Consider the following 72,089-nt stretch of genomic DNA (forward strand, 5'->3'; position numbering starts at 1 on the left):
CGACTGAAGGCTTCAAGAGACAGACAAAAGAGTTATGTGGATAAAAGACGAAAACCCTTGGAATTCCATGTTGGGGACCGGGTACTACTAAAAGTCTCGCCCTGGAAGGGATTAATACATTTCAGAAAGCGTGGGAAACTAAACCCAAGGTATATCGGACCATTCGAGAACCTTGCCAGGATCGGCCCGGTGGCGTACAAACTTCGATTACCGCAGGAACTCAATAACGTACACCCTACCTTTCACGTGTCGAACCTAAAGAAGTGCTTATCCGATGAGACCCTCGTCATCCCTCTGGACGAAATTGAAATCAACGAGAGTCTCCACTTCGTAGAAGAGCCAGTAGAGATCATGGATCGGGAAATTAAAAGAACTAAGCAAAGCCGCATACCCATTGTGAAGGTTCGTTGGAATGCCAAGCGAGGACCTGAATACACCTGGGAACGCGAGGATCAGATGAAACAAAAGTACCCACATCTTTTTCCTAGTCCATAAACTCTATCTTAGATTAAATTTCGGGACAAAATTCCCTCTAACGGAAGATGATGTGACAACCCGATATTTCAAAGCCATGTAATGTTCAAAGTCAAATGTTAAAGCTATTTTGGAAATCAATAAAAATGGCGTCAAAAATGAAGTGTTCTAAAGTCTCAATTGGGATACATAAAATTTTAGATATTGTTTCAAGGTTTTCAGAAATATAAAGAACACTCAAATCCGAGTTATAACGAAGAAGTTATGACCAATCGAAAATCCGCGACACAACCGGTAAAACACTGTTAAGCGTAAAAAGTGAAATTTCAATAACATACTTTTTAGCCTGAGGTATCTAAACGAAAGTCGTAGATTATGTTAAACCGTGAGCTTGTATAAAAGAACGTCAAAATCTGACTTCGTATGAAGAAGTTATGATTTTTCTAACTTTCGGAGCAGCAGTAGACAGCTAAAAACTCGAAATAAAGATCGAGCGATTTTTAGCCGACACAACCTAAACGAGAATTGAAGGTCTCAACAATAGTAGTACAACGGTAAAAAGACAGACGAAAACGGACATCGAATGAAGAAGTTATGGATTTTTAACGGAATTATCCTGTCCCGGCCTATTAAAACTATATTATTAAAAATAAACTCAAAATTAGCTGATAAAGTCTAAATGAGAATTGTAGAGTATATTCTCACCTTCCCGTTCATATAAAGAACGTCGAAAACGGAGCTCGTACGCGAAAGTTACAGATTTTACAAGTTTTGGGCACACACTTCGAGGGGGGTCCGAAGGGAACGCCCTGCGTTCTGAGGGAACGCGCCGCGTTTGTGCCCGCAGACCTGACTCTTCGCCATCCCATCCGAGATTCGTAAGCGATGACGTAATTCAACTTCGGAACGCGCTGCGTTCAGGGGAACGCCCTGCGTAGGGGGAACGCCCTGCGTACCCAGCAGGAACGCCCCGCGTTCGCACCATGACCAGCCCCTATATAAAGGGTGCGAGGGTTCCGACTTTCCTTGCTCATTTCCCTCTTCTCTCTCATTTCTACTCTACGTTTAGCATCCCGAGACGACCCCCGACACCCCGGTTACATATCCAAGTTCCGACGAAGGTCCAAAGCTCCGAGAATCCCAAGAAACTTACCACTTCCCGGTCGAAGCGCTACCCGAGTAAAGTCTCGTTTTCATCAAATCATCACACTTTCCAGGTGAGTTCATACCCCTACATTTTCACGTCTTTTTCATGTTTTAGGGGGTGGGGGGAATACAATTGAAACACAAGAAAAACTTATGTTCAAATACGCACCATTATATATGGTTTCGAATATTTTACTTACATCTGTTAAACAACATTAATACTAACATTACACTTTACATGCAAAGTAGGTTTACGTTAAGTTTTTATCACCAAATGGAACACACTTTTGAAAAACTATGATGGGTATAGTTTACAAGTTATTCATGATATCTTTTCATAAACACGATAAAAAGGAAATACTTTCATTTACAAGAAATGTGGACTTTTCATTCCGTAAATCTAGTGATACTAAGTTTTGTGAGACATCCGGCTTCACCGTACTCTCGAGTACGCATTTCAAGTCCTGTATTATAAACCATAATCTCTTGTAGGGAGAGCGTGATACTTGCGTATAGATCTATACGGGATTGACAATCCCACACCTAAACTGTTAGCTACAGTTAGACCGGCAGGTCTGGGGTGACAAACGTCATAACACTGCAACGCCTGAAGAACGTTGTTACAGGCAGTCTGGGTCAATAGCATGGTTATAAATCTCACATGGAATATCGAAATATTTTGATTTACGAGACTCTTAAATGTATTCAACGTTACATTATATATGTATAAATCCACTTTCACCACTTTAACAGGAAAGATACTATTGCATTCCAGCCTTTGGAACTTTTTCAAACTATCACACATACATAGAAAATATTGGATTTTCTGGAAAACACGCTCAGTTAGTTTTACCGAAAGATATACGAATTTTAGTACAAAAACGCTTATGAACTCACCAACTTAATTGTTGACACTTTTTCAAAACTACTTGTATTTCTCAGGGAATCAGTAATACATGTAACCATCAACTTTTGGAGAAGGAACGCTATGGCGTCTGTTATCAAAACATTTTAATCATCATATTTGTAATATTCTTTTGAAATATGTATTACACGCAACGATGTAACTTTTATTATATTTATGATGGTTGGGTTACTTTCTTTACAAATATTCAATTGTTATGATACTAGGCGAAGTCATCCACCCCCGAATGTTTCCGCCATTCTGATTTGGGGGTGTGACAGATTGGTATCAGAGCATTGTTTATAGTGAACTAAGTATATCGAACCACATAAGATATACAAACTATAAGTGCAAAGGGTCTAAAACCCTCTGACAAAACGATTTCATAAACGATACTTTTAATAAATTAAAATGATAAATATATATATATATATATATATATATATATATATATATATATATATATATATATATATATTATATAAAAGTATAAGTACACGCATGCATCGGTCTCGTATCATAGCTAAAGTTTTACAAAAGTATTAAGGCGAGTTGCGACACTACGATTAGGCCTCGGGGTATGTAATCAGATCGAGAATAGATATAGCCTGATCAACTATATTTATCCTGGATGTGACCAACGTATGTCGAGGAATGGTCGTAGTGAGCAACAAGTCGAAAACTTACCAAAGAAAATACTAGAATCAAACTTACAAATTTGAAATACTCTAGGAGTATTTTTACCATAAGAACTATAATAATCATGCGAACCTCGATATTTAGTTAAAATTAGGAATCGTCAAATAAATAAAAAATTTATTTATCAAAAATGACCTTTTTACTCCCAAGTTTTTATATAATTCTCTTGCCTCTATTTCTCGACTAGACAAAATGGCAGGATTTCACATTCGTGGGGATCCCTACTGCCCTAACCAGGGTAATGGAGGCTGGATTGAAGAGGACCCAGAGGAAGATCCCGAAGAGATTCCCGAGGAAGAGCCAGAAGAGGATTCCGAAGAGGATCCCGAGGAAGACCCAGATGAAGAGTCAGAAGAGGAAGGAGATGGTGGGAGCACTGACTCGGAACCCGAGATCTACAATCCTCCCCGAGGAGCAGCAAATCCCCAAAGGAACTTTCAGGGCCCGGCGCCCCGCTGGGCTGTGGATCTGAAGCGATGGAGCAGGGAACAAGGGCAATGCCCACCCTACGGCATGGCACGAGGCTTTTATAACCTCAGCAACGGGAGTTCGGCTGACAGGGCACTCCCTGTCATGGTTCGTCGCATTGCTAACCATGGCGAGCAAGCAACAGTGAATGCCAGCCAACTCTTAGACATTGGGGCCACCGCTGCTGTCACTGCGGTACGTCTTCGTCGTCTGGACGAAGAACATGAGTGGACAATAGAGCACACCTTTTCCCTTCAGAAGGACATTACTGCTGCTAGAGCCGAAGTAAGGGAGTTCTGTAAGAACCAAGCCGCAATGGAGAGGCGTATCATCGAGGCTGAACAATAAGTAGCCCGAGCTAAGACTTCCACAAACCCATACCATGGTCTGTAACGTGCTACCCACTCAGAGTATAGCGCATACTTCTGGCACTATTGCAGACATTGAGTCTGCACAGTTGACTAGCTTCTGCCCCGAGGGGTCGAGGGTACGATATGCGGCCGGATGCGTGAGGGACAGGGCCAGGGATTGGTAGGATTCGGTTGGTGACTCTCTGGGAGCCTCGGCTATTGAGGCTATAACATGGCCGGATTTCGTGACCCAGTTCAGGGCTGAGTTCGCACCCGCTGTGGAGCTCCAGCAATTGGCCCGAGAGTTCCTGGATATGAGGCAGACGACCAAGACAGTGGCGGAGATCACCGCCAAGTTCCGAGAGAGGGCTTTATTGGTGCCCTAGTATGCGGGAGATGAGGATATGAGGAGGACCCGCTATCACGACATGCTGCGAGCCGATATTCGGGAGCATGTCAGTTTTTCAGCTTGTCCTACCCTGGATTCCATGATTGCCAGGGCAAGGGAGAGAGAGATTGATTTGGAGCATATTCGTAAGAGGAAGGAAGAGGAGGGACAGATGACTGGGGCTTCGGGGAAGAAGCCCAAGGGATCAGACACTAGGCCGAAGGGCCAGTCGAGACAGGGCCGCTGCAGGAAATGCGGCAGGCCACATGAGGTGGCTTGTAGGTTGGGATCGTCGGGCTGCTACAAGTGCCGCAAGACGGGGCACTTCAGCAGGGATTGTACCTCCCCTGCACCCACCATTCAAACATCCGAGTTTCTGTGTTTCCACTGCAACCAGAGGGGCCATAAGAAGGCCAATTGCCCCCAGTTGACAGCAGCAGCGCCAGTGAAGGCGCCAGCTCCAGCGACCCTGCAGATTACTGACGGCCGGCAGGGCAAGACAGAGGCTCCAGTGGTGAGGAGTCGGGCCTTCCAGTTGACTACCGAGGAGGCACGCGCCGCACCCGATGTGGTGACGGGTATGATTTCTTCTCCCTGGTTTTTATTTATATGATGCGTATGATATTGATTTGTAATGTGTATACACGTTTAGGATCGTTCCATGTGAACGGTATCCCAGTTCAGGTGTTGTTCGATTCAGGTGCCACTCGATCCTTTGTTTCTCTTGCACTTAGCAAGAGGTTCCCTGAGTCCGCGGGCATGTTGGGTTGCCCTTCAGAGGTTGAGATTGCCGATGACCGATCGGTGCGAGCATCAGTAGTTTTTAGAGATTGTGTTCTGAGGCTATTCGACGAGTGCTACATGGTAGACTTGGTTCCCATTCCGTTGCGTGGGAACAAGGTGATTATAGGCATGGATTGGTTGAGCCCTAATGGGGCGGTGATAGACTGCGCACAGCAGTTAGTGCGAGTCAGGACCCCAAGTGAGGGAGAGTTGGTGATCCACGGCGAGAGGCCACAGCGTGGACCCACATTATGTTCAGCAGCGAGAACTAGGCGCTACCTTCAACAGGGTTGTGCTGGGTATGTCGCCTATGTTATGGATACCCGGGAGGCGGGTAAGGCGACGGTGAGCGATGTTCTGGTTGTGCGGGACTACGCAGATGTGTTCCCAGAGGAGCTTCCTGGGATACCTCCGGAGCGGCAGGTGGAGTTCAGGATCGACCTAGTCCCTGGTGCGGCTCTGATAGCCAAGACACCATATCGGTTGGCTCCTCCTGAGATGCAGGAGTTGTCTACGCAGCTGCAGGAGCTGCTAGACAAGGGATTCATCAGGACGAGTAGCTCGTCTTGGGGAGCCCCAATTCTGTTTGTCAAGAAGAAGGACGGGTCGCATCGCATGTGTATAGATTACCGGGAGCTGAACAAGGTAACAGTGAAGAATCGTTACCCACTCTCGAGGATAGATGATTTGTTCGACCAACTTCAGGGAGCATCTTGGTTTTCCAAGATAGACTTGCGATCAGGCTACCATCAGATGCGAGTCAGGGATGACGATGTACAGAAGACTGCTTTTCGGACTCGCTATGGCCACTACGAGTTCGTGGTGATGCCCTTTGGGCTCACCAATGCTCCTGCCGCATTCATGGACCTCATGAACCGCGTGTGCAGACCGATGCTGGATTGGTCTATGATAGTTTTTATTGATGATATCTTGGTCTACTCCAAGACGCAGGAGCAGCATGAGGAGCATCTGCGAGAGGTTTTAGATACTCTGAGGAGGGAGAGCTTGTACGCCAAGTTCTCCAAGTGTGAGTTCTGGTTGCGCGAGGTGCAGTTTCTTGGGCACTTTGTCAACCAGAACGGTATTCTGGTCGACCCGGCCAAGGTGGAGGCCGTGATGAGGTGGGAGGTTCCGAAGTATCCATCTAAGATTCGGAGTTCCCTGGGATTAGCCGGCTATTATCGGAGATTCATCCAGGATTTCTCCAAGATAGCCGTACCTTTGACTCGGCTAACGAAGAAGGTCGTAGTCTTTCGTTGGGGGCTGAGCAGCAGACAGAGTTCGAGACACTGAGACAGAGATTGTGCGAGGCGCCGATCTTAGCCCTGCCAGAGGGAGTGGAGGATTTTATAGTATACTACGACGCGTCTATTTCGGGCTTGGGCGCAGTACTGATGTAGAGAGGGCATGTCATCGCCTACGCCTCGAGGCAGTTGAAGCCCCACGAGGCGAACTACCCGACGCACGATTTGGAGTTGGGGGCGGTCGTCTTCGCCCTCAAGATTTGGCGACACTATCTCTATGGAGTTCGATGTACCGTTTACACGGACCATAAGAGTCTGAGATACCTCATGGATCAGCCGAATCTGAACATGAGGCAGCGTCGGTGGTTAGATGTGGTGAAGGATTATGATTGTGAAATCCTTTACCACCCGGGGAAGGCCAATCTAGTGGTCGATGCGCTTAGTCGTAAGGCAGCACTGATCAGAGACATCTGCATGCGGATGACAGTAGTGACTCCACTGTTGGAGCAGATCCGAGAGGCCCAGCAGGAGGCTATGAAGGAGGAACATCAGAAGAGCGAGCGTATTGTGGGACAAGTTTCCTCCTTCGACTACGACAACCGAGGATTATTGACTCTACATCGTAGGGTATGGGTTCCCTACCATGGGGGTGTGCGCCAGGTTCTGATGGAGGAGGCACACAAATCCAGGTTTTCTATTCATCCCGGGGCAACGAAGATGTATAGGGATCTTCGTCTGGACTATTGGTGGCCCTGCATGAAGCGGAACGTAGCATGGTATGTGGAGCGGTGCTTGACCTGCAGGAAGGTCAAAGCCGAGCACCAGAGGCCACACGGCAAGATGCAGCCATTGGATATTCCCATGTGGAAATGGGAAGATATTACCATGGACTTCATCACTAAACTTCCCAGGACCGCGCGGGGACTGGATTCCATATGGGTCATCGTGGATCGGTTGACCAAGAGTGCCTATTTTATACCGATCCAGGAGAGTATATCGGCCGAGAAGCTGGCCGACATTTACATTCGAGAGGTGGTGGCTCGGCATGGAGTGCCAGTCTCCGTGATTTCCGACAGGGATGTGCGGTTTACTTCCAGGTTCTGGAAGAAATTCCACGACGAGTTGGGTACTCGTCTGCACTTTAGCACCGCATTTTACCCGCAGACGGATGGTCAAAGCGAACGGACCATCCAAACTTTGGAAGATATGTTGCGGGCGTGTGTGCTAGATTTCGGTGGTAGCTGGGATACTTACCTCCCATTGGCTGAATTCTCCTACAACAATAGTTACCACGTGAGTATCGATCGTCCTCCCTTTGAGATGTTATACGGGAGGAAGTGCAGGACCCCGATATGTTGGGGTGAGGTGGGCCAGAGGGTCATGGGGAGCACCGAAGTGGTGCTCAAGACGACAGAGATGATTCAGCAGGTCAGGAGCAGGCTTCAGACTGCTCAAAGTCGGCAGAAAAGTTATGCCGACAAGAGTCGCTCGGACCTGGAGTTCCGGGTCGGGGATATGGTCCTCCTGAAGGTGTCGCCATGGAAGGGCGTCATCCGATTCAGGAAGCGGGGCTAGCTGGGCCCCAGGTATATTGGACCCTTCAGGGTTATAGCCCGGGTGGGCAAGGTGGCGTATAGGCTGGATCTGCCAGCGGAACTCAGTCAGATCCATAGCACTTTCCATGTCTCCCAGCTGCGAAAGTGCTTGGTGGATGACTCGGCAGTGGTACCTCTGGAGGATATTCAGGTGGATGACAGCCTGAACTACATTGAGCGGCCTGTGGCGATCCTCGACCGGAAGTCGAAGGATCTGAGGAACAAGAGAATCGAGCTGGTGAAGGTGCAATGACGGCACCGAAAGGGCTCGGAATGGACGTGGGAGCCGGAGGACGAGATGATGGAGCATTACCCAAAGCTTTTTCAGGATCAAATAGCAGACTTCGAGGACGAAGTCTAAAATAAGTGGGGAAGAATTGTAGCACCCGGTTCCTGGTACGTATTTTCATTCAAGTATTTATAACATTTTAGCCTGGGACTCGGCGAGTTGAAGGCCCAACTCGTCGAGTAGAATCGACTTTGGATACGGGAGTTTAGTGAGCTACTCGATGAGTCGGCAAACCGACTCGACGAGTAGGTGTTGTTTGGGTGAAACCCTAAATTTGAGGGTTTGCACCCTATTTAAGCATCTCATTCAGCCTCCCTTCGTCCCTATTGCTCTCAGAACTCTCCATATCAAACCCTAATCGTTTGTGTAAAGATCTAAGGCCTTTGTGGTGGTTTTTGGTGATTTTGGGACATAAGAAGGAAGAGAAAGGCTTGAGGAATTAAGAGGAGGCCAGAGGAGTTCGATTTTGTGCACCCTCTGCAGTTCTTTAGAGGTATAAAGTTGATACCTTGCTCTTTCATGTTGTAGATCCCTTTTGGGGTGATTAAGGGCTTTTAGGAGCCATTCTTGGTCACCAACCATGAGTGCAAGCATGGTTGGGGGCTAAGGCTTCAGATCCAAGGTCTTCGAGGGGTTACAAGGCAGAAAGGGACTGATTTTGGAGCCTTAGAGAGCCCCATGCACCTTAAGAGTCTCATTTAGGGCTATTTGAGCTCATAGTCCCATGAATGTTGGATGATTGTATTCGTGATATCATCTAGGTTGCTACTACCTGATATGTTATATGTGATAGTAGTAGAGTTCGGTTGTTAGGACCGAAGAGTAGGTCAGGCACCCCAGATATGTCTGACAGTATGTGATGATATGTTTATATGCTGCCATGATACGATATATGTGATAGCGGTAGTAGAAAGGGAATAGTCCCCAAGTTCGGTTGTTAGGACCGAAGGGTAGGTCAGGCACCCCAGATATGTCTGACAGTAGGTTATGCCATGATATATGCAATAGTAGTAGTAGGGGGTGGAATAACCCCCGAGGTTCGGTTGTTAGGACCGAAGGGTAGGTCGACACCCCAGAATGGCTCGACACGGGTAGGTCGGCACCCCAAAATGGTCGTACCGGGTAGGTCGACACCCCAGAATGGCCGTACCGGGTAGGTCGGGCACCCCAGAATTGTCGGCAGTATGTATGCTATGTGATTGTATGGCATGTGGTATGATGGGGGAACTCACTAAGCTTCGTGCTTACAGTTTTTAGTTTTGTTTCACGTACCTCTTCAGCGAAGGGGAAGGAGCCGGTGCTGTAGCTGCACATCATACACACATTGGATTCCGCATTATGAGATTTCTTGGGATTGTACTCTGACATTGTCACTACTTTTATGATATGATTTTCAGACATGAGATTATGGTTTTTACGAAATGATATGACTTCATGATATTTTTTTATGAATGTTTTTCTATGTTGTTATATCAAAATCGAAATTTTTGGACTTGAAAAATGGGATGTTACAAAATGTGTAGATCTATGTGTTATATGCATGTCTTGTGTGATTTCTTAGTTTATTTTGTAAAAATGTGTTAGATGTTAACATATCTCGACCCCTTAAGCAACATTAAGTAAAAAGTCTATGAATTAAGACATCTTATACATCATATTATCAAGCTAAAAGTGTTCATATGTTTAAGACATAAAAACTTAAGGCAAAAACCTTGTTAAGGGTCAAAATTGTCAAGAAAACAAAAGATGAGGACAAAAAGTGACATTTATGTTTTTATAAGGATCAAACAGGTCCTACTTGTATAAAAAATGGATTTTTATGATAAACATGCTTTCCAAAGGGGCAAAAATGTAAATTTTAGCTTGATGGGCCAAACATTTAGGGCCTCACGGTTTTAGACCCAAATTTGCGAAAAAAAAATGAAAGTTTTGGGATTAAAAATGTTATTTGACCAAAGTTTGAGTCATAAATGTAAATAAACCAAATTTAAGGGTGAAAATAACATTTATTTCTAAATTGGACCAAAAATGTAACTTTTATCAAAATTGGGTCGAAAGTGTCAAATTTTACAAACAAGGGGCTGAAGAGGCAATTTGCTGCAAAACTGGGCTATAAATGTCGAAATATAAATTTTTGGACCAAAACTGTGAATTTCTAAACATTTGGGACGGAATTACAAATTTTTATAAGTTTTGAACTAAAGTGTTATTTTTACAAAACTTTGGGCTTTAATTGAAAATTTGAGGCTTAGTGGCCAAGAACATCGTTTTTACAAAAAGAGGACTTTCTATAATCAATTTGGCAAACTTTGTGCTAAAACAAACAACGAAACAATAACGAATGGACGAAATACATCGATAACAGTTTTATTGGGCCTAATATTCACATTACATGGTGTAACACCCGCAGATTCGGGCTAGTCAATTTAGAGACGATAAGCGTCAAAAATGACTTTTTAATAGAATATTATTTAGAATGAATAATCTTAACCAAGTCATAGTATATGTTACAAGGGTTCCGTACATATAAAGAATGCCGAAATCTGAGTTATAACGAAGAAGTTATGGCCCGTCGAAGTTTTACGGCAAAACCGGCTTGGCACCGGGAGACGTAAATAGTAAATTTACGATAGAGGACTTTTTGGCCTTAGTAATCTAAGCGAAAGTCGTAGAATATGTTACACCGAGAGCCTCCATAAAAAGAACGCCCAAATCTGACTTCGTATGAGGAAGTTATGAATTTTATAAGATTTGGCATAGCAGTGCACGGCGCGAAACTCGAATTTTAGATCGAGCAGTTTTTCGCCTATGCGACCTAAATGAGAATTGAAGATCTCATTAATAGGAATTCAACGGTAAAAAGACAGACGAAAACAGAGTCTGTATGTAGAAGTTATGAATTTTACGCGGATATTTAACAGTATAATCTCCTCGTACTATTAAATTTAAGATCGGTCGAGAATTAGCCGACGGAGTCAAAATGAAAGTTGTAGATCTTATTTTTACCTACGCGCGGATATAAAGAATGTCAAAAACAGAGGTCGTATGTGAAAGTTACGGATTTTAGAAGTCGGAAGTGTGTTGTGCGAAAATGGGTGATGTTGCACAATCTTGGCCATTGCTTTCTCCCCAAGTATTGCCACTAGATGATGACATGTGGCACCAAGTTCAGCCATTTTTCACCCTATAAATAGAACCTCTCCCACCCTCATTTTCTTCACACATTTCCCATTCTTTCTTCTTTTTACCCTCTCTCTCTCTCTCTAGAACCTCTCTCTAGCCCCGAAACCCCCCGAAAAGCCTACGGAACCTCCCTAGCACAAGGCGGAAGCCCCAAAGTGCTCGACGGCTCCGAGAAGAAGAGCTTTTCGGCTCGGGAACGCTGCTCCAAGCAAAACCCTGTTTTCTATAAAACCCGTTGTAAGTGAGCTACGCCTACGCTATTTTTAATATATCGTTTATTTAATTATAGTAACGTTATTAGGAACTTATAATAAGTACTTGGGCTATTATTATGGGTTATATAAGTATTGTTTAACGCTTATATAATAGTAATAATAGCTAGACTATTAATTAGTTTCGGCGAATAATAGACTAAACTCTAGTGGTAATAATACTAGGTTTCGTCGAAGGAAATTATTTTTAAGAAGCGAAGCGCTGTCTGAGTTCGGATTCACCACCTTTTCAAGTGAGTGCATAGTTACTTTCATCTTACACATACATATGAAGTATTTTATATAAATTACGTGGTATGTGTGCATATTATTTGAATACTTGCTTTCTATGTTGGATGAACGATTTTATACATGTTTTAAATAATTTAAAATGTATATGTAGTTATATCTACGAATATGTTCGGTAAAACATTGGTAGATGAATGATGAGAGATGAAAGATGATATGAGTGAACATTGGCAGCTATAGACTTAGTGCCTAACAAATAACATCGGCAACTATGGACTTAGTGCCTATAGAATAAACATTGGTAGCGATGGACTTAGTACCTGTTAAATAAACGTTGGTAGCTATGGATTTAGTACCTATTAGCTGAACACCGCTAGCTATGGATTTAGTACCCGATGAATGAACTTTAGCAGCTATGGAATTAGTGCTTTACGAACAAGCATTGGCAGCTATGGACTTAGTGCCTATCATATAAACCCTGGAAGCAATGGTCTTCGAAATGAACCAATGCAGGATAGATGATTCTTAGGGTAGATCCTTAAGAGTAAGGAAGATAATGGGGATGGGTAATTGGGTTGATTGTTTGATGTTTAAATATAATAATTAAATTATTGTGGGTTGATAACCCTATGTACTCACCAGGTTTCCCAACTTGACCCACTCAAGCTTATTTGTATCACAGGTGTCGATATGAAGCTACTTTACACTGAGGGATTTAAAAGATATGTAGATCACTACTGTAAATGAATGTAAGTTCTGTTTATGCTTATGTTTCTGTATTGACGATGACATCCCAAATGTTTTAAAATGGATAAAAATACATTTCTTCGGAAATGCTTTGATAACGTATTTATCATGTTTTTCTGGGAACAAATTCCGCAACATTTTTATTAAAAGAGGTACTCTGATTTTTATAAAGCATAAACAAAATCGGTCTTTTCCGGCCGTGAAAAATGGGGATGTCACACATGGCCAATGGGCCTTAAGGGCCCGTTCAAGTGTATATTGAGCCCAATATCTTCCATGACATGTTGATTGGGCCTTGCGACCCATGTACATGATAATTTGGGCCTGAGCTATGGGTCACATGTTTTTTGGGCCTTGGTGGTCCATTTACATGCCTATTGGGCCCAAATTACCCTCTTACATGTTATTGGGCCTTTGTGGTCCATTTACATGCTAATTGGGCTTGGATTGAAATTCACATGCTTAGTAGATCGTAACAATACCTTTTCATAATTATTGAACTTCGTATACTTATATATGTAGCTTTTGAATATGAAAACATACAACATACACGTGAACATTAAACATAGTACAAAAGGTTGAGAATCTAGTGAGACGTGTTGGTTGGCTCCTTTGAGTGTACAATCGTAGCCTGTAGTTATAACCAGAGTTTCCTGGAGGGAGAGCGGGAGTTTGTCTATAGATCTATACGGGGTGACCCCCCACGCCTTAGCTGTTCGCTACAGCTAGACTAGTCCAGTCTAGGGCGACAAAACCTTGAGCAAATACCAGCATTTGGAAAAATGCCAAGACAGGCAACCTAGTCATTATCATGTATGGTTATAACGGCTCATATAGAGATCCAATACCAAGTTAACATTTCGGAGATTAACCCTTCGAGTGTGTCAATACAAAACAACTTATTTAACGATACAAAAACCTCGACATTATAATAAATCAGAAAATATCGGATTTTCTGGGGAAATATTAATATTCAATTATCACTTACTTACAATACAAAGAAATCTAAACTACATTCATATATGTTACTACTACGAAATTCACACATGCGTCTATACTTGATTATCACATCATTTTCAGACATTTTACAGAAAATATCGGATTTTCTTGGTTTTTACAAAAGATACAAAGACATTTATTCAAACAAACTTATGAACTCACCAACATTATATATGTTGACCGTTTTCAAAATAACGTGTTTTCTCAGGTAATCGTTAAGCGGGAAGATTTTCAAGTATGTATGGTTTTATTTTATGTAACATCGCTCATCGTACTATTAATACATTGAACTTATGTAATTTATAACAATGTACTTGATGTGAACAATGTTGGTTGTTATATGTAATGTTGGTGATGAATGTGTTATGTTTCATGTATATTCATTGTGATGATAATTCAATTGTTAGTCACACGAGCCCCTGGACGTTTCCGCCGTCTGGTTCGGGGGTGTGACAGGTTGGTATCAGAGCAATGTTTATAGTGAACTAGCATATCTAACCATTCATGATATGCAACTATAAACACAATGGGACTAAATAACTCTGAACAAAACAAAATTTTACACTTATGTGCGCATATTAGGATAATAACCTAACAATATTTAATAAAAGCTTCTGGAGGAAATTGAACATTATGATTAAACCTGAGCAGTTATGTAGTCATATTAGGGATAAATATAGCCTGATCAACTATATTTACTCAGAATTTGACCAACATGTGTTCGGGAGTAATCATAGAGGGAAATGAATCCAAAAGCCTACCTCACTCTCCAATAACACTAGGGAACCCAAACTTAAATAACTAAAAATATACTATAGGGATAATCAAAACGTGATTTATTTATGCACACTCGTGCAGTTAGTATGGCTGGTTTCCACCAAACACATGATTAAGATCAAATCAAAGAACCCTAGTTCATTGATCAAGTGAAAAAGAGAACTAACCAAACACATGATTAAGATCAAATCAAAGATTACTAGATGTTAAACACAAATTAAGTTCAAATTACAACCTAACAACACATACTTAAGAATTCAGATTCGGAAATGATAATGAAATCAACCACACATGACTAGGTTAAACTACAAATCAAACAAATTCAAACTTCAAATTGACTTACAAAAAGGAAATTAAAGTGTTTCCAAGTGTTAATCTACTTCCAAAAGCTCTGAAAAATCCCCTTCTCCCTGTCCAAAATCCGACCTAACCTCCAACAAAATTGATTGTCCCCATTAAATGAGAGTAAAACTACTTTAAAAACTGTCGAGACGTTTACACAGCTCGTGTAAATTATAGGGTGCCATTTACACGACCGTGTACACAAGAAAAGAAGAACGCTCTTGCATATGCGTTTCCACGGCCCGTGTAAATTATAAGCCATCATTTACACGGCCGTGTAAATGTCTGAAAGGCTCAAATCTTCATTTCTTCATTCTCTCTCTCTTCAATGCTCCAAAACTTCTGAAACTTCGTTTCCAACTCTTTTTAACTTCCTCCATCAAGATCCAACCTTCAAAAGTCCCTGAAATATCATAAAAGTGTGTGAATGGAATTGCATCATGAAAAATCCCGAAAAATATGCAAAATGCATGAGTTTAAACCTAAATGCAATGCACTTTTATGAACTAAAACTACAAAATGAATGCATGAATATGCATCTAACAAATCTCCCCAAGCTTGAACCTTTCTTGTCCTCAAGAAAGAGCAAGAAGATTTAAACTAGAGAAAATAAAATAGAATAGAAGAAAAGAAAATTAAAAATAAAACTATTTGAAACTTAATGCATGAAATCAAAACAAACATGAAAAGATCCAACCCAATTACCCTGTTTTGTACCATAGTTGAGAATGTACCTGTCATGCCTTGAGTTAACTTGGCTTTAGTCTCAAAATATTATATGATAATAGAAATAAGACTTTGGCCACTCCCTAATACAACTCAACAGAATCAAAGATCACAACACTAATTCCCTTTCAATATCATCAAGTCAAGTATTGGAACAAATTACGGTCTTACTCTCGTGAAATTATATGTGACAAAACATGCTCAACCATCTTTGTTTCATAAAATATAACAATGCCCGATTCCAGCTATTTGTTGATCAACAACAATCTTTTTCTGAAAAATCTTTTCTAAAAATTCCCTAATATTTATCCAGATTGGTTACAAACTTCAAACCACTTACACCAGTCAAAGTAGTTAACATTCAGTCCAATGTCATAAGTTCAAATCCAAGTCCAAGGGAATCTTTTGGCAGCCAAATATTTTTCCTAAACATAATATTCAATTAAACTATAAACACAACTATATACAAACTTCTTAATTATATTTTTTTACAAATAAAGCTCATGGCTTTCTTTGAAATCCGTGTAACGGGCTTCCAACCAACACATCCAAATCAAATGACCTTAGTGTGCTAGATTTAAAGAGATCCCTCGGGTTTACTTGCCCGAACCTCAAAGGCCACAGATTAGCTTTATTTGCTATTATTAAGTTCATGACTTTCTATGGAACCCATGTAACGAATTTTCAACTCAATCAGTCCCAAACAATTTAGCTTTAGGCGATTAGGTGTAAAACACCCCTCAGAGTTTACTTGTTCGAATCCCAAAGGTCACAGATTAACTTAATACTAGTTTTTTTTTTTTTTTTTTTTTTTTTTTTTTTTTTTTTTTTTTTACAGTTTTCAAATACAAATATCTAAGTTAACACATAACACTCTTATTAATTAATTAATTTATTAATTTGACCAATTTCTTTATATTTTCGTCCTTGACTTTTCTATTGTGGGACATCTCACGGTCTATTACCGTGAGGACTTCTAAGACATTTTTCAGGGGACTAAAGATTAACATGCAAAGACCCGTAAGTATAGTTGAAAGCTATGTCCCCAAGCAGGGTATATAAAAGGGAATGAGTAGAAATGACTTTTAGAGCGCTGGAAGGCTCGGAACATTGAGATTTTGTATTCTTTTTATGAACTTTTGAATTTGGCATTTTAAGTTCAATTGAGCATTACTACTCATAAGACCGGTCATATGTCCCAAAGAATTAACTCATACCTGCTGTTATGCTCCAATGTTGACAATCTTCTCACTTTCTGTTTTGCACAAGTAGCTTCAGGAGGTGTGTTCGTGTGCGATTAACTTGCTTTTAGATTTTCAATAAAAAGAGCAAGTTTAATCTCAAGGCACATGACTCATTTACCAGCTCAACTGTTTCGAAAAGATTCGGTTGCTTGGGATTGGATCTCTTTTTTTATTTATTTATTTATTTATTTTTTATTTATTTATATATATATATATATATATATATATATATATATATATATATATTTTAAAAAATGACAAAGAAAAATAATGCAATGCAATATGTACAAAATTACATGCAACCTACATGCAACGGGATAATACATGGATGGATGGATGCCCCTCCCCAAGCTTAAAATAAGCATCGTCCTCGATGCTTGGAGAGAGGCATAGCTGGCCTATTGAGGACCGGGCGGTGGATATGGAGGGAACTGTGAAGGATAATCTGCAGGATAGTATGGAGGCCATTGGGGTTGGGAGGATGATGATTGCTGCTGCTGTGTGGGGAGCACAAGAACTCGATGGATATCACTCATCAAATGATGAACGTTGCGGTTATGCTGCTCTTGAGCGATCCATCTCTGATCCTGCTCAGCCCATCGCAGTTCTTGTTGGGCCCAACGCTCTTCTTGCAAGTTACGGTAGTCCTGAAATTCAGAAGTGATTTCAGCGACACCCGTATAAATTTCTCCGACTTCCTGCTGTATGCTGGTGTAACGGTCGTTCAAGCGTGCAAACTCGCCCATGTAAAGATTGTGTTCAGGAAAAGGAATGGGGCGAGATGAGCTAGAGGCACCAGCAGTAGGAGCAGGAGGAGTAGAAGTGGTGGTTGAAGGTCTACGGGCAGCAGTAACACCCAAGTTGGATTGGAGGTGCCAATTGGTAGAAGGGATGTCATTGGCCAAGACTAATATCTTCTTATTTCGGTTATCGACGCGTAAATATTCTTTACCATCGACTGTCCAATGAACATCCCCATTGGGATGGCGGTGAAAGAGATGCATGATTTCCAAAACTTCAAGTGATAAACGAGTACGGCCCGGAATTATATTGGTTGGATTGTTGGGTAGATGGACGCCAAGATGTTCAGCTATAATATATACCATGCCTCCACAATGTAGCTGGCCACCATTGCTCAGGGCATTTCTGAGCATTTTCTGAACTACCCAACACCCAAAATGAGGGACTTCCTCGGGCTTGTTAATCATGCACCACAAAACTTCTAATTCTTTTTTGTTTGCTTTGCTAATCTCTTCTTGAGGAAATAAAAGAGAAGCAATAATCCGGTGGGTGACCTTCAGAACCGGATGAATAATGCTAGAAGCTTTTGCTGTGCCTGACTGAAACTCATCTTCACAAGAGATAGTTCTCCAAAACGTTCCACACTCGCGCTCAAATACAGCATTTCTTCTTCCTTTTGCTGTATATACATCTCTTTTCGCTTTTGGGGCACCAATAATATCACAGAGAGTATCAGCATGAATTCTATGTGATTGATTGAGCAAACGGAAAGTGAGGATGTGTGTTTGGTAATCGAAAGTGATGGATGACAAGAATTCCAACATAGGTGTTTGATAACTGACTGCATGTAGATTCAATAGCCCTTCCCAACCAATGTTCTTGAAGAGCTTGTGGACACCTATATAGATATGAAGGTCTTTGAGGGCTTGGATGTCCACAAATTTTTGAGCCGCCATTACTCTTCCAATAAGGCTTGCATACAAAATGTTTTGTTGATTGGTCTAAAAAATAAGACCAAATTCATATGGGTTTTCCATTGGATGTTGGTCTTGTTCATCATTAGACTCTTGACCACCCATATGTGAGGTCCCAATTCTAGCCCTTTTTCCACGGGAGGCCATGGTTAAATTGGATTCAACAAAGTTTTTCACACAATGTAGAACAATTTAAACTCAAGAGTTTGCACAAAAATAAACAGCAATATCCCCAAAATCACCCCAAAATCTAAGTATATGCACAAGTAAAGAGTTGGAACAATTATACCAATTTGTGCTTGAAAATGGTGGTAGGGTGATATCCAATGCTTCCCCAAGCTTTCCCCAAGCTAATCCTACAAGAAATTTCAAACATTAGGTCGAGATTTGAAGTTCAAAAATTCTAGGGTTTTGCTCAAAAGCCCCAAAATCGGCCATGAAAAGGGTGGAATAGAGGTGGAAGACAAAGAAGATGAAGAAAAGAGAAGAATTTCATACCTTGGAGCTTGATTTTTTGATGCAAAATTGAGGAAGATTGAGTATTTTGGAGGGTTTTTTCGAAGGGGGCAGTAGGGAGGAGAAAAAAACGCAGGTTATGTGAAAAGAATGAGTTAAAAAAAATCGAGTTTTAGCCTCAAAATCGACCAGCTCTGTTTTAACGTTTACACGGCCCGTGTAAACAGAAGGGCATAATTTCCACGGCCGTGTAAATGTAGAGTTTCAACTGCGGTAGCTGGTCGTTTACACGGCCCGTGTAAACCATAAGCATAATTTTACACGGCCGTGTAAATGTCTGTAAAGGCCAAAAATTATTATTTTTTCACTTTTTGAATTTGCAACCCGCTAAACCTCTACTGCCCGAAAATTGATTTTTAACCCTCTTTTAGCGTGAAAAACAACTTGGAAGTTTGAAAACAAAGAAAATACAATGAAAATATAAGAAATGACAAAAATACCCCCGGGTTGCCTCCCGGTTAGCCGCCCCTTTTTAATGTCGTTGGCTCGACCTGGACCCCAACTATTTGTCAATCTTGATACTTTGGATCGAGTACTTCCTCCACCTCTTCATTCTTGACTTGAAATCCTTCATAATAAGGCTTCAAACGGTGACCATTTACCTTAAAAATCTTCCCGGTTTTCTCACTTGTGATTTCTATTGCACCATGCTCAAAAACATTAGTGACAACAAATGGTCCCACCCAACGGGACCTTAATTTACCAGGAATCAATTTAAAACGCGAGTGGTAAAGTAGTACCTTTTGACCTTTGTGAAATACCTTGCGTGTAATCATCTTGTCATGGAATGCTTTGGTCTTTTCCTTATAAAGAACCTCATTCTCATATGCTTCATTGCGGATTTCCTCAAGTTCTTGTATGTCCAGCTTCCTCTTCTTTTCCGATTCACTTAAATCCATGTTGAACTGCTTGATCGCCCAATAGGCCCTATGTTCCAACTCAACGGGTAATCGACACGGCTTTCCAAAAACAATACGGTATGGAGACATTCCAATTGGAGTTTTATATGCAGTGCGGTATGCCCACAAAGCATCATCAAGGCGTGTACTCCAATCTTTCCTTGTTGTATTCACGGTTTTCTCCAAAATGCCCTTGATTTGTCGATTGCTCACCTCGGCTTGTCCATTTGTTTGTGGGTGGTATGCTGTGGAAACTTTATGAGTAACACCATATTTCTTCAAAACACTCCCGAGCCTACGATTGCAAAAATGTGTACCACGATCACTGATTAAGGCCTTTGGAACACCAAATCTGGAAAAAATGTTAGCCTTCAAGAAATCTATCACAACTTTTGAATCGTTAGTACGGGTAGCCTTTGCTTCCACCCACTTGGAAACATAGTCCACAGCCAAAAGAATATAAATAAAACCCGAAGATGATGGAAAAGGCCCCATAAAATCAATGCCCCAAACATCGAAAATTTCACAAACTAAAATGGGATTTAGGGGCATTTGATTCTTTGAGCTTAAAGAGCCCATCTTTTGACATTTATCACAACTTGAACAAAAGACATAAGAGTCATGGAAAATACTTGGCCAGTAAAATCCACTCTCTAAAACTTTTCTTGCAGTCCTTTGAGGACCAAAATGTCCTCCACAAGCATAAGAGTGACAAAATGTTAAGATAGAAGGTACCTCATATTGATCCACACATCGTCTAATCATTTGGTCAGCACAATATTTCCACAAATATGGCTCATCCCAAACATATCTCTTGGCTTCTTTCTTGATCTTGTCTTTTTGCCATCGAGTCAAATCTGGTGGAAATTGATTTGTAACAATGTAGTTCACAATATCGGCATACCACGGAGCAACTTTTGCTGAAAATAGGTCCTCATCGGGAAATGCATCATGAATGGGAGTTGAATCATCGGGAGAAACAATCCTGCTAAGATGATCAGCTACAAGGTTTGACTTTCCGCTCTTGTCTTTGATTTCGATGTCAAACTCTTGCAAGAGTAATACCCATCGAATGAGTCTAGGCTTCGAATCCTTCTTTGCAAGTAGATACCTAATAGCTGCATGATCAGAATAAACAATGACTTTAGAACCTAGCAGGTATTGACGAAATTTGTCTAAAGCAAAGACAATAGATAGCAATTCTTTTTCAGTTGTTGAGTAGTTGGCTTGTGCACTATCAAGTGTTTTTGAGGCATAGTAAATGACATTAGGAACACGATCTTTTCTTTGCCCTAAAACTGCACCAACTGCATGATTGCTGGCATCACACATGATTTCAAAAGGTAAACTCCAATCCGGTGATTGAAGTATAGGTGCTGTTATCAACAACTCTTTCAACTGATCAAAAGCTTGCTTGCACTGTTTGGAAAATTCGAATTCTGCATCTTTTTGTAAGAGCTCACACATGGGACGAGATATCTTGGAAAAATCTTTGATAAACCTTCTATAAAATCCTGCATGACCAAGAAATGAGCGTACCTCACGAACACAAGTGGGATAAGGTAAAGATTTTATGACATCTATTTTTGCTTTGTCCACTTCTAGACCCTTAGAAGACACAATATGACCTAGTATGAGACCTTTGTCAACCATAAAGTGACACTTTTCATAATTCAAAACAAGATTGGTCTCAATACATCTTTGCAAAATCTTTTTCAAATTACCCAAACACTCATGAAAAGAATTACCATAAACTGTGAAGTCGTCCATAAAAACTTCAATGATTTCTTCAACAAATTCCGAAAAAATACTTACCATGCACCTTTGAAAAGTGGCTGGAGCATTGCAAAGTCCAAAAGGCATTCGCCTATATGCAAATGTTCCAAAGGGACATGTGAAAGTAGTTTTTTCTTGGTCCTCGGGTGCAACGGGTATTTGATGGAAACCGGAATACCCATCCAAGCAACAATAATGTGTTTTTCCCGCTAACCTTTCCAACATTTGATCAATGAAGGGAAGTGGGAAATGGTCTTTCCGGGTTGAGGAATTGAGTCTTCTATAATCAATGCAAACTCTCCACCCGTTTTGCACACGGGTGGGGACTAACTCACCTTGGTCATTCTTTGTAACGGTAATACCTGTCTTCTTGGGCACAACTTGGACCGGACTTACCCACTTGCTATCTGATATAGGGTAGATCATCCCTGCATTCAACAACTTCAAAATCTCCTTTTTCACAACCTCCATCATTGGAGGATTCAAACGCCTTTGAGCTTCTCGGGAAGGCTTGTAATCTTCTTCCATAAGGATTTTGTGCATGCAAAGCGAAGGACTTAGCCCTTTGATGTCGGCTATAGTCCACCCAATGGCTTCCTTATACTCTTTCAAAGTGGTGACAAGCTCTTCCTCTTCTTTTGTTGACAACTTGGTGGAGATGATCACTGGCAAAGTTTCTTTGTCTCCAAGATATGCGTACTTGAGATGCTCGGGTAAAGTTTTGAGCTCCAATTCCGGTGCCTGCACAATAGAAGGCACAAGTTTCTCATTAGACATTGGTATTTTCAGCTTTGGAACATCAAACCTCATTTTCTTCTTCTCATCCATGCAGGACACAACCTCCATAATCTCTTTATCAATTGTAAATTGATTGGCAAGTTTTTCCACTCTTTCCTTTTGAAGATTCCTGTCTAAAATGAGAGCTAACACATCAAGATTAGACAAATCAAAACACTCCTCTGTCAATGGTTCAATGACATCCACAAAATTCAAAGATGAAATATCACTTGGATATCTCATAGCATCATAAATATTGAAATTTATCACCTCCCCATCAAATTCCATGGATAATGTACCATCATAAACATCAATTTTAGTCCTGGCTGTTTTCAAAAAGGGTCTTCCTAGGAGAATTGAACTCAAATTTGGTGAGTCATCATCATCCATGTCAAGGACATAAAAATCTGCTGGAAACACTAATTCATTCACTTGAACTAACACATCTTCTAGCACACCTTTGGGATGTACTAAAGATCTATCAGCCAATTGAATGATTACCCCGGTTTTCTTCAATGTGCCAATATTTAAAGTTTTAAAAATGGAATATGGCAAAACATTGATAGAAGCTCCAAGGTCTAGCATAGCCCGTGGAACATGAAGATTACCTAATTTGCAAGGAACCGTGAAAACACCCGGATCCTTACATTTTTTAGGTAGTCTTTTCTGTAACACTGCAGACACATTTTCTCCTACTTTAACAGTTTCATTCCCTTTCAACTTTTTCTTGGATGTACATAATTCCTTAAGGAATTTAACATACCTAGGGACTTGTTTGATGGCATCAATAAGAGGAATATTTACCTCAACTTTTCTAAACATCTCCATGATTTCATTGTCTTCCCTTTCATGCTTTGACTTGCTTAATCTTGAGGGAAATGGAGGAGGAGTGACTTTTGCTTCAATAGGAACTTGCTTTGAAGGTGTTTTTGACTTTTCTTCTTCTTTCTCTAGCTCCATCTCTTCTTCTTCTTCAATCATCTTAGGACCTTCATATTCTTTGCCATTTCTCAAAGTGATGGCACATGCACTATGTTTTGGATTCTTCTCGGTTTGCGCGGGTAGTTTGCCTTGTGACTCCAATTTACACACAGAAGTGGCGAGTTGAGTCATTTGTTGCTCCAAAGTCTTGATGCTCGCCTTGGTCTCATTTTGAAATGTTTGAGTACTTGTGGCTAAACTCTTAACAATGTCTTCCAAAGACATTCCCGATCCGCTTGAACTACTTCCTTGATGCATGTTTTGAGGTTGGAATTGAGATTGATGAGGAGGTTGAGTTGGCTGGAAATGTGGTTAATAACTTTGTTGGTGATGCATTTGATTTTGAAATGGGGGTCTTGGTTGAAAAGGTGGTGGTCTTGGCTGAAAATTGGCATTAGGTTGATGCCAATTTGGATTGCTTCTTGGCTGGAAGTTTCCATGTTGTTGACTTGAAAATCCCATAGCTTGAACTGGCTCTACATCTTCTTGTAACATTGGGCACATATCAGTGGGATGTCCAACTTGTGTACAAATACCACAAGGTCTAACTACTGGTGGTTGCACACCCTTATCCTTAGCAAGCATCATCACTACTTTAGTCAACTCAGAAAGTTGACTCTCAATTTTTGGGGTAGAAATTTCTTTTACTCCTCTTGGTGCATCACTGTACCATTCTTCTTCTTGTGTTGTATGCTTGGACTCTTCTGCCATGTTCTTGATAAGAACTCTGATTTCTGTTGGAGTCTTATCAGCTATAGATCCACCACTTGATGCATTGAGTAATCTCCTATCCCAAGATGACATTCCTTCACAAAAATACTGTAACAACTGATATTCTGTAATCCCATGTTGTGGACATCTTGAGCACAATTTCTTGAACCGTTCCCAATAAGTATGCAAGGCTTCTCTCTTTTGTTGCTTGATACCAATTATCTCTCTGCGTAAAGCTGAAGCTCTCATTTCTGGAAAATATTTATCCAGAAACATCCTTGCAAGTTCATTCCATGTTGTGACTGACCCCGGTGGTAAGTCATATAACCACTCCTTGGCTGAATCTTGTAAAGCAAAGGGGAATGCCCTTAACTTGATTTGATCTTCTGTGACTTCATGTGGCTTCATACCCACACAAACAACATGAAATTCCTTAAGGAATTTATGTGGGTCTTCATTCTCAAGACCACGGAATGAGGGTAACAAATGGATGAGTCCGGACTTGAGTTCAAAGTTGATTGCTGCAGGGTAATTTATGCACAAAGGTTGTTGGGTGACATCTTGAGTAGCCCACTGTCTAAAGGTTTGTTCAGGTGGTGGGTTTGGAGGTGGGTTTCCTCCATGGTTGTCTGCCATGGTAGGAGTAGGTGAAGATGGTGGGGTGGTACTTTTGGATGTTGGTGAAGATGTGGTTGATGGATTTGATAAAGAAGCTCCGAATTGTTGTTTCTTTAAAAGTTTAGCTTGCTTCCTTCTTTGTTTTGCAGATTTCTCTATCTCCAAATCAACTGGTAAAGGTGTACCTGTGCGAAAAGATCTTGGCATAAACAATTAGTACTACCGTATCCCCGGCAACGGCGCCAATTTGTTAGGCGTGTCAAACCCAACAAATAATGGGATAAAATAATATTAATAAAGCTCAAGTCACTGCTATTTCTTATACTAAAGATAGTATAGAGTAAGCAGGGTCGGTCCACAGGAATACAGGACTTCTTATCTTGCCATATTCTCACACATAATACAAATAATATTAAAATGGGGGATTGTGTTTGAACTTGAATTAAACTTCATAAATAAGAAAAGATTGATAACAAAACGCAGTAAAAGAAGTACATTTCCGATTCTGACTCTTATACATGTATTATGTTGAAAGATGTAATATGATTATAACTCATGTTCAATCTAGGTTGGTAAGTTAGATATTAATAAACTCTAATATCCAAATTGGCAAAAGTATTTTATTCAAAACAAGCTCTTCAAATAAAACTTCATTTAATTGATTCAATTCAAATAAGTTCTTGCATCAAATCATTAAATGACATTAAGTTTTTGCACTAATTACCAACAATGTTTAACATTCCTCTTAAGCTTGGGAATATAAACATTTAATCTTTGATTGCACTAATTTTGATCTAATTACAACCAAGTAAGTGTGTGTTATTAACATCAAATCATAAAACATATACGAATTTCATAATTTGATTAACTAGATTGATAAGAACCCTAGTTCATTGATCAAGTGAAAAAGAGAACTAACCAAACACATGATTAAGATCAAATCAAAGATTACTAGATGTTAAACACAAATTAAGTTCAAATTACAACCTAACAACACATACTTAAGAATTCAGATTCGGAAATGATAATGAAATCAACCACACATGACTAGGTTAAACTACAAATCAAACAAATTCAAACTTCAAATTGACTTACAAAAAGGAAATTAAAGTGTTTCCAAGTGTTAATCTACTTCCAAAAGCTCTAAAAAATCCCCTTCTCCCTGTCCAAAATCCGACCTAACCTCCAACAAAACTGATTGTCCCCATTAAATGAGAGTAAAACTACTTTAAAAACTGTCGAGACGTTTACACGGCCCGTGTAAATTATAGGGTGCCATTTACACGACCGTGTAAACAAGAAAAGAAGAACGCTCTTGCATATGCGTTTACACGGCCCGTGTAAATTATAAGCCATCATTTACACGGCCGTGTAAATGTCTGAAAGGCTCAAATCTTCATTTCTTCATTCTCTCTCTCTTCAATGCTCCAAAACTTCTGAAACTTCGTTTCCAACTCTTTTTAACTTCCTCCATCAAGATCCAACCTTCAAAAGTCCCTGAAATATCATAAAAGTGTGTGAATGGAATTGCATCATGAAAAATCCCGAAAAATATGCAAAATGCATGAGTTTAAACCTAAATGCAATGCACTTTTATGAACTAAAACTACAAAATGAATGCATGAATATGCATCTAACAGTATGGCTGGTTTCCACCTCCCTGGAGATCCTTATTTTCCCAATCAGGGAAATAACGGATGGCTAGAAGAATCTGAAGAGGAATCTGAAGAGGAATCTGAAGAGGAACCTGAAGAGGACCCCGAGGAAGAGGAAGAACCGAAAGAAGAAATCAAAGAGGGACCTGTGGAACCTGTGGCAGATGTTGAAGAAGAAGAGTCTGGGGACGACAACGATGATGATTTGGACGCAGAGTTTGTAGTCAATAACCCACCGTACCCCGTGAGGGTGCCAGCTCACCGAATGGGCCCTAGTGGCCCTACACCTCTGATGTGTATTTTTAATGCACTAATTTTTTATTTATAATTCCTATTTTATCGCATCTAAACCACACCTTACAGGCAGTGAACCCGATCGAGTATAGTATAACTTTGATAAGCAAGGGTGTCGAACTCAAGGGGAACGGTAGTGAATTAATTTAAAATGTTTGATTATAGGTTACACAAAACAGACAAAAGCAGTAAAGAAAGGGTTTATTAAATCTAAACGAACAGCAAATCTCGATAAAATGACAGGAAGACAAATCTCTTTAGGTACTTTGGTTTAGACAAATTACATCTTAAAATCATAGATAATTGCACACACGGATTTATTTATTCATGTTCACCGATTTCTAAAATGATTAGGTTCATGTTCACTATTACCAATCCTTTAGCAAACAATTCAATTCAAGCAGTGATCAATTGATTAAACTAACATGTTTCCTAATGTTCAGTTCGTATCAAGCAAGACTTGTAATAATAGTTAATTAAATTTGTCAATTCAATCAACTTATATGTGATTGGTCGTCACATATACTCACACATTAATTTAATTATTTTATAGTTAACCCTAGTTTCATGTTCACTATTCATAGGCATATAATCTTGATGGTCATGAAAATCATAAGAGGCAAGCAATCAAGCAGATGTTCATACAACTCGATATACTTAATAATTAACAGAAAATAATTGTCATTAACACATAAGGATCTTTTAACAAGCTTAACAAGATAAATTAAAACAATCAAATATACAAATTAATCCAATAATCAAGGTTTCATCTAATCATAAACTCAAAGCAAATGGTTTTGACACCAAAATCAGAAAGTAAAAACATAATAGTATCACAGTGGAATGCTAAACATGGTCATGATAACAAACCACATGATTACCGACACGAATCCGCTCTCTAATCCTTCAAATCTTCGCTCCTGTTAGCTTAACGGCCTTCCGGCCGCCTTCTAGACCCTCAAAACGGCAGCTATGAAGTTTTCTTGTCGCACAAGTCGAAGTGGAATATCATAGATTATGAAAATGGGTGAATGATATGGGGTATTTATAGTTGAATGGAGATGGAATTAATATGGAATATTAGAGTTGGATAGGAATAAGGAAACTAATGTTGGCTTAGGGATTAAGCAAATAAAAATAAGGTAAGTGGTGCTTGGGGAATAAGTAACTTGGAGGGAATTTCCGTCCAGCTTTTATGCTTCATCTTCAAGGCTGATTTTGGATAAGATAAATGCCGGATTAGCAAAAAGGCCCTCTCACATAAGTCGTAGGAAAATTCGTCTAGTTTTCAAAACATTTTGAATCTCGCAAATCGGGCTTATGAGTCAGCAGATATACCCGAAACACTGAAGAGGGGTCAATCTGCCAGCAATATCCTTTTTGCGTCTTTTTAGCTCCATTCGCCTCCTTTTGCATTCCAGCTCCCATTTTAACTGTAATTGAATATTTTCAAAGCATATTAATTATATTTTAGTTCTAATTAGCATAAAACATAGTATAAAATAATAAGAAAACATCATAAATATATGCATAAAATAGACGTTATCAACCTCCCTAGGGTATCGACATTTGGAGGTAGAGCAGACAACAGGGACAGCGACCCCCGTTTGGCATGGCTCGAGAGTTCTATGACTTGAGGGATGGAGGACCGGCTGACCGAGCACTTCCAGTCATGGTGAGACGATTGAGAGATATTGGCGATCTGGTTCAGAGCACCGCCGATCAGATGCACCAGATGCGAACTAGGGTTGCGAGGGCAGAACAGGAAACGCGAGAGGTTATCTGGGAATTCCACATGAGGCAGGTGAGGTGGGAGGCTCGACTTCGAGATGCGGAGCGACAGGTGGCTTGCCTTCAGGGAGCATCCACTTCCTCAACACCACCCCCTGGCCCATCCCACCATGACTAGGACCAGCCGTATCTTTCGTTAGTATTATGTTTATGTGATTTATGATATGTTTAAGTGACCACACTACTCATAGGGTCGTCATGCTGCCGGATTTTATATTTCCTCATGTAATGTATGCCTTCTGGCAAATTTTCATGTATCAAAACAATTAGTATTAATGAAAATGCTTTATGTTTTATCATGACGTTGTCTTCTGCTATGTGTTTTACTTCCTTGTTTTATGTTAATGTATGAAATTACTTAAATACACACACTATACGCCTAGTCTATGGGATTCCAAACTCGCAAAACAATAGGCACTCAACATCTTTCTATTCCATGACAGAAATATGCCTCAAAGACCCAACCGTGGAAACAACGCAATATCGACCCCACCTGAGATAAACTCGGTTGCATTCCAGGCAGCAGTGTCCGCTGCGGTCACTGCAGCAGTTACGGAGATTCGCAATGGAAACAACGGAGAAGGCAACGGGCAGGGAGCCGGAAGCACAAATCAAGGAACAAACCACGGAGCCGCTCAAACATGCACCTACAAGGACTTCACCAACGCCAAACCTCGAACCTTTAATGGGACAGGAGGCGTAATAGCCCTGAAGCGATGGATCGAGAAAGTAGAATCCGTGTTTGAAATCTGCGGGTGTCCAGATGAGTCTAAGGTCAAGTTCGTAGCGTGCACCTTCATTGATCAAGCCCTCTCCTGGTGGAATGGCCACATAGAGGCCATGACACTCCCGGTGGCAAACACGATGCCCTGGGAAGAGCTTAAGGAAATGATGTTGGTTGAACACTGTCCAAGAGGAGAAATCCAGAAGATGGAACAAGAGTTGTGGAACCTCATGGTTCAAAACTCCGATATTGACGCATACATATCCAGGTTTAGTGAGCTATCTCTTCTGTGTCCTGGAATGATCACCTCAGAAGGGAAAAAGATTGAGAGGTTTATCTGGGGATTGACTGCACCCATCCAAGGGAATGTCATTGCGGCAAACCCTGAGACGTTTGATAGCGCCAAGAGACTGGCCAAGAAATTGTATGATCATGGCAATAAGAAGGGTGCCAAAACAGCAGAAGTGGAGGTCAAGAAAGAAGGTGAGAGCAAGAAGGGGAAAAACAACAAGCGAAAGGGAAAGCAAAACTCGGAATCGTCTAAGAAGCAACAAACTGTAATTGTCCATGCTGCAACTCAAGCTACCACCACACCACATGCTACAGCCTCATCCACGCCAAATGCTCCAAAGCAGTATTCAGGAAATCTCCCTAAGTGTAACAAATGCAACTTCCACCATCACGGGGAGTGCAGAGAGATGATTTGCACAAAGTGCAACCGGAAAGGGCCATACAACAAAGTATTGTAGGGCTCAGCTTCAACAGAACCATATGACAAACAACAACAACAACAACAGCAACAATAACAACAACACCAATGCTGGGGCCAGTTATACATGTTACGAATGTGGGAAAACCGGGCATTTCAGGCGAAATTGCCCCAACGCAAACAATCAAGGGGCAGGAGCAGCAGGGAGAGTGCTGACAATGGGTCAGGGTGAAGCGGTGCAGGACCCATTCATTGTCACCGGTACGTTCCTACTTAACAACTCGTATGCATGCATCTTATTTGATAGTGGGGCGGAACGAAGTTTCGTTAGTAATAAATTCAAATACTTGTTAAATCAACAACCCCAGAAGCTCAACGAAGCCTTTACGGTGGAAATGGATAATGGGAAAACGGAAACAACCAAAGATATCTATATAGGATGTACGTTAGCACTAAACAACCACTCTTTCCAAATAAATTTGATACCAGTAAATATTAGGAGTTTTGATGTGATCATCGGCATGGATTGGTTAAGCCCCCATCATGCCGATATTATGGGTCACGAGAAGGCCGTTCGCCTTCATCTTCCCAATCACGAAACCCTAATAATCTACAGAGATAAACCCGGCGCAAACCTTCGCCTTATCTCATGTATCAAGGCACAAAAGTGTCTACAAAAGAAGAACTACACATTCCTTGCTCATGTGGTGGATAAAACCAAAAAGGAAGCGAGCATTCACAACATCCCAATGACGTATGACTTCCCGGATGTGTTTCCAGAAGATCTTCCGGGAATACCCCCAGAACGACAAATTGAATTCCGAATCGACCTAGTGCCTGGAGCCACTCCAATCGCCAAATCACCCTATAGGTTGGCTTCTGCTGAAATGCAAGAATTATCAAGCCAACTAAGCGAACTCCTCAGTAAAGGATTCATCAGACCCAGCTTCTTGCCATGGGGAGCTCCGGTTCTTTTCGTTAAAAAGAAAGACGGATCCTTCAGGATGTGCATCGACTATAGGGAATTAAATAAACTCACCATCAAAAACCGGTATCCACTTCCACGAATTGATGATCTATTTGACCAGCTTCAAGGGGCTAGTTACTTTTCAAAGATAGATCTGAGATCCGGTTATCATCAACTCAAAGTCCGAGATGAGGACATTCCTAAGACTGCTTTCTGAACTCGTTACAGTCATTACGAATTCGTCGTAATGCCCTTCGGTTTAACAAATGTCCCCGCTGCATTTATGGACCTCCTCAATCGAGTCTGCCGCCCATTCCTTGACAATTTCGTAATCGTTTTCATCGATGATATTCTCGTATACTCTCGAAGTGAAGAAGATCATAGCCAACACCTCCGACAGATTTTAGAAACCGTGCGGGCTGAAATGTTGTATGCGAAACTCTCCAAGTGTGAGTTCTGGCTCCGTAGTGTGAACTTTCTGGGCCATGTAGTCAGTTAGGAAGGGATACATGTGGACCCCTCCAAGATCAAAGCAATCGAAAACTGGGCAAATCTGTCAACGCCAACAGAAATTCGCCAATTCTTGGGTCTTGCAGGCTACTACCGAAGATTCATTCAGAACTTTTCCAAGATAGCCAAACCCCTCACCACATTGACGCAAAAAGGCGTACCCTTCAACTGGACCGAGAAGCAAGAGCTTGCCTTCCAAACCTTGAAGCAAGCCCTCTGTAGTGCTCCAGTGCTATCCTTACCGGAGGGAACCGAAGATTTCATAGTTTACTGTGATGCTTTGAATCAAGGTCTAGGATGTGTCCTTATGCAACGCGAGAAACTAATTGCATATGCATCCAGACAACTGAAAACACATGAAGTAAATTATACCACGCATGATCTCGAACTGGGGGCAGTGGTCTTCGCCTTAAAATTTTGGAGGCACTACCTATATGGTACCAAGTGCACCGTCTTTACAGACCACAAGAGCCTCCGGAACATTCTAAATCAAAAGGAACTAAACATGAGGCAGCGGAGATGGGTTGAACTGTTAAACGATTATGAGTGCGAGATCAAATACCATCCAGGTAAGGCTAACGTGGTAGCCGATGCCCTGAGCCGAAAGGAGTATTCAAGTCGTCGTGTGAAGACTCTGTCAATCACCATCCAATCTCATCTAGCCTCACAAATCAAGGAAGCCCAATTGGATGCATTGAAGCCGGAGAATGTCGCTAGTGAATCACTATGTGGAATAGAGAAGGAGCTCGAAGTTAAAAACGAAGGAACTTACTACTTCATGAATAGAATCTGGGTTCCCAAAATTAGGGGATTCAGAGAGGTAGTCATGCATGAAGCCCACAAGACGCGATATTCTATTCATCCGCGGTCAGATAAAATGTATTTAGATATCAAGCAGCATTATTGGTGGCCTAATATGAAGGTAGAGATAGCCACTTTCGTGGGCAAGTGTCTTACTTGCGCCAACCGGTGATAACCGAGTGGAAAGGGGAAAGGATTACTATGGACTTCGTGACCAAATTGCCAAAGACAGCAGACGGATTGGATGCTGTCTGGGTAATTGTCGATAGATTAACAAAATCTGCTCATTTCCTGCCAATAAAAGAGTCCTACAAGATGGAAAAGCTGACCCGAATCTACGTCAAGGAGGTTGTGAGACTCCATGGAGTGCCAATATCTATTATCTCGGATCAATATAGCAGATTCACTTCAAGATTCTGGCAATCTCTTCAGAAGACAATGGGAACATAGCTAGATATGAGCACTGCCTACCACCCACAGAAGGATGGTCAGAGTGAGCGCACCATCCAGACATTCAAGGATATGCTCCGAGCTTGCGTGATTGACTTCGGCAAATCATAGGATGCCCACTTGCCTCTGATCGAATTTTCTTATAACAACAGTTACCACACGAGCATCAAGGTTGCTCCCTTCGAGGCTCTTTTGTTGGATTAGTGTCTAAGTCCATAACTATATTTAGTATGTACTTGACCCGACCAGGCATGGTCCATTTGGGTTGCATGGCATCATGCACTTGGATAGACTAAATGAGAGAAATAAGACACTTATGGTTATTAATATATTATAGGTTCTAATATATTAATAATAAGAATAATAATATTTAATTAGTATTGATCAAGAATTAATTTAGAATTAATTATGTGATCAAAAGAAGACTAATTAAATATATGGGTTGATTGTGTAAATCATCCATAACTTATATAGTGGGCCAAAGCTCCATGGATAATCAAGTTGGGTTAAACCCATAGGATACTCCATGGATGCTCCATGGAGGTTACTTAACCCATGGGTCATGGAAATAAAAGGTCATGACAATTAGGGTTTACATGGTGTAACCCTAATTGTAACATACTATATAAGCATCATATTATTCACCAAAATCGGCCACTAGTGTGTGAAAAAGAAGGGCTAGCCGATTTCTTGTAGTGTGGATTTCTCTCTAAGTTATTCCAAGAGCATTTGATGTTGTGTGAGCCATTTGAGGTGTCACATTTGAGGCACTAGGCACTCAAGCCCCATGGAGTCAAGCTACACTACAAAAGGTATGTATTCTATCTATATTATTACCCAAGTATCTATGATTGTATGCTAGATAGGGTAATACCTTGGAATATTAGCATTTGCATGGATATTAGAGAAAACATAGATCCAAGGTATTTAGGGTTGCATGTACACCATAGGAGTGTTAGAATGCTCAAAACCCAACAGTGGTATCAGAGCCTAGGGCTGTTTTCAATTATACTTGATGCAACTTATTTTTCAAGGCTGAGAATCTGTCCAGACAGAAAACTCGACGAGTTCTGGCCACAAACTCGACGAGTTCATGTGTTAAGGCATGAACTCGACGAGTTTCCTATAAGAACTCGACGAGTTTGTGTCCCAGACAGCATATCTTCGACTGTTTTGGCTGGAATTGGACTAGGAACATTACCATAAGTTGTTTTTGAACTTATAAACTTGTTTTTGATGTGGTAATGTTCATGCTAATCCAATTTCAAAGATAATTGTCAATAGATTCATGTTCTGTATTAGTTTAAGTGTTATGCTAATTACATGAAAAAGTTTGATTCCAATTATATTGTTCATATGAGTTGCTTAGATTAATAGAAAAGTTAATTGATGATGTGTTTTCAATCCATTTTAATCTAAGAGTTGATTTTAAAATGTGTTTTTGTAACTTGTCCTCAAGTTATATGAAAAGTCACATTTAAGTTTCATAAAACTCATAAAAGTTGGCAATGGTTACAAAAATGAAGAGTCTTGTCCTCAAGTTATGGAGATTCAAGAGTCACTTCATTAAGTAATAAAATATGTAACCTTAATTAATTCCATAAGTTACAAAATAAAGAAAAGTTACATTCTTTTATTAGTTTAAAGTGTTCCATAACTTGTCCTCAAGTTATGGAACTTGAAGAGTCTTTTAATTAAAACTACTTTAAACACATAAGTTATGGAATTAATTAGTTTTGAATAGTTTCAAAACTTGCCCTCAAGTTTTGGAATTTGAAAAGTTTTCACTTATGAATACTTTAATTCCAAGTTATCCCTTAGAATTTTAAAAGTTAAAATTCAACCCTTATACTTTATAATATTATAAGTTAATAATATTTATATATATATGTATAAGAGTAAAGTCAGTCTTACCATTAGTAGGCCTCATTCACGAAGCCGGTCTATAAGGGGGGTATAAGGTTGTTGCCTATAAAATGGCAGCTTAATGGGTGTCTACTCTCACCCACCGCTTCCTTGACTGGTGGAGGGTCGTTAGCCGAACAGGTAGGACAAGGACTATAATTTTGCCTTCATTAAAAGTATTAATGATAAATACTAAGTAACTGAACACTTACAAATTCCCAATCTTAGTTACTTAGGAAAATGTGAATAAGGTGCTAATCCATGAAATTACACTTTGCACTTTGTTTAAGACGTTAGTGGAGCGTGTGTGGTTAACCGGCACACTAACCTGGACTTAACAAGGTAGGCAAAGGGTAACTTAATGTTTATCATAGTATCGATGGAGCGTGTGTGGTTAACCGGCACATCGATTGAGGGGTAAACACTTAAGGGTACCAAGTAATTTGCATGGTTACTTCACACCTTGTTTTGTGATCCTCGGCATCCCAGTCACAAAACCTGAAGGGCACACTCGAGATTGAAACATGCCATTGAAAAGTTCAATGAATCTCAAAAGATCTAGGAGTTTCAAATCCAATTAAAACCTAATAATACATTTCGTTTATCTTGGTGGAAATTGGTGAATCGTCATTCACCTACCTTCAAATATTTTATAGCTTGGATTACGACATCCCTCTTATAAGTTATAAAATAGTTTGTTAGGTCCTAGCCTTAATATTTCATATTGGGTGTCATATTAAGGACTTTAGATCAACTATCTTGAATATCTCCCAAAAGATGTCTAAGTTCATACATCTATGATCTTCCCAAATCTCTTAGAACTTTACTTCTTTCACCTCCTCCAGTTATTCTCCCTAACCCACAAGTTCTTGAAAAGTTTAAGGTCACTCAATCCCTATTGGCAAGCAAGGTCTATGTGTGATCGCATCTTGGAGATGAAGTCACATATTGACAAGTCGGGAGAGTTTGGTGTCAAAGTCTTAAGAAGGTTGGATGTTCAATCACTTTCTAAGTAACTTAGTGAGTTCCTTTGGGACTACTATGAAACAGACTATGACATGAACCTTAATGATCTTATCTATTTGCTTGGTCAACAATGATTTGAGGACTAGTAAAGCAATTTGATTAGGAGATCAACTTCCCAATGTACATTGACAATGGTAACATCGGATATCTAGAAAAGCCTTCTCATCCCAAAGAAAGGGTTTGACCATAGTCAACTAGGTTGACCAAATGGTAAAGAGAAAGGCTAAGTATGAGATAGTCCCATTACCAAAGAGTCCATATGTTTATCTTGCCAAAGAAAGGGGCGTTGATTGCGAAGCTGCCTATTTACCTGAAAGATCATAAGGGTGATCAAGTCAAGAAGTTTGACTCTTCTTCAGGTAAAAGTCCACTATCTAACTCTGTTAAGTTTCTATTATGAGATTCTCATTACATGATGTGACTGGGTCACATGTTGATGCTTTAAGAATCAAAGAAAAGTGAAGAAACTTAAAGGAAGTACATGCTGATTTTGATCACGAAGATGGATTTCGATCGCATCAGAATTTTTGAGCTGTTACTTAGGAGTTATGATATATTGCTTAAGAATAGATAACAACAAGTTTTTCATATGCATTTGCACTGTAAGGATAAGTTTTTTCCGCAAAGTTTTGAAATAAAATAAAAGGTTTTAATTTTATATTTATTTTAAATATCCTTACAAGTGGCATTTGTGAAAAATGGTTGTTTATATGATTCCATTGATAGCAATATTTGAAAAAAAATGGACTTGATTTTTTCGTTTGTGGTAGTGTCATAATTTACCAAATAAGGAAAGATTCTCATTCCCAAGGCTTCAGTTGGATAGAAACTTGGAATCATGCAAGTTGAATAGTATGATGAATGAGAACTTTCAAGCATTGGAAAATTAAGACGTGTTCACATGGATGTGTGAATCAAGTGAAGGACTAAAGGGATCGAGTACACATTCTTGTGCACTGGTCATGTCCACCACAAAGCTCGTTAAGACTATTCATCATGATTTACTAAAGTTTAGTAAATATGGTTATACTTATAAGTTTAAGTATAATTCTGAAGCATTGGAAAAGTCTCGATGTATGGCAGAACGAATGAGAAGAATCAAATTAGGCAGAAAGATTAAAGTTTCTCAAATCTGAAAAGATGGGAGAGTACCTTAGTATAATGTTTTGTGATCATCTTAATGATTAAAGAACCACATCACCATTGGTCTTCTAAGGACATCTTAGTGCATTCTTATGACAAAGAAGGGGAGTCATGAATTGTTGAAATGGTTAAATCAAGAAGATGAGTCATACTTCGTTTCAAAACAAGTCATAGAGTCATACTCCAACACTGTAAGTTGAGTGACATATCTTAAAGAAAGGTTCAAAACACTTGTCAAATGTAAGAGTAAAAGTGTCATACTCTTGTACATTTGAAATTGGTAAGTTGTGATGTTTTGGGTTAAACAAAGACCAACTTAGGCCAAGTGTGTGAAGTGTTTGTCTTGATAAAGAATCCGCACTATCTCTTGTATATTTGGCAAGTGAGTCTTATATGTCAAGAGGACAGTGGGAGCCCTAAAGCTCTTGAAAGTTTCAAGACCTAATCAAGAATAAAACCTAGGATTCTTCACTAGCACACGACTTGAGGTGTATAACCTATCGTGTTGACATTTTTGTGCCTATTCAAGTTGACTTTGCATAGGAGTTCTGAAAGTTCTCAATTGGTTGCACAGCTACTTGGAAGCTATGGCAGGCCCTTGTGCTGCCAGGTGGCAAGAACTTAAGATTGCACAAGTTCAGTCCATATGAGTTTGGATTTGTCACTAACCTTGTCTTGTGATTATGGTTCTGACAAATTCATATGGGTAGGAACTCATACACCATAAAAATCTAAGTGTTATAAGGTTTCTCTCCGATTCATGAAAATGATGGTGAGGAAACACTTTCACTAAGTAGATTTTTAAGTAGACAGTAATCTTTGCATTCTCAAAGTCGTTAGTAGAGCACACTAACATGGACTTATGAGAAATAGAAAAGGTCTAACCAATTGAGACTATGATTACGGCATCCCTTTTCATAGTTCTTAAATTGTTTAGACACTCCAGTGAGCTATTTACAATAAGGTGTATGATTTTGATAAAGTCTTATCAAAACAATTTAGTATCAGAAATTTGAACTTTGGTAAGAAAGTCAATAAAGTATTGATTTCTAGAAGTCCACTAATTTCTGAATACATGTCAAAGCTAGTGGGAGCATAAGTATTATGCTGATAATCATCATGTTAGTGGGAGCATGATAATTATGATAAGTATTGCAAGTTAGCAATGTTAATTATAGAAAACAAAAGTTCAACTCGTGAGGTTGCAAGGGTTGAAAAAGTTGTTTTACTATAATTAAGGGAGAGGAAATTATACTTCATTTCAATTCTAAAAGGCTTAGATTGAGATTTTAATCATTTTAGTCAAGAATATATATATGAATTTCATGTTGGATTGATTCAACTTAAGGAAATTCTATATATTGCGTTCTCAAAATTCGGTTATGATTACGGCATCCCTCTTCATAGTCAAATTTTGAAAACATGGCAAACAAAAATTATTGTAGCAAAAGACTGGTCTAGAATCATGTCTTTATATGAGACATCATGAATCGTGTCCCATTTGCTTTGGGTACAAGATCGATTGCATGTGCTATAATATTTGTCCTTTCTAAAATTTTCCGAATGCCTGGGGCATTAAGAAGGGAAAAGGTCTAGAATTGGATATGACTAAAAGGATTAAGCAATTGTCGAGGACAATCTAAGGTTTACCAAAGATTGGTTGCTCAAGGGCAGTTGGAAGTATACTGTTAATATTGGAAGGACCATATTGACATATTCTGAAAAGAGGCATCTCTCGTTCAGAAGTGATAGTCAAAATGAGAATATGGAGTTGTCTCCATAGGTGGAAGTTATATGTGTAAGATTAGAAGACTTAATGCAAGAAGGATATTCAAAGCAATGTGCTTTGAGACTTCGTCTCTATGGAATTGATCTCCATTGGAATAACCTGTAATGACTGATGACAAGTCTTTGTGACTTTGTACATATTCATTACAAGAGGGACTATGCATATAAGTTTAAAATCTAAACAGATTTTGGTAAATGTTAGGAGTTTGGAATTCTTACACTTTTCGATAAGGATTTGGGAGTGTGAAATTAGAATCATTGAAAGTACGTTCAATCGATCTATTTCACAAAGTAAGGGTCATAGACAAACATAGAGTGCATACTTGAAGTATTGCAAAGCTATTGTTTAGAAAAACATAGTGTACATGCTTGGAGCATGGGACACCTAGTGTTTTAATTCAAGTATAAAGTTGATAAAACCGAAACAATGAATAATCAGTAATCAGTATGGTGATAAATAAAAGTGGTCTATTTATACTCATAGGGTTTGATACCATATTTGATTCAGTTATTCTTCTGTTTCACTTTGCATGTTTTGACTTCCAGAATAACTAATTCGCTCTTCCTGAATGATTAAGTTATTCAAACCATCCACAGCTGGTCATATGTTGGAATTAGATATGAATCAAGACTGTCATGAGTTGGCTTGTAGAGGTCCAAGTTGGTGGACAAAGTGGTGCTACAACACTCATGAGTGCTCATAAGTTCTGAGTATTGGATTCAACCCGCACTCATTTGAATCACTTCATGGATTTTATCACGAGTGATCATGAGACGATAATATCTTATATTTTTCAAACCTAGAGATATGAGTTGTTACTATGAGTTGATAATACATTGATTGCACGAAAACGCATTGGTAACTCGATGTTATAAAACGTGCCTTTGTGTATGATTCAACAAGTAGCAGAACAAGCCATATGAGTCGAAGTTTATCCATTCCTTTTACCTTCGGGATAAAAGCGATATCTGTGGGCCCCTCGATGATTTAGTGATGACACATGTGAGTGCTTGGCCAAGCCAGGACTGATTTGATTTGTTCAATCAGTCAATCGTCATAAATCGGAAATCGGGAAACAACAAATGGACAGAGAGAATGATTATAATCCATGTCTCAGTCCATATGATATCTAGAATGGAGGAATATATGATCCCTTATCTAATGGACAAGTCATTGACAAGGTCAGAGTTCAGTTACAAGGTCAGAGTTCGACAGCGGCTTTTGAGAGCTACAATTGCCAGTTGGTTCTTGAAGTCATACGAAATAATAGTTTTAGACTTATCCAAGTGGGAGACTGTTGGATTAGTGTCTAAGTCCATAACTATATTTGGTATGTACTTGACCCGACCAGGCATGGTCCATTTGGGTTGCATGGCATCATGCACTTGGATAGACTAAATGAGAGAAATAAGACACTTATGGTTATTAATATATTATAGGTTCTAATATATTAATAATAAGAATAATAATATTTAATTAGTATTGATCAAGAATTAATTTAGAATTAATTATGTGATCAAAAGAAGACTAATTAAATATATGGGTTGATTGTGTAAATCATCCATAACTTATATAGTGGGCCAAAGCTCCATGGATAATCAAGTTGGGTTAAACCCATAGGATACTCCATGGATGCTCCATGGAGGTTACTTTACCCATGGGTCATGGAAATGAAAGGTCATGACAATTAGGGTTTACATGGTGTAACCCTAATTGTAACATACTATATAAGCATCATATTATTCACCAAAATCGGCCACTAGTGTGTGAAAAAGAAGGGCTAGCCGATTTCTTGTAGTGTGGATTTCTCTCTAAGTTATTCCAAGAGCATTTGATGTCGTGTGAGCCATTTGAGGTGTCACATTTGAGGCACTAGGCACTCAAGCCCCATGGAGTCAAGCTACACTACAAAAGGTATGTATTCTATCTATATTATTACCCAAGTATCTATGATTGTATGCTAGATAGGGTAATACCTTGGAATATTAGCATTTGCATGTATATTAGAGAAAACATAGATCCAAGGTATTTAGGGTTGCATGTACACCATAGGAGTGTTAGAATGCTCAAAACCCAACATCTTTATGGTCGTAAATGCAGATCGCCCCTATGTTGGGCCGAGGTGGGTGACACTCAACTAGCAAAAGGGAAATCACCGGCAGTGCTCTTACAGGACCCGAAATCATCCGTGAAACGACCGAAAAGATAGTCCAAATCAAAGCTCGACTTCAGGCATCGCGAGACCGACAGAAGAGCTATGCTAACAAGCGGCGAAAGCCATTAGAATTTCAAGTCGGGGATCGCATGTTGTTAAAGGGATCTCCTTAGAAGGTAATGATTCGCTTTAGGAAACGAGGAAAATTGAACTCGCGATACATTGGACCGTTCGAGATTCTTGCCTGGATTGGTCCAGTGGCTTACAAGTTGCAACTACCTACCGAGCTCAGCAACGTACACCCAGTGTTCCACGTCTCGAATCTAAAAAAGTGTCTATCGGATGAAACCCTTGTCGTTCCTTTGGAAGAGATTGAGATAAATGAGAATCTCCTGTTCGTTGAAGAACCAGTCGAGATTATGGATAGGGAGGTGAAGTGTACAAAGCAAAGTCGCATTCCGATTGTGAAGGTTCGATGGAGCGCTAAACGTGGACCGGAATTCACGTGGGAACGTGAAGACCAAATGAAGCAAAAGTACCCTCACTTATTCTTTCCTTCACAAACCTAGTTTTCAAAAGAATTTCGAGACGAAATTCCCTCTAACGGGGGGATGATGTCACAACTAGCATTTTAGCTAGAAAATTCTATTCTTGTGTAATCATTCAACCATTGTAAAACATATACTCTAAGTAAATATCACCAGGTGCTCATTTAAATTCACCTCTCACGTTCAACAAAGAGTCTGAAAACCCTAAGAATCCCGGTTTAAGCCCATATTGGATTAGAATTTCCTTATTGGGCCTAATGGGCCAATAAGCATTCAATTCAACTATTTTGGGCTTGGAAACCATATTTGGATTCTAAATGGACCCAATTCATAAATCTATAACATTTTGGACCATTTGGGCCTAGAATGATTCATTTTAACCCTAATGGGCCTTATTGGGCCATAACTAATCCAATTAACCCTAGTAAGCCATAAATCCATTATTTTATGCCATTTTGGGTCGTGAACTACCCTAAAGGCCCAATGGGCCGAAAACTTCTCTATGGGCCTCATGATTTCGAGTAAGGATCAAGATTGGGCCAAAAATAATTCATCTTCTCCTTCTTAATTTAATTCTCGGCTCATGAGTAAAAAAAAGAGAAATGACTAATTAATCCAAACCATGACACATCATTTTGTTTAAAGGATAACCAAGCTTAATGCATCACATACATCTAGACAAGTCCCATATATCCATGCACACTATTCTCTTTCCTCTCTTCTTCTACTCACGGCCGAGAGGCAAAACACACACACACACACACACACTCTCTCTTTCAAATCCTCTCCAAGCACTCTCCAAGATCATCCTCCTTCCTCCAAGATCTCAAAATTTTGCTTGAGTTCTAAGGATCTTCATCAAGTATTTCTAATCTTTGGTAAGTTATTATCAAACACAAACATCTCCTTTCATTTTAACATGAAAAACTCCTTCTTACATAGCTTTATTCCATGATCACACTATTGGAAACTTCTTAAGCTCGAAATCTACTCAAGGAGCTTGCTAGAGCCAAAAATCTCATCAACTTCTTCCACTTCTTCTTCCAAACCGAAACATCAAAGCAAAGGTGATATCATACCCCCTTGTTTTCGGTTTTTACATGATTTTTGGGGGAGAATACAAGTAAAATGTTTAGATCTATGTGTTATATGCATGTCTTGTGTGATTTCTTAGTTTATTTTGTAAAAATGTGTTAGATGTTAACATATCTCGACCCCTTAAGCAACATTAAGTAAAAATTCTATGAATTAAGACATCTTATACATCATATTATCAAGCTAAAAGTGTTCATATGTTTAAGACATAAAAAATTAAGGCAAAAACCTTGTTAAGGGTCAAAATTGTCAAGAAAACAAAAAATGAGGACAAAAAGTGACATTTATGTTTTTATAAGGATCAAACAGGTCCTACTTGTATCAAAATGGATTTTTATGATAAACATGCTTTCCAAAGGGGCAAAAATGTAAATTTTAGCTTGATGGGCCAAACATTTAGGGCCTCATGGTTTTAGGCCCAAATTTGCGAAAAAAATGAAAGTTTTGGGATCAAAAATGTTATTTGACCAAAGTTTGAGTCGTAAATGTAAATAAACCAAATTTAAGGGTGAAAATAACATTTATTTCTAAATTGGACCAAAAATGTAACTTTTATCAAAATTGGGCCGAAAGTGTCAAATTTTACAAACAAGGGGCTGAAAAGGCAATTTTCTGCAAAACTGGGCTATAAATGTCGAAATATAATTTTTTGGACCAAAACTGTGAATTTCTAAACATTTGGGACGGAATTACAAATTTTTATAAGTTTTGAACTAAAGTGTTATTTTTACAAAACTTTGGGCTTTAATTGAAAATTTGAGGCTTAGTGGCCAAGAACGTCGTTTTTACAAAAAGAGGACTTTCTATAATCAATTTGGCAAACTTTGAGCTAAAACAAACAACGAAACAATAACGAATGGACGAAATACATCGATATCAATTTTATTGGGCCTGATATTCACATTACATGGCCAATGGGCCTTAAGGGCCCGTTCAAGTGTATATTGAGCCCAATATCTTCCATGACATGTTGATTGGGCCTTGCGACCCATGTACATGTTAATTTGGGCCTGAGCTATGGGTCACATGTTTGTTGGGCCTTGGTGGTCCATTTATATGCATATTGGGCCCAAATTACCCTCTTACATGTTATTGGGCCTTTGTCGTCCATTTACATGCTAATTGGGCTTGGATTGAAATTCACATGCTTAGTAGATCGTAACAATACCTTTGCATAATTATTGAACTTCGTATACTTATATATGTACCTTTTGAATATGAAAACATACAACATACACGTGAACATTAAACATAGTACAAAAGGTTGAGAATCTAGTGAGACGTGTCGGTTGGCACCTTTGAGTGTACAATCGTAGCCTGTAGTTATAACCAGAGTTTCCTGGAGGGAGAGTGGGAGTTTGTGTATATATCTATACGGGGTGACCCCCCACGCCTTAGTTGTTCGCTACAGCTAGACTAGTCAAGTCTAGGGCGACAAAACCTTGAGCAAATACCAGCATTTGGAAAAACGCCAATACATGCAACCTAATCATTATCATGTATGGTTATAACGGCTCATATAGAGATCCAATACCAAGTTAACATTTCGGAGATTAACCCTTCGAGTGTGTCAATACAAAACAACTTATTTAACGATACAAGAACCTCGACATTATTATAAATCAGAAAATATCAGATTTTCTGGGGAAATATTAATATTCAATTATCACTTACTTACAATACAAAGAAATCTAAACTACATTCATATATGTTACTACTACGAAATTCACACATGCGTCTATACTTGATTATCACATCATTTTCAGACATTTTACAGAAAATATCGGATTTTCTGGGTTTTTACAAAAGATACAAGGACATTTATTCAAACATACTTTTGAACTCACCAACATTATATATGTTGACCGTTTTCAAAATAACTTGTATTCTCAGGTAATTGTTAAGCGGGAAGATTTTCAAGTATGTATGGTTTTATTTTATGTAACATCGCTCATCGTACTATTAATACTTTGAACTTATGTAATTTATAACAATGTACTTGATGTGAACAATGCTGGTTGTTATATGTAATGTTGGTGATGAATGTGTTATGTTTCATGTATATTCATTGTGATGATAATTCAATTGTTAGTCACACGAGCCCCCGGACGTTTCCGTCGTCTGGTTCGGGGGTGTGACACAATCAATAAACAAAACACTTCTGTTAGTTCGAATCCACTTTCCCTCAATGGTTTATAAATTAGGTATGACAATTACAGTTGGTTACCAATTAAGATAGTATTAGCAATTCAGTTCTAAATTTACTAACATTAATTAATTCATGTAAATCTATGTATGGTCACACAATAGTTAACACAGAATCAATTATTAAATGGAATTGGAGCCATGTAAGATTGATTTGAAAAACACACTTACGGTCATAATATGAGTTCTCTAGCACAGCTTAATTCAATAGTTCAATTACTTATCTAAGATTGGTTTGATCTTAGCTATAATAAACTAGTGTTCACTGAATTATTAGGTATTCAAATTCATGCAGATTCATATTCACTAACTACATAGAACAAGAATTTAAAGCAATCAAATATTAAACCAAACATGCTAGGTTCAATCAATCAAACACAAGTCATAACCAACAAGTAAATCAAAGCTAAAGTATTAAAACCATGAGTTCCAACTTCATCTAGCTAACAGAAGCAGCTAGATTTAGCTGGACATGCTAACAAATAAACTAACACAAATCATATTCAAAGACATATTTAAATGTACCAAACTATTAAGCTAATAATTAACTTCTCCTTCTTCCTTGGTGTTGAAAGCCAATTCCAGACCTCTTCTCCCTCTCAATTTCGTCTCCAGGAACCCTCCAAGTTAGCCAAAAGTCCCTCAAATCGCAATGCTCAGGGATGTATATAGTTATCATGAAATTCGCTCTCACGTCGTGAATGAGTATGTCTCATGACGTGAATTCAGTAGATATCCGTGTTCTACAAGGATTCCTCCTCCGCGATGTTTATCTTCTGGAAAAGTCTAACTCACGTCGTGAATCTAAAGGCCTCACGTCGTGAATGTATCTGATTACGTGGGTTTCCTTCTCTTTTACTCTCCAAGCCTCCAAAGTTCCATGCTTTGTCATTTATAGTCCCTATTCTTCAAGAATGCTTCTATTTGGCTGCAAAGTACAATTAAATCTTATAAGTATCATTATTCAATGAAAATAACCAATCTTATAAGTATCATTATTCAATGAAAATAACCAAAATATTAATAAAAATATAAGTAAATATTGCCTAAAAACATGTATAAATATGGCAATATCAACCATCGGGGCAACTCCTGGTGCGGAAGACGTTAGCGACATCTGCTAACCAACGCCTGCTCGTAATCGGGTCCTTCTCCCCGTAGAAATTCGGAGCCCCGCATGCCCAGAACTCCCTGAAGGTTAGTGAATGTGTCCCAATCAAAGCTACCATCTCAGAACGGAAAGAGCCCAAACGCTCCTCCAACACCTCCATGATACCCTTCTTGATCGTACCAAAGATCACAGGAGTCTGCTCAAGTATGTTGCGGGTAATATCAGACGATGAACTCCCACATCTAATCATCTAACTGCCCGACTCCAGAACCAGAGCCCGAGCCCTTACCAACACCAGAACTACCAATCGGTCTGCCTCGAAGAGTCACCATACTGAAACTAGACCATGCAAACCATCAAAATACTCATCAATATATATATATATATATATATATATATATATATATATATATATATATATATATATATATATATCGAAGAGTCTCATACTCTACAACCTCCATGGTTTCATCACATTTTTCCTTGACTCGAGTACGGATCATTTGCTTCCAGTAGTACAGGCCTATACTAACTTCCACATCTATCCATAGTTTCCTCAAGGATCACTTTGATTCCTCCAAGTCACTCCTTACCCACATGAATAACCTCCTCAAAATAAGGCTCCCAACACTAAATCTCTTCCTAGGGCAATCACCACACCACTCTCTGCCATCAGCTGCAGAAGGAAATCCTACCAGCACCCTCTAACTAGCTCATGAATACAATTACATATCACTGACACCAGATAATTCTTTAAAAGAAATGTCTCACACTACAACGGTTGGACTCAAGAAAGAGCTGCGCAATAGAGTTATAACCTAACCTTCTGAACTTATTTAGTTTCCGTAATATGTAACTTAACATATTCGCTTAGTAGTTAGCTGATGTTAGTGAGAACTCCTAAAAAGCACAAAGCAAGCAGCATTCGAGCATCGAGTAATCGGAATCAAGCATAACCTAATTAGGCCATCCTATCACTGACTGATCGGTACTAGCATGCAAGTCTACAAGCTCATATAGTAGGCATAAAAAGGCATCTCTCCTAGCATTCTATCATGAAAATCCCGAGCAGATCATTAGCCCTAACTAGCATGCAATTCACATATTCATAAATCAAAGCATATCATAAATCATGTATGGGTATTTTGGGAAAACTTACTTAACCTCGGTTCATTGCATGCACCACGCCCTTTTCTTTTGTCATAAACTCTTTTATAAAACATTTATTTTTTGAAAATTTTACCAAACCCTCAGATTGAGTTCAGACATACCCGAGAGTACGTACGAATCCCTCAAACTAACGCTCTGATACCAACTTGTAACGTCCCAAAAATAAGACCAAAAAATTTCATTTTAAATTATTAAAACTGTAATCCAAAACATCATCATGAAACCAAGGTGCAACAAAGTGTATTAATACATCATAAAACATCAGAGTAAAACACAAAATGCGGAATAAGATGATGTGTGCTCTGCAATCATCCCGGGCTCTTCCCTTTCGAACCAGACGTACTTGAAACATAAACTGAAAACCGTAAACACAAAGCTTAGTGAGTTCCCCAAAATACTACACATCATACATAATAAACACATACTGGGCCCCGCCCGACATCGAACCCCCTCGATATACAGATTTGTCAGTCATCAGTCCCCGCCTGGCATCGGGCCCCGCCCGGTATACATATAAACATATAAACGTATAATCATACAAACACATACGATAATCAAAAAGACAATAGCATAAAATACAGTCATCGAGCCCCGCCCGACATCGGGCCTTACCCGGTAAGGATAGCAACACATAACACATGTAAGAGTCACGCAGATATCTAGCATCCTAACATAATAAACCATGGGCCGACATTGGTGCCTTCGACCTGCTAAACACAGTGAGGAAACTCACCTCAAGCTGCTGAATCACCCGAATGAATCTCTGACTGCTGGCCCAGAAAATCCTCATGCTATAAAAATCGATAACATCCAATTATTAATTGGATTCCGACCCATAACCAAAAGTGTAAGCTTTTTGACCCATAACCAGGGTAAAAGACCAATTTACCCTTTATCTAACTTGGCACAAAATCAAGGCCCAACTCAACTATTCAAAGGCCCAAATCCTAAAGCCCAATATATTGCCTAATTTCCCAAATTGGGCCCAAACCCATCATACAATCCAAGGAAGCCCAACATGCTAGCCCAAAGCCCAAAATAGAGGCCTAATGGCCCAACTAGGCCTAAGCTTCCAAATCCACCACTATGGCCCAATACCGAGGACGTTGAACCTAAAAGCCCATATGTTGAGTACGTGGGATGTACTTAGCTCGTACACTTAGCGTACTCCATCTGGGGCTAGTACGCGTAGCGTACCAACTAGGTATGCCCTGCGTACTGCCAAGTGTGCCAACTTACTCCATTAAGCACTTAACCCGTTAATCCCTTTATCCAAACTCATAGATCTAGTCCCTAAAGGTGACTTATCACGTAAAGTTGGCAACTTTACATGCATGCATGGCTTAATGGGGCTCAAGATCTCAAGAAGAGCTTAACAAAGGTCTTAATACATGCATGGGTCAAGATACACCATAAAGTTTTTCATTTTTATGCATAAGGGACCCCTAAAACGTCCAGATCTAAGGGCTAAGCTTCTGAAACAACCTTTACTCACAAGGACCAACCAAAAGGGACCAAAATAAGCCATAAACAAACCCAAACTAAATCTACACAAGGAGTTGTCAAGCTAAGAACATTATAACTCAAATGGCGCGAAATGATGATGCTAACTCTAGATCTCTAAGCTCCACTCCAAGGAATGAGTCTTCAATCTCCTTCTACCACTTCAAAATGCACAAGAACACACCAAAATTCTCCACAAGAGCTCAAAGCACCAAAACAATGGCTAAGGGGCGAAATTAGGGTTTAGAAGATATGGAGACTGGTCTAAAATGGCCAAGAGATGAATTTAAGATGCTTAAACAGTACAAAAACCCTAAAAATTAGTGTTTGTCCCAGACCTGTGTATGCCATGCGTACTCCACGTACGCCCAGCGTACATAGATGGAATCCACGACCATCAGGAGGCTATTACGCTAAGCATACTCATAGAGTACGCCCCGCGTACTAGCAAAGGACCATATTGAAACCAATTTAACATTAGGGACTAAAAGAGAACTTACCCAAACTTGAATGTTACATTTGCCTTCAAAACTTCCATCCTTTTGAATTTGGTATATGTGTTTCATATTTATATAGTCATGATGTTTATAACATAGATAAGCTTGAATGAAATATCATTTGATTATTTAGGTGTTATCTTTAGAACTATTAATTTAATGAAAGCTTACAGGTTTACTTCATAAATAACATTATGAGAAAGTATTCTTAATACCGGATACATCGTTTTAGAACATGAATGTGAACATTCATTAAACGATAAGTAAATCTAGGTTTATTCATAAATTCAACTTTTACATGTTCCTATAAAATAAGTACAAAACATTTATTGTTTAAATACATACTATAACAACCCTTGTTATATCTTCAACACGAAATACCATTCGTTTGTAATCAGTTGATTATATCTTCCAATCACTATCACATAATATCAATTAGTAGTGTCACCTGAAGTATAACATACTCAAGTGAATGATGGAACAATAAATAGTTCTATATAGATATCCGAAGTCCTGGTCATGCCAAACTTCGTCAACTTGGTGAGATTAGAGAAGCAGTTTCTCTTTTAGTGTCCAGTTTCTTCCATAATAGAAACAACACTAATCATTTGGTCCTTTCTTGATTTTTGGGTTTATGCTATATTTGTCTTAACTGAACTATGAGTCTATTTGAGTACACAATCTCTTAGATCTTCCTTTTATTCAAAGTTTGAACACGTTTAAAGCATGTTCTACTTGTTGGATTAATGTCTAAGTCCATAACTATAATTGGTAAGACTTGACCCGACCCGGCATGGTCCATTTGGGTTGCATGGCATCATGCATTTGGATAGACTATAATGAGAGAAATAACACTTAAGGTTGGTTAATATATTATAAGTTCTAATATATTAATAAGGTTATTTAATTAGTATTGATCAAGAATTAATTTGGAATTAATTAAGTGATCAAAAGGAGACTAATTAAATATGGGTTGATTATGTAAATCATTCATTCTTATATATGTGGGCTTGTGTTCCAAGATTCCTTATGTTGGACTAAGTCCATGGGGTGACCCATGGATACTCGATGGAGGTTAAAATCCATGGAGCATAAGGAATGGGTAAAGTTATGAGTTACATGGTGTAACCCTAATAGCCACCATATAAAAGAATCCCATGGCTCAAGAAATCGTGCACTAATGTGTGAGTGTGAGGGCTAGACGATTTCAAGGAGTGTTCAAGTTTCTCTCAAGTTATTCCAAGTGTATTTGGTGTTGTGTGAACCATTTAAGGTGTCACACTTGGGGCACTAGGCACTCAAGCTTCATGAAGACATTCTACATCAAAGAGGTATGTATTCTATCTTGTTATATTTATTATTTTGTATGCTAGATTAGGATAATACCTTGGATGTTCATAATTGTATGTATAATAGAGAAAACATGGATCCAAGGTATTTAGGGTTGCATGTACACTTAGGAGTGTTAGAATGCTCAAAACCCAACAGTGGTATCAGAGCCTAGGCTTGTTTTCTTGTTATACTTGCAAAAGTAGCTGAAAAATCGAGTTGGATGCATATATTCGATTGTTTTGGCTGGAATTGGACTAGGAACATTACCCTAAGATGTTTTTGGACTTATAAACTTGTTTATGATGTGTTAATGTTCATGCTAATCCAATTTCTAAGATAATTGTCATAATTTCAAGATTTGTATTAGTTTGTATGTTCATGCTAATTTCTTGAAGATTGATGATTTGAATTATCTTGTTCATATGAGGTTCTTAGATTAATAGAAAAGTTGTGTGAAATAGTTGTTTTCAATCCATTTTAATCTAAGAGTTGATTCCAAAGTGTGTTTTTGTAACTTGTCCTCAAGTTATATGAAAAGTCACATTTAAGAATCATAAAACTCATAAAAGTTGGAATAGGTTACAAAACGAAGAGTCTAGTTCTAATTAAATGGTTTTATGACTCCATAACTTGTCCTCAAGTTATGGAGGATCAAGAGTCTCTTCATTAAATTAAAAAAAAAAGTGTAACCTTAGTTAATTCCATAAGTTACAATAAAAAAAAGTTATTTTTTTTTATTAATTAGTTTAAAGTCTTCCATAACTTGTCCTCAAGTTATGGAACTTGAAGAGTTTTTTTTTTAATTAAAACTACTTTAAATTCATAAGTTATGGAATTAATTAGTTTTGAATAGTTTCAAAACTTGCCCTCAAGTTTTGGAATTTGAAAAGTTTTCACTTACGAATACTTTAATTCCAAGTTAGTCCTTAGAATTTTAAAAGTTAAAATTCAACCCTTATACTTTATAATATTATAAGTTAATAATATTTATATATATGTATAAGAGTAAAGTCAGTCTTACCGTTAGTAGGCCTCATTCACGAAGCCGGTCTATAAGGGGGGTATAAGGTTACTGCCTATAAAATGGCAGTTTAATGGGTGTCCACTCTCACCCACCGCTTCCTTGACTGGTGGAGGGTCGTTAGCCGAACGGGTAGGACAAGGACTATAATTCTCCCTTCATTAAAAGTATTAATGATAAATACTAAGTAACTAAACACTTATAAATTCCCAATCTTAGTTACTTAGGAAAATGTGAATTTGGTGCTAACCCATGAAATTACACTTTGCACTTTGCTTAAGTCGTTAGTGGAGCATGTGTGGTTAACCGGCACACTAACCTGGACTTAACAAGGTAGGCAAAGGGTAACTTAATATTTATCATAGTATCGGTGGAGCGTGTGTGGTTAACCGGCACACTGATTAAGGGGTAAATATTAAGGGTACCAAGTATATTTGCATGGTTATTCACACCTTGTTTTGTGATCCTCGGCATCCCAGTCACAAAACCTGAAGGGCACACTCGAGATTGAAACATGCCATTGAAAAGTTCAATGAATCTCAAAAGATCTAGGAGTTTCAAATCCAATTAAAAACCTAATTACATTATTTCGTTTTTCATGGTGGAAATTGGTAAATCGTCATTTACCTACCTTCAACTATTTTATAACTCGGATTACGGCATCCCTCTTCCAGTTATAAATAGGTTGTTGGATCCTAGCCTTAATATTTCATATTGGGTGTTATATTAAGGACTTTAGATCAACTATCTTGAATATCTCCCAAAAGATGTCTAGTTCAGACATCTATGATCTTCCCAAATCTCTTGGAACTTTACTTCCTCCACCTCCTCCAATTATTCTCCCTAACCCACAAGTTCAAGGTCACTCAAGCCCTAATGGCAAGCAAGGTCTATGTGTGATCACATCTTAGAGATGAAGTCACATATTGACAAGCTGGGAGAGTTGGGTGTCAAAGTCTTGAGAAAGTTGGATGTTCAATCACTTTCTAAGTCACATAGTGAGTTCCTTTGGGACTACTATGAAACAGACTATGACATGAACCTTAATGATCATATCTATTTGCTTGGTGCTGCTGAATCAGCAATGATTTGGAACGATAGTAAAGCAAATTTGATTAGAAGATCAACTTCCCAAAAACTTTATGGACAGTGACAATGGTGACACTGGAAATCCAGAAAAAGCATTCTCTTTCCAATGGAAAGGGATTGGCCATAGTCAACCCGGTTGACCAAATGGTAAAGAGAAAGGCTAAGTCTGAGATAGTCCCATTACCAAAGGGTCCATATGTTTATTTTGCCAAAGGAAGGGGCGTTGATTGCAAAGCTGCCAAATTTACCTAAGGATGTTAAAGTCAATAAGTTTGACTCTACATCAGGTAGAGCCCATTATCTAACTCTGTTAAGTTCTATTCTGAGATCCTCATTACAATGTGACTGGGTCACATGTTGATGTTTTAAGAATCAAAGAATAGAGAGAAATCTTAAAGGAAGTATATGTTGATTCTGATCGCGAAGGTGGATTTCGATCGCATCAGAATTTTGAGCAAGGAATAGATAACAACAATTTTCCATGTGGAATGTAAGGATAAGTTTTTCCGCAAAGTTTTAAAATAAAAGAAAATTGTTTAATTTTATTTATTTGAAGTATCCTTACAATGGCATTTGTGGAAAATTGTTGCTTATATGATTCCACTGACAGCAATATTGGAAAATGGATTTGATTCTTTCACTTGTGGTAGTGTCTAAATTTACCAAATCAGGAAAGTTCCTCATCGCCCAAGTTTCAATTGGACTGAAACTTGGAATCATGCAAGTTGAATAGTATGATGAATGAGAACTTTCAAGCATTGGAAAATCAAGACTAATTACTTGTTCACATGGATGTGTGAGTCAAGTGAAGGACTAAAGGGATCGAGTACACATTCTTGTGTACTGGTCATGTCCACCACAAAGCTCGTTAAGACTATTTGATTTACTAAAGTTTAGTAAATATGGTTATACTTACAAGTTTAAGTATAATTTTGAAACATTGGAAAAGTCTCAATGTATGGCAGAACGAATGAGAAGAATCAAATTAGGCAGAAAGATAAAAGTTTTCTCAAATCTGAAAAGATGGGAGAGTACTTTAGTATCATGTTTTGTGATCATATTAATGATTTAAGAACCACATCACAATTGGTCTTCTAAGGACATCTTAGTGCATTCTTATGACTAAGAAGAGGAGTCATGAATTGTTGAAATGGTTAAATCAAGAAGATGAGTCATACTTCGTTTCAAAACAAGTCTTAGAGTCATACTCCAAGACTATAAGTTGAGTGGCATATCTTAAAGAAAGGTTTATAACACTTGTCAAATGTAAGAGTAAAAGTGTCCTACTCTTGTACATTTGAAGTTGGTAAGTTGTGATGCTTTGGATTAAACAAAGACCAACTAAGGCCAATTGTGTGAAGTGTTTGTCTTGATAAAGAATCCGTACTATCTCTTTAATTATTTGGCAAGATAGTCTTATATGTCAAGAGGACAGTGGGAGTCTTAAAGATCCTAAAAAGAATTTCAAGAACTAATCAAGAATAAAACCTGAGGTTCTTCACTAGCACACGACTTGAGGTTTATAACCTATCGTGTTGAAATTTTTGTGCCTATTCAAGTTGGCTTTGCATAGGAGTTCTGAGAGTTCTCAATTGGTTGCACAACTACTTGGAAGCAATGGCAGGCACCTGAGCTGCCAAATGGCAAGAATTTAAGATTGCACAAGTTTAATCAATATGAGTTTGGATTTGTCACTAACCTTGTCTTGTGATTATGGTTTTGACAAATTCACATGGATAGGAACACATACACTATTAAATCTAAGTGTCATAAGGTTTCTCTCCGATTCATGAAAATGATGGTGAGGAAACACTTTCACTAAGTAGATTTTAGCTAGATAGCAATTGTGATATTTGCATTCTCAAAGTCGTTAGTGGAGCGTGTGTGGTTTACCGGCACACTAACATGGACTTGTGAGAAGTGGCAAAGGTCTAAACAATTGAGACTATGATTACGGCATCCCTTTTCATAGTTCTAAAATTGTTTAGACACACATGTGAGCTATCTAAGAGAGGTGTATGATTTTGATAAAGTTTTATCAAAACAATCTAGTATCAGAAATCTGAACTTTGGTAAGAAAGTCAGCTGATTTCTGAGTACATGTCAAAGCTAGTGGGAGCATAAGTGTTATGCTAATAATCATCATGTTAGTGGGAGCATGATAATTATGACAAAGGTTGCAAGTTAGCAATGTTAATTATAGAAAACAGAAGTTTCAATTCGTGAGGTTGCAGGGATTGAAAAAGTTGTTTTGCTATAATTAAGGGAGAGGAAATTATACTTCATTTCAATTCTAAAAAGCTTAGATTGAGATTTTAATCGTATTTAATCAAGGATATATATATATATATGAATTTCATGTTGGAATGGCTCAACATAAGGAAATTCTATATATGGGTCCATTATTTGCGTTCTAAAATTCGATTATGATTACGGCATCCCTTTTCATAATCTGAATTTTGAGAACTTGGCAAATTGAAATGGAAATATTATAGCAAAAGACTGGTTTAGTCTTTATGTGAGACATCATGAATCGTGTCCCATATGCTTCGGATATAGGATCGATTACATGTGCTATATTCATCCTTTCTAATATTTTCCAAATGCCTGGGGCATTATGAAGGGAAAAGGTCTAGAATTGGATATGACTAAAATGATTAAGCAATTGTCGAGGACAATCTAAGGTTTACCAAAGATTGGTTGCTCAAGGACAGTTGGAAGTATAATGTTAATTCTGGAAGGACCATATTGACATAATCTGTAAGGAGGCAACTCTTGTTCAGAAGTGATAGTCAAAATGGAATATGGAAATGTTTCAAAGTTAGAAATTATTCAATCTGTGTAAGATTAGGAAACTTAATGAAAGAAGGATGTTTCCAAGGAGCTGATCTCCTTTGGAATGCTCTGTAATGATTGTTGTCAAGTCTTTCTGACTTTGTGCATAATCATTAAGAGGATCAATGCATATAAGTTTAGAATCTAACAGATTTCAGTAAATGGCATGAATTTGGAATTCTTGCATTTGCAGTAAGGATTTGGGACTGTGAAAAGAGGATCATTGGAGTGATGTTCAATTGATCTATTTTACAAAGTAAAGATCATAGACAAACATAGTATGCATACTTGGTGTATGGCATGACTAGTGTTTAGAAAACATAGTGTACATGCTTGGAGCATGGGACAACTATTGTTTTAAATTCAAGTATAAAGTTGATAAAACCGAAACAATGAATAATGAGTAATCAGGATGGTGATAAATAAAAGTGTTTATTTATATTCATAGGGTTTGATACCATATTTGATTCATTTATTCTTGTGTTTCACTTTGCATGTTTTGACTTCCAGAATAACTAAGTCGCTCTTCCTGAATGATTAAGTTATTCAAACCATCCACAGTCGGTCATATGTTGGAAGTAGATATGAATCAAGAATGTCATGGGTTGGTTTGTAGAGGTCCAAGTTGGTGGACAAAGTGGTGCTACAACACTCATGAGTGCTCATAAGTTCTGAGTATTGGATTCAACCCGCGCTCATTTGAATCACTTCATGGATTTTATCACGAGTGATCATGAGACGATAATATCTTATATTCTTCAAACCTAGAGATATGAGTTGTTACTATGAGTTGGTTGTACATTGATTGCACGAAAACGCATTCGGTAACTCGATGTTATAAAACGTTCCTTTGTGTATGATTCAACAAGTAGTAGAACAAGCCATATGAGTCGAAGTTTATCCATTCCTTTTACCTTCGGGATAAAAGCGATATCTATGGGCCCCTCGATGATTTAAAGATGATACATGTGAGTGCTTGGCCAAGCCAGGACTGATTTGATTTGTTCAATCAGTCAGTCATCATGAATCGGAAATCGGGAAACAACAAATGGACAGAGAGAATGATTGATAATCCATGTCTCAGTCCATATGATATCTAGAATGGAGGAATATATGATCCCTTATCTAATGGACAAGTCATTGACAAAGGTCAGAGTTCATCGACAAGGTCAGAGTTCGACAGAAGCTTTTGAGAGCTACGATTGCTGATCGGTTCCTGAAGTCATACGCAATAATAGTTTTAGACTTATCCAAGTGGGAGACTGTTGGATTAATGTCTAAGTCCATAACTATAATTGGTAAGACTTGACCCGACCCGGCATGGTCCATTTGGGTTGCATGGCATCATGCATTTGGATAGACTATAATGAGAGAAATAACACTTAAGGTTGGTTAATATATTATAAGTTCTAATATATTAATAAGGTTATTTAATTAGTATTGATCAAGAATTAATTTGGAATTAATTAAGTGATCAAAAGGAGACTAATTAAATATGGGTTGATTGTGTAAATCATTCATTCTTATATATGTGGGCTTGTGTTCCAAGATTCCTTATGTTGGACTAAGTCCATGGGGTGACCCATGGATACTCAATGGAGGTTAAAATCCATGGAGCATAAGGAATGGGTAAAGTTATGAGTTACATGGTGTAACCCTAATAGCCACCATATAAAAGAATCCCATGGCTCAAGAAATCGTGCACTAATGTGTGAGTGTGAGGGCTAGACGATTTCAAGGAGTGTTCAAGTTTCTCTCAAGTTATTCCAAGTGTATTTGGTGTTGTGTGAACCATTTGAGGTGTCACACTTGGGGCACTAGGCACTCAAGCTTCATGAAGACATTCTACATCAAAGAGGTATGTATTCTATCTTGTTATATTTATTATTTTGTATGCTAGATTAGGATAATACCTTGGATGTTCATAATTGTATGTATAATAGAGAAAACATGGATCCAAGGTATTTAGGGTTGCATGTACACTTAGGAGTGTTAGAATGCTCAAAACCCAACACTACTGTCATTAATGAATATATGCTTTACTTCATGAGACATCTGATATGTTTCACAATTATCCAAGAGTTTCCAGAAGTCAAACTTAATTACTCATGTATGATGTGAAACACATCAATATCATCGCAATAATACTTCCATCAAAGCATCATGATCAGACTGACTGGTTTGCAGAGGTTGTTCAGGTATGGGATCTTTCAGTATATATAATTTCTGTTTATCCATAAGGAAGAATCTCAAGGTATTATACCAGTTATAGAAATTATAAACATGAAATGTTATTGTCTCTTGATACTCAACAAGAGAGAGATTTTATAGGGCGTACGAGTATTAACAGTTATATACATAATTTAAAAAAGTTTCATTTGGTATTTTCAGTATTGTCTTTAAAAATTAATACCTTTTATTGTTTCTAAAACATTAGTTTACTAAACTCTAGGATCTAAGTAACGAAACAAGTAAATGGTAGGTAACCCTTTATCTCATCCACTTAATCAAAATCGGTAGGTAGCGATTACCAGTTGCATAAGATATGTAACTCCTAGATAATGGGATCCCAAACAACTATTTCTTATCTTTTCATGTTTGATCACATATATGCCTCGGACCTCTCATGCTTAGGTGACCTTTATCACACAAGATTTCTATCAAGTATTCCTATTCGAAACAACTTGTATTATTGAAACTAACCAGTGACAAGGTGACCCTTTAGTCACAGAAACTACAAAACTACCCCGAACATCATAAGTCAGTCCTAGTGATTAGGTGACCCATCACCCACTAAGACCATACAAATGATACCGAGTCTTCATCAAAAGGAGGGCAATGACTTGCATTTTTAAGAAAATGTTTTATATATGTTCTACAATTATAGTTATAAAACATGATCTCATGAATATTGCATGCATCCAATAACGCATGCATCCAATAATGCATGCACCCTTTTGCAAGAACCATATCACTTGTTACAAGGTTCTTCAGATACCAACTAAAACTTCATTTTATTTACCATTAGCCGCAATCAGTTATAAACTAAAATCTGATATTTTAAATTTTAATTGTATAGCGGTTTTAAAAATTAGTAATACTCTTAATAAAACTTCATTTTATATTTAAGACTTCCAGTTTTGGATGAGTTCCAAAATCAAAATTTTACATCTCCTTTTAACAATAAAAAACTTATGACTTCATGAATTTGTTGAATAAACTCATTTTGTTTTATAAACTTAACTTTATGCATCTTATGATAAAAGTCATATACTGATAAACCAAAACTTGCGTGATTGTACTTATGTTTGAAATCTTATTTAGCATGCATAAAACATAATATCAACATGGTGCGTTATGTTTAAAGAACACCAATATCTTATATTAATTTTTGACGCAAAAATAATCACTAGGTTTATTATTTGTTGTTATAACGCTATAAACCGATTTTAGTCCTTTAATAAAAACTCATTATTTATTATAAACACATGAAGTTTATATAATGTTTAAACATCTTTTAAACCATTTTAAAAAATTAAAGTTTTCTATTTATAAGTTTTTCCGTAAAACTATTTTTAACAAAAAAAAAATCGATTTTTAACCGGTAAAGACGTTTTATAAATATCCATTTATAAATATCTTATGTTATCTTTTAAATATTTTTTACTCAAACTCTAAGTGATATTATCTTGTGTTAAAATGTTATTTGACATGTAAAACTTATTTTTATACATAAAACATAACATACAATAGCATAAAGATAAACATCACATGCATGCATTAAAATGTGTATAAACCAAGCCATGTCTAGTAATAATTTTTGTGAGCCATCACAAGATTATTATGTCTTTCCTAAACGACTTAAGGGACACTTCAAAATGTCTTCAAGCTCTCACTTGCCAAGTCAACTTTTGCTTGCAAAAGAACTTTAAATCTTCATGTTATGAAGGTTGGAACACTTAAACCATTAAGACTATAATTAAGCTCAAAACCAAGAGTAGAAGCTCATGGCTGGGATTATGGTCTCAAGTGGTTAACTCATCTTCAAATAGGTCATTTCTTCATCTTGTTACATTTAAAAAGAAATACAACTAGTCTAACTAATTTATTACAACAAATGAACAAATAAAAATATACTTATTTATCTATTACATCTTATGAATAAATAAATATCAATCAAACACAACATAAATGTCCAAATGGATTGTTTATACATAACAAGATATCAAATATTATAACAAATAACTCTTTGGCATTCTAAAGCAACTTTTATATAACCAAAATGCATGAAATATGGTTATATATAAAAATAAACAATTTTAACCAAGAAGTTGTCAAATAATATAAATATGGATATTTCTTAACCAAAAGAAATTCATGCTTGTTTTCCAAAAAACAAAATATTATCAAACATAAAAGAATCATTATAACATATAAAAGATAGCTTTGATACCACTGATGAGTTTTGATACAAAATATAAATGTGTTTTTCACAAAAACAGATCAACGGAAGCTTTAAAAATATCAAGTTTATTTTTGAGTTTATAACAAAACCAAACCATCTATGATCTATTTATAGAGGTTAGAATGATATTAAAACAATCATAGAGTGTTTTAGAATGACAACCTTTGGATCCTTTGAACCCACTGGGTTTTAGGCTCTTGATGAAGATAGAAAAATCAAAGAGTGTGATTTTCTCTATAAGTATCCACCATCAAGATTAAGGCACTTGTAATGCTAGTTCCTTCTTGTATTCTTGAGTGTCTTAAGACTTTAAGTACTTAACTCAAATAAGAACTAAAGGAGACAACTCAATAGGGGTTCTAATCACCAAAAACTAGCTTTAAAAGAAGCATGATGAGAGTATAAGAAATTTCGGTCATCATATGGAAGAGAAGAAAAGAGCTTGAATAACCAGCCAAAAACTCATGCAAATGCCTTCCTTATATACTCTCATGAAAGACATACATTTAGATTATAATAATTTAAAGTATTGGTAGCATTTTAGAAGCACGGACGACATAAGAAGAAAGTTGACAACCAACCTCTCTTCTTTTAATAATAATTTTGGCCACGCTTAAAAAGAAAACAAAAATTGTATAGCTAGTTTATTAACCATGGTATGTTAACTCATTAACTTGATCATGATTAACCAACTATCTACAATTTTGTACATGACTTATTAAGGTGTTGTTTGTTTCTTCTGATGCAAAACATCTACATTTTGCGGACCACATCTGTTAGCCTCTATAGGAGAAGAGGTGGACCAAACTTTTGTAGTCTGCAAGAAGAAGACAACTTTTTTTAATGTATGCAGAGTATTAAAATAAACAGAAATTTAAATAAACAGATTTTCATAAATTTAAAATAGTTTTTCAACACCAAAATTTAAATAGTTATAGTTTTACAACACTGAAATAAAAATCCATACAACCACATAATATTTCTAGTCTTATATTAACAATTCAAATCTATGCCAAATTTTGCCTTAAGAACTCTTCCAAATTTGATCCATGAATCTTTATGCAAACACAGTCTTTTACCACCATATTGTTTCCTTCTTCAATATAACTTTCCAATAAGCATTTTAGATGCTCATTGGTCCATTGTTGTTTCTCTCCCATTTCTAATAACCAATATAACATATACAAATCAAATTAAACAAGGTATTGCAACATTCACAAATTTTATTTCATTAGATATTGCATCAAAAATAAATTTAACAGCATGCATTTCATAAGACTTATCAGCAAAAAAAAGCAATTCAGCAACACAAAATAGCAAAAGAAGGTAACTCAGCAACAAAAAACAGCTATTCATCAACAACAAATAACATTTCAGCAACAAAAAACAACATTTCAGCAAAAAAAATAAAAATAAAAAAATAATAAAAAACTCTTCAGCAATAAAAAAACAGCATTTCAGCAACAAAAAACATTTCAGCAAAAAAAATCATTTCAGCAACAAATTTCTGATTAACAAACAAGAAAATTCTGATATATGATTTCTTAACTCTTTAACAGCAATGATAATATGATTTTTAGCATAAATAAATAATCATCTAGTACTCAAATCAAATTCGATTTCTGATAGCTTACGAAAGCTTTAAACAAACATCAAACATCCCATAGCATAATCTAATTTTCAACATAAACAAACATAAAAAAATCATCTATTAACATTAAATTCAGATTTTGAAAAAAAAAAAACTAATCTTGAGAAAACAAAAATCCGATACGTAGGTTGAATACGAAAATCAGAAAAAAAAAAAAAAAAAAAAAAAAAAAAAAAAAAAAAAAACTGATTTCAAATCATATGGGGAAAAGGAGAATGGGAATTGTTACCTAAAGTCGAAAATGGAAGGTTCTGGTCGTTTGCAAAAGGAAGAGGATGGCGGCGGCGGGAAGAGAGGAAGAAGACGATGATCGGTGAAGCCTCTAGGGTTGATGTGATAGTAGAGAAGGAGGGAGGCATGATGTTGAGAGAGCGTATTTTTTTGTTGGTTTTTATATTTTAAGAGTTGTGCATATGTTGGAAGCCACAAGGCCAGTTCTATACCAAGAAGACCACGCGCATACATTTTTACATCTACGGACTTCTAAAAAACAAACACACTGCAAAAGTCTATGTCTGCGCGTGGTCTGTAGGGCGCAAACAAAAGAGGTCACGCAGATCTGCGAGAAAAAAACAAACAACCCCTAGATCATACCCTATGATATAATAACTAGTTATACTCTCTTTAATTATTAATTTCACAAAACAATAAATATTCCCTAAATAAATACAAGAATTGATATTATTTAATATACAAAATGTGCCAACTTGATAAATGTGTGACAAATTTTAGATTGTTCTTTTCTCCTTAATGAGGTTTTTGCTTGGAGTAAGGCTTCTAAAAATCCTCTTTTGATTTTCAACGTGGATTTTGAGAAAGCCTATGATTCTTTATCCTGGGATTACCCGTTGGAGATTATGCAGATTTTGGAGATGCTTTCTTCTGCTACTGTTTCGGTCCTTATGAATGGAACCCTTTCTCAGGAATTCCACATGTTTAGAGGTCTAAGGCAAGGTGATCCTCTATCTCCTTTTCTTCTTGTTTTGGCCATGGAGGGTTTGCATGTGGCCCTGACTCAGGCCTAATTGGCGAATAATTACAGGGGGATTATGATTGGGGGTATTTCCATCTTCTATCTTCTTTGTGCTGATGATGTTTTCTTGATGGCAAAGTGGGATAAGGAGAATGCTCTCCATATTGCTCGTATTCTTCGCTGCTTCTTTTTGGCGTCGGGTTTGAAAATCAACCTTCTAAAAAGTAAGTTGTATGGTGTGGAGGTTTGTGCTAATCAAGTCTCCCGGCTAATTATATGGGATGTTCTCCAGGTTCTTTCCCTTTTACACATTTGGGAGTTCCTGTTGGTCAGAATATGTTCAGAGTGATTCTTGGGTTCCTATTATTGATTCTTTTCGGAACAGATTTACGGGTTGGAAGGCTTAATGTATTTCTTTTTGGGGGGGACAGTGACTTTCATTAAGTCAGTTTTGGGTTCTATTGGCAGTTACTTGATGTCCATTTATCATGTCCCTATAACGATGATCTGGAGACATTGAGATCTTCTTTCTTCTGGGGAGCTGATTTGGATGATCATCGTATGATTTAGATTAGATGGGATAGAGTTCTTGCTTCTAGAGAAGTTGGAGGTTTGGGGGTTGGTAGTCTCTTTGCCTTTAATAAGGCTTTACTGCTCTGTTGGAAGTGGCGTTTCTTCCATAATCCGAATTTAGTATGGATTAGGGTGGCCAAAGTTTTATATGGGTTGGGTGATTTCTCGACTCCTTTGATCCCGTGGAGATCTTGGAAGGGTCCTTGGAATGGTATACAAGGATGGTTGATAATCTTAAAGATCGGGGCTTTGATTTCCATAATTTATCTCCTATTAGAAATGGTGATGGGGCTTATACTTCTTTTTGGCATGATACCTGGAAGGGTGATAATCCTCTTGCTATTTCTTTCCATAGAGTGTTTGCTTTGGATAATCACTGTATAACCAATGTTTGGGATCATTTTTTAATTGGTTGGAATATGGAAGAGCTTAGACGTATTCCTAGAGGAGGTATAGAGAAAGCTCAGTGGGATTCGTTTTTGCATTTGATGTAGTATGTTCAGCTTCAGAAGGTTCCTTCCAGATAGGCTGGGGTGGTCTCTTGATATTTCTGACACTTTCTCTGTTTCGTCGGCTCGTTATGCTCTAGACATTGGTTTGGTTACCTAGGGGGATATGGTTACTAGATGGAATAATTGAGTCCCTATTCAACTCAATATTCTAATCTGGAGGGTCAACATTCTGGTATTCCTACGAGAGAGAGAGATTATCTAATAAATGCATTATGGTTCCCCCAATTATGTGCCTGAGTTGTGCTTGTGCAATGGAGACTATTGATCATATTTTTACAGGTTGTTCCGAGTTGATAGATATTTGGGCGAGGATCGCTATTTGGTGGGGTTATCTCTTCCGGCTCAGCTTTCGGTGAAGTCTTTAATCAATTGGTTGGATGATGTTACTTTGTGGAGGGGTCAACGGAAGGTGTTTGATGCAGTCATTATCACTTCTTTTTGGTGCATATGGAATTTTCGCAATACTGTTATTTTTGGAACGGTTCTCCCAAACAAGTCTTTACTTTTTGATGAAGTTGTCGAGAAGTCTTTCTTTTGAGTTTCTAATAGATGGAGTAAAGTTAAGTTACGTTGGAACGAGTGGCTTCATAACCCCTTTTTAGCTACTATGGTGATGTAATTGTTTTTCTCTCTAGCTTCTTGCTAGTTTTTAATATAATTTTTAGCCGTTCCAAAAATATGATTATTGGGCATATAGATTCAACACAACAATGATTTATATAAGCTCTTATTCCATCCATGATTTACTCATTAATCAACCTAACACAGTGCAACAGATGAACAAAGTATGTATATTCGACATATTTACATAGATATACATGTTAGTTAAAGTTTATACTTATAATATATTAATATATGCATATATCTCTGTAGACAATAAAATGTACAATGCCAATATCTAATCTAATGAACTTCATTGCCAAAGATTATGTGCCCTATTCAACCAATGAAAATTAGAAAATGCAAAGAAACCAACTATCGATTAATTGCTATAAAGTTCAAGTGAATGAAACGATAAAGCCAGCAACCTATATACCAAATAGAAAAAAGGAAAACATCCTAACAGTACTAGATGCGCTTGGTTCTTTTTTGGCTTGGCAAAAAAACTTGTAACCCTTGACCGTGAGGTACTTTGGATGTTTAATTCATTAATGTTTGTATTCATTAATTAAACGTTATATTTTTTTTAAACTTTTCTATTAAGTAATAAGATTATGCATGTTTGTTTCATTGCATTTTTAACACTTATTTTTCCGTTTTCGTTAAAAAAAACACTTATATTTATGTTGTTGTTACATTGAAGCTAACAATGAAATTCAAAAGCCCAAGAAAAATAAGCCCAAAGTGATTTATTCAATATTAAAGGAGCTAATCAGGGCAACAATACTTCTAATAAAATAAGTAGAATTTAAAAAAATTGGTTCGTAAAAAATTTGTATGTATATATATGTTTTTTATATAATAACTTTAATACCTTAGGAACAGTTTTTTGTTGTGATTGGATGATTTTTTTTTGTTTTTTTTTTTAATTTTGTTTTTGTTTCTTTGTTTGATGGCACACTACGTGTTATCTCCTCGGACAACCCACCGCCCTACGTGTTATCTCCTTAAAGAACCCACCGCCCACCGCCATTGACACTTATGTCGATGCTTCCCCCTCTCCAAAAACATCTATCGCTCTCTAAACTCATCGACATACTGAAGCTTCATCATCGCTCTTCTAAACCCCCTTCAAAACATGAATCCCAGTCACCCGTCGATGTTTCCTCGATATTTAGATGTGCTCCGCAAAAAAATTTCTATCGATGGAAGTGGTAGGAGGTTGAAAACAGTCCAGGTTTGATTTTTGTTTCGTTCTTTGCTGGATTTCGCCATTGTGTTTGAAAAGGCCGACCTTTGAAGGACCAACGCCAATGTCAAGTTCCTTATTTGTTTATTTCCCTCCTTTGCACAGACAGTTTTCCCCGAATTCAACCTCATTGGACTTTGGAACTACAATTTATGCGGTGAACGATGGCCACACCAGACGCCGACAAGTCTATGTAATGTTTTGAGTTTGATTTCAGAGCCAATATTTCTGTTTTTGTACATGCAATCGATGATTTATACCATCTCCAATCTCCATCATCAAGCAATCTCCACCGGCCTCCATCATCAAGCGGACCTTCACCAGCTTCCATTAACAATCTGACCACCGGTGGTCTCAGGTAAGTTTTATTTCAGTTGCTTTGTATAAATTTCTTTGTAATATTTCAAGTCTTACTGGGTATCTACATAAATTGCATTTCATGTTTCAATTCGTGCTCCATTTATGATTTTTGTTTCAATTAAGATCTCCTATTTATTAACTAATTTATGTTTCAATGTTTGAATATGATACACGATGTCGAGGCTTATTGATAAATTTGAGTAATTCAGTGGTTTTAACTCTAATGATAGGGTGGATGGTAGTGGTGCAGACATTTCGAATTATATGTGGAGAGGGAGGGAAAAGTGGTGTCAGTAAACATTTCCAGTAAGATTCGCCTTTTTTGGCGACTTCCCAGTTTTCCGTTGAAGGAACCCATTCAACTTTTCTTTAACTTATTTACCATTTTATCCCCAACTCATCACCTTATGCTTTTTTCTACCCATACATTATTACATTTACAGATTTATCGATACCAGAGCGTTTGAACCAAAAAAAAACAAGGGAAAATGTATGATTGTGTTAATATATGTAATAAAACCATATTAGACTTGCAGTTTGGGACAAATGGTGGCATATATGAAAATTTGTGGTGTAGTGAAATAAAAGTACATCCAAATAAGGAAAGCAATCATGACTCTTGAACCATGCAAGTCTCACAAGTAAGAAGAGATTTATTATATTGATAATAATAATTTTTTATATAAAATAAGATGTTCAATGTTTCTAACACTCAAGAAATTATGTAGCTAACCAGTTGCAATAAAATGAGAAAATGTTCTTATTGACCTTGTTGTTGAGATCCTAGCTGATCCAACATCTAAGAGGCAAGTTTATAAATTCTTACATTTTCTATGTAATTTTAATGACAAATCTTTTTTGAACTGTTATATTTAATAGACTATTTCTTATACGCATAAGCTACGAAAACTTCTGGGGGAGTTTGTTCACCCAAAATTGATTCTTTTGGTAAATTTATATACATTTTGGTAAAATAAATTTAATTATATTAAAATCCACCTCACTATTCAAATTTATATAAATTACAAATTTTCCATATGTACAGAAACTGATTGAACAGTTCCTCAAGGGTGTAGAAGCTACCATCAAAAGGGAACTATATTAATGGCATTGTTATTATGTAAATTCGCTTTCATTCTACCATAAATATCTTATTTATTTTTTCATTTTTATGAAATATATGTGACAAAAATTTAATGCCAAATTTCAGGACAAGAGATTCCCAGTTGGAACCAGTGCCTTACTAAAATTAGAAGGTAATAAAGATAATCATTTTTTTATATGATCTCTTTATGAAAAGTGACAACTCACATTGAAAAAAAAATAAACATGTTAATTGGTAAATAATGAGGATTTAACATATAGTCTTTCCTCCCGTTTTTTTAATTAAGTTCTTCGTTAAGTCAAAAAGAAACATCCATATATAGCTTAGTGAAGCATCTTATCTATTTGCCTTTATATTTTTTATTCCTTTCAGTTCATCACATGTTAATATTATTGCATATTGTTAAAATTAATGAATATTGTGAAAATTGATTTTGGAATGTAAGGGTTAAATGATCATTTTCTCTTATTCAGACGATTTATTCACTGTATTCATCAATCCAAAAAAGAAACAAACTGACCTTATGAATACAACACTTTATCCGAACAAAAGAATGTATACAACACTTTATCAAGAAAAATGAAACAAAACATACCCTCCGTACACAACAAACACAGTGTTGAGAAAAATGCAGTCTCTGTATCAAAATTAAAAAGTTATGGAGCAATATTGGTAAAAAAAGCCAATATGCAGGAAGTAGGAAGATTTATATAATTAGTTTTGCAAATAAACAAGTTTATTTTTTAAAACAAGTATGAATGAATGGTGTTTACATTTGTATGACAGAACTTCTAGCAATCCATATGATCTTGAAAGATACACAGGTGCGACTACCTCTCCTTTCTTCAACTTCTCAAATGTAAGTAATGTTCTTCTCACTTTACTCATCAGTTTTCAAGAAAATGGGTTTTTGTACAAAACACTAATTTGGGTTTTGAATAAAATTATCGGATGGAAATAATATTCTTTCCTTTTATTTGAGAACAATATAACAGTGACCTAGCAGAGAAGCTTCAATGGAGGATAACGACATTAGAGACTGCTCACATGGCTATTCCATAACCTACTTTTAGGTACTTTCTAAGAAAATTGAACCACTTACATTCTTTGGTTTGCTATAAAATAGTATGATTGAAGCAATAAATTTTTATTTTGAAGGATAAATCTACATATCAATAACACTTGGAGTTCTTGCATTCATGCTTCTAAAATCATACAATGTACAAACATCTGGTACTATATATCAATTCAATCATTAAACCAGAGTCAATACAAAAACACCATATGTGTGAAGGAATGCGGCTTCATCATAAAAGAATGATAGGTATTGTGTTTTGTATATGATTTTAATGGGTATGAGTTTGACCTTTTCGTTTCCAATTTTGAAGAGAAATCCATCTTACTTTTGATGAGATAGCGAGTAGGAATATTGAAGAAGCTATTGAAGATGAGGTTACAATAAGAATTATAGCATAGGAGCGCTTGGATGTCAAGTGTTCGATATAGACAAGAATAGGACAAAGAGCTCGAAGACATGTTAAGTCATCAATGAACCAGGAGCCTGAAGATGTGTTCATTCATCAGTGGTGTCCTTTATGATGAACGCCCAAAAAGAAATTGGCCAGACGATTCACTATCGTCGGAACTTTGTTAGCTGACAACAACCTCCATCCCCGCTCGGTGTAGGGGAACACCCCCTAGTTAATCTCTCTCTCTCTCTCTATATATATATATATATATATATATATATATATATATATATATATATATATATATATATATATATATATATAAGATATAGATCCGGTAAGAAGGAAATTTTTGGTAGGAATGTAAGAAGTTTTTTTTTCTATGTATTTTTTTGACGAACAAAATAAATGAATCACTAGATGATTCATTTGTAAGATGATTCACAAGAAAAAATTCCCAAAAAAACATCTTTATGATTCATTTTTAAGTAAATTAAGAAAAAATTCACTTTTATGACAATTTTAGTGAATAACAACAAAATCATTGTATAAATGAATCATCGAGATGTTTTTTTGAGAATTTTTTCTTGTGAATCATCTTACAAATGAATCATCTAATGATTCATTTTTTTTGTTCGCGAAAAAAATGTGTAGAAAAAAAACTTCTTACCTTCCTACCAAAAATTTCCTTCTTATTTGATCTTGACTATATATATATATATATATATATATATATATATATATATATATATATATATATATATATATATATATATAAATTCTAAAAAATATTAGTGTCACTATAGATAAATTTTGGTGACGGTTTAAATTTTTATGTATCACTATATGTAAACAATAGTAATGATAAACCATTAAACATTTGACTAAAGATAACTTATGCTCACAACCAGGGTTGTAAACAAACCGAACGAACACCAACAAGGGATTATTCATGTTCATTCATTAAGTTAGCCGAACAAATGCACGGACACGAACGAATAAACGAACAAGTTTTCTTGTTCATGTTCGTTCGTTTAAAATATTACATTGTTTATGTTCGTGAACATGCTAAATGAATGTAGATAAATAAAGATAATTGAACATATATGAACATAAAGAACATATAATATAGTAATGTAATCAAACACAACCGAATATAAATGAACATAAAAGAGACTTAAATGAAAGAAGATAAACGGACAACATAAACGAACGTTAACGAACATAACTGAATGAACGAGACCACTGTTCATGTTCGTTCATTTAACTAAACGAATGAGAATTTGTGTTCATGTTCGTTCATTTATTAAATAAACGAATACAAACAAACTTCCCGTCCAACGGTTCACGAACAATTCGCCTAACGTTGAGTTCGTTTACAACCCTTCTAACAGCTTAACTATGGTCACCTTTAAATTTTTATTTGTGACTAAACGTTTTCGGTTGTCATGATTGAATTTATTATGTGTCACCATGTGTATACAATAGTCATGATACACCATTAAACATGTGATTAAAAATAATTTATGCTCACAACTTAATATCATTTGTCTCCAAAAACAAACGATGACCGTGATAAAATATATAAACAGTGACTATAAGTATGACAATTTAATTTCTTATTTGTGTCGATAAGGTAAACAATAGTCATGATAACAATAAAGACTGTCACTATACGTATTTTATGGTCATCGTTAAACTGATTGTGGGTGACTAAATGTAAAAATTTGTCACCGTGTAGGTAAAACCTCGTCAATGTAATTATTTATGGTGACGATTAAATATATCAATAGTCACGATAAAATATTAAACATGTGACTACAGGTTCTCATTAGTCACAATAAATGACTATAGTTATTTTATTGTCACCGTTTAATTTTTGTGAGTCAGTAAATGTATACAATAATCATAATATAAGAATATACTCGTTACTAAAACTAATTATTTTATGGTGACAGTTTAATTTGTGAGGCATTTGTAAACTTAATAATAGTGACGATAAAAGATAAAACCAATGACTAAAAATGAAAAATTGATAACGCTTTACATTCTAACATGTGAGAAAAGGTACATAATAGTCATAATAATAATAATAAACGAGTGAATATAAGTGTATTATTGGTGACCGTTATCAAAAATAAGATTGATACAACTCCAAAAATTCTTACCATATATTGGCGGGTTTTACTTATAGCAATGGTTTTTCAGGGGTTATAGTAACTAAAATTAAACGTCACAATAACTTGTCAACAATCACTCGACATTTCGACATACTTTGAATGAAAAAAAAACGTCACAAAATGTCACGGTTTTTTACGTCACCAAAAGTCGTCTTTGTACTTGTGTTCCTAACTTATTTTTACATATGCTCGGGCTGAAGATAGAGTCAAGGTGTAGAAGACCCTAGCTTGGACTTTGAGAATACTAGGGGTGTGTATGGGACGGTTTGGTTCGGTTATTGGTCAAAGCCGAACCATAACCATTATGATTGGTTAATGCATTTTGGTAACCATTGGGTATGGTTAATATTGGTTATGGTTAATGATTTTTGTCGGTTAACGATTTTGGTTAATGGTTAATATTGGTTAACCATAATTTTCAACATAATATAAATGGTGAAAATATATTGCCATAAGAAATGAAAAGAGAATACAAAAAAGTCATCGGCGTCAATGTTTGTAACTTAACTTATAGTAATAGAATAAAATGTCTACATTTGATACTCAAAGTGAGATAACACATAGTCACATTCAGAATAAAAAAATATTCAATAAAAATATAAAACATTAAACAAAATTGACATTAATAATTTCATATATTGATAATTGATATTAACGTTAAAATAAATCCAAACACTCATACACGTTCAATATGATTAAATCAAAAACTATAAAATAAAATTGTCAAACATTCATATTATGTGTTATCTGGATAAAAAAAATCAATCACTCATATACATTTAATATGATTAAGTCAAAAATAGTAAATAAAAAAGGCAAAAAAATTCAAAAAAAAATACATTCTTAATATAGCACAAAATCAAGAAGAATCAAAAACTTAACGTTAAAATAAATCCATACATTCTTAATATATTGATAATTGATATTAATGTTCAAATAAATCCAAACATTCATACACGTTCAATATGATTAAATAAAAAACTATAAAATAAAATTGTCAAACATTCATATTATGTGTAATCTGGATAAAAAAAAGTCAATCACTCATATACATTCAATGTGATTAAGTCAAAAACAGTAAATAAAAAAGCCAAACAAATTCAAAAAAAATACATTCTTAATATAGCACAAAATAAAGAAGAATCAAAAACTTAACTTACTTAGAAGTCTTGATTATAAAGTGAAAAAAATCTTTCGAACAGGACTATAAAGTCAAAATAATCTTCGATTAAGATTAACTGTGTGAGAAGCCTTCGATTAGGATTATGAGTGTGAAGATTAAACTAATTGTGAATAATGTTTACAAATTGTACAATTAGCCAATTAGGAATTACATCATTAATCAATAATCTAACTCAATGCATCATGCATGATTGGAAAATCGTGTTTGTCTGCATGATCAGCCTTTGATGGTTTTTTTATTGCTCGTTCGTCTTTTGATAAGTGTGGATAAATGAATTATATTTTGAAAATTTAATGTGTCTTAAACAAGTTTGACTATATTTATTTATATATAATCTATAATTTTTATATAATTAAAATATAAAATTAGCGGTTCGGTTAATAATGGTTCGGTTAGTAATGGTTCGGTTAACCTAGGGGTGGAATTGGTACGGTACCGAATATTTTTTTCCCAAACCGTGTACCGTACCAATTATAATTGGTATGTAATTTTAGTTACCACTACCGTACCAAGTACAGTTGGTACCAACTTAATTGGCTACCGGTAAGTTCGGTTGGTACATGTTGGTAATGGTATATACCAACATGTATGAG

This window comes from Lactuca virosa, chromosome 6 (genome assembly GCF_052849685.1).
Source record: "Lactuca virosa cultivar CGN04683 chromosome 6, Lactuca_virosa_CGN04683_v6, whole genome shotgun sequence".
Lineage (NCBI taxonomy): Eukaryota > Viridiplantae > Streptophyta > Magnoliopsida > Asterales > Asteraceae > Lactuca > Lactuca virosa.